Source organism: Tachyglossus aculeatus, chromosome 5 (genome assembly GCF_015852505.1).
Source record: "Tachyglossus aculeatus isolate mTacAcu1 chromosome 5, mTacAcu1.pri, whole genome shotgun sequence".
Lineage (NCBI taxonomy): Eukaryota > Metazoa > Chordata > Mammalia > Monotremata > Tachyglossidae > Tachyglossus > Tachyglossus aculeatus.
Genome location: NC_052070.1, coordinates 35940171 through 36012259, shown reverse-complemented (window position 1 = coordinate 36012259; position 72089 = coordinate 35940171). Strand labels below are relative to the sequence as shown.

The following is a 72089-nucleotide window of genomic DNA, read 5'->3' as shown; positions in this document are numbered from 1 at the left end:
GCGTTTTGCTAAGCAATGTTGGGCATCTCTGTATGTTGCCAACTTGTACTTCCAAAGCGCTTAGTCCAGTGCTCTGCACACAGTAAGCGCTCAATAAATACGATTGATTGATTGATTGATTGATTGATAAACCCTAACTTTGTGCCAGGCATTTTGCTAAGCAATGTTGGGTAGGGACCATCTCTGTATGTTGCCAACTTGTACTTCCCAAGCGCTTAGTCCAGTGCTCTGCACACAGTAAGCGCTAAATAAATACGATTGATTGATTGATTGATTGATAAACCCTAACTTTGTGCCAGGCATTTTGCTAAGCAATGTTGGGTAGGGACCATCTCTGTATGTTGCCAACTTGTACTTCCCAAGCACTTAGTCCAGTGCTCTGCACACAGTAAGCGCTCAATAAATACGATTGAATGAATGAATGGATAATAATTATGGCATCTACTTACTATGTGCCAAGCACTGTTCTAAGCACAGGGGGGGATATTCTATTTACTGTTCCATTTATTTTGTTAATGATGTGCATCTAGCTTTACTTCTGTTTATCCTAATGACTTGACACCTGCCCACATGTTTTGTTTTGTTGTCTGTCTCCCCCTTCTAGACTGTGAGCCCGTTGTTGGGTCGGGACCGTCTCTGTATAATAATAATAATAATGGTATTTATTAAGCGCTTACTGTGTGCAAAGCACTGTTCTAAGCGCTGGGGGAATACAAGGAATAATCAGGTTGCCCCACAGGGGGCTCACAGTCTTCATCCCCATTTTACAGATGAGGGAACTGAGGCACAGAAGTTAAGTAATAATAATAACAATAATAATAATGGCATTTATTAAGCGCTTACTATGTGCAGGGCACTGTTCTAAGCACTGGGGAATTTACAAGGTGATCAGGTTGTCCCACGGGGGGTTCACAGTCTTCATCCCCACTTTACAGATGAGGGAACTGAGGCTCAGGGAAGTGAAGTGACTTGCCCAAGGTCACCCAACAAGCAAGTGGCAGGAGTAGGATTAGTACCGTGTCCCCTGAATCCCCAGCCTGTGCTCTTTTCATGAGGCCGCGCTGCTTCGCTGTGGGCAGGGAATGTGTCCGTTTTTCGTTACCTTGTAAATAATAATAATAATAGTGGCATTTATTAAGCGCTTACTATGTGCAAAGCACTGTTCTAAGCGCTGGGGAGGTTACAAGGTGATCAGGTTGTCCCACGGGGGGCTCACAGTCTTCATCCCCATTTCACAGATGAGGGAACTGAGGCACAGAAGTTAACTAATAATAATAATGGCATTTATTAAGCACTTACTATGTGCAGAGCACTGTTCTAAGCGCTGGGGAGGTTACAAGGTGATCAGGTTGTCCCACGGGGGGCTCACAGTCTTCATCTCCATTTCACAGATGAGGGAACTGAGGCACAGAAGTTAACTAATAATAATAATGGCATTTATTAAGCACTTACTATGTGCAAAACACTGTTCTAAGCTCTGGGGAATTTACAAGGTGATCAGGTTGTCCCACGGGGGGCTCACAGTCTTCATCCCCATTTCACAGATGAGGGAACTGAGGCTCAGGGAAGTGAAGTGACTTGCCCAAGGTCACCCAACAAGCAAGTGGCAGGATTAGGATTAGTACCATGTCCCCTGAATCCCCGGCCTGTGCTCTTCTCATGAGGCCGCGCTGCTTCGCTGTGGGTAGGGAATGTGTCCGTTTTTCGTTACCTTGTAAATAATAATAATAATAGTGGCATTTATTAAGCGCTTACTATGTGCAAAGCACTGTTCTAAGCGCTGTGGAGGTTACAAGGTGATCAGGTTGTCCCACGGGGGGCTCACAGTCTTCATCCCCATTTCACAGTTGAGGGAACTGAGGCACAGAAGTTAAGCAATAATAATAACAATAATAATAATGGCATTTATTAAGCGCTTACTATGTGCAGAGCACTGTTCTAAGCGCTGGGGAATTTACAAGGTGATCAGGTTGTCCCACGGGGGGTTCACAGTCTTCATCCCCATTTTCCAGATGAGGGAACTGAGGCCCAGAGAAGTTAAGTGACTTGCCCAAAGTCACACAGCTGACAAGTGGCGGAGCAAGGATTTGAACCCATGACCTCTGACTCCAAAGCCCATGTTCTTTCCACTGAGCCACGCTGCTTCTCGTGTACCCTCCCAAGCGCTTTAGTAAAGTACTTTGCACCTAGTAAGCGCTCAATAAATAGAATTGAATGAATTAATTAATTTCACGCCAAGGCGGGGTGTGAAGACACAACAAAGTTGAGGCAAGCCAAACTAGGGGCTACAGACTGTAATCTGTAAACTCGTTGTGGGCAGGGAATGTGTCTGTTAAATTGTCATATTACACTCTCCCAAGCACTGAGTATAATAATAATAACAATAATAATGGCATTTGTTAAGCGCTTACTATGTGCAAAGCACTGTTCTAAGCGCTGGGCACTGTTCTAAGCGCTGGAGTATAGTGCTGTGCACACAGTAAGCGCAAAATAAATACATAAATAGGAGAAGCAGCGAGGCTCAGCGTGGCTCAGTGGCTCAGTGGAAAGAGCACTTCCCTTCCCTTCCCCACAGCACCTGTATATATGTATATATACATATATTACTCTATATTACTCGCTATATTACTCTATATTACTCTATTTATCTATTTATTTTATTTGTACATATCTATTCTATTTATTTCATTTTGTTAGTATGTTTGGTTTTGTTCTCTGTCTCCCCCTTTTAGACTGTGAGCCCACTATTGGGTAGGGACTGTCTCTATATGTTGCCAAATTGTACTTCCCAAGCGCTTAGTACAGTGCTCTGCACACAGTAAGCGCTCAATAAATACGATTGATGATGATGATGATAATAATAATAGTAATGGCATTTGTTAAGCGCTTACTATGTGCAGAGCACTGTTCTAAGCGCTGGGGGGGGTTACAAGGTGATCAAGTTGTCCCACGTGGGGCTCACAGTCTTAATCCCCATTTTACAGATGAGGTAACTGAGGCTCAGAGAAGTTAAGTGACTTGCCCAAGGTCACACAGCAGACAGGTGGTGGAGTCGGAATTCAAACCCATGACCTCTGCCTCCGAAGCCCGGGCTCTTTCCACTGTGCCATGATGATGATGAAGAGCACGGGCTTGGGAGTCAAAGGACCTGGGTTCTAATTCCGCCTCTGCCACTTGTCAGCTGTGTGACCTGGGGCAGCCCACTTACCTTCTCTGTGCCTCAGTTCCCCCATCTATAAAATGGGGATGAAGCCTGTGAGCCCCACGTGGGACAACCTGATTACCTTGTGTCTAACCCAGCGCTTAGAACAGTGCCTGGCACGTAGTAAGCACTTAACAAATACCACAATTATTATTATTGTTATAAATTCAATTGACTGACTATAGTAATTGCCCGGGAGGAGTCCTGGGGTCACATGCAAGCCAATCCATCCATCAGTGGGATTTACTGAGCACTTACTGTCAGTCAGTCAGGCAGTCATATTTACTGAGCACTCACTGTGTGCAGAGCACTGTTCTAAGCGCTTGGGAGGGTACAATATAGCAATTAGACACATTCCCTGCCCACAACGAGCTTACGGTCTAGAGGGGGAGACTAACATTAATAAAAAGAAAGAAATGACAGATAAGTACATTAATGCTGTAGAGCTGGGAGGGGGGGAAATGAATAAAGAGAGCAAGTCAGGGTGACACAAAAAACTTCACAAAGCTTGTGGGAGAGCATAATGGAGTAAGGTGACACAATTCCTGCTCTCCAACATTTTATAATCTAGCACTGGGGCTGCTCCACTGGGATAATAATAATAATAATAATAATAATAATAATAATAATAATAATAATAATAATAATAATAATAATGTTAAGGGCTTATTATGTGCCAGACACCATAATAAGCAGTGGGGTGGACACAGGTAAATCGGGTTGGACACAGTTCCTGTCCCACGTGGGACTCACAACAATCACAATCCCCATTTTACAGGTGCGGTAACTGAGGGGCCCAGAGAAGTGAAGTGACTTGCCCAAGGCCGGAAAGAAGACAGAGCGGGATTAGAACCCAGGTCCTTCTGATTCCCAGGCCCGCGCCCTATCCACTGAGAAGCAGCGTGGCTCAGTGGAAAGAGCCCGGGCTTTGGAGTCAGAGGTCATGGGTTCAAATTGCACCTCCACCACTTGTCAGCTGTGTGACTTTGGGCAAGTCACTTCACTTCTCTGTGACTCAGTTCCTTCATCTGTAAAATGGGGATTAAGACTGTGAGCCCCCTGTGGGACAACCTGATCACCTTGTTACCTCCCCAGCGCTTAGAACAGTGCTTGGCACATAGTAAGCGCTTAACAAATGCCATCATCATCATTATTATTATTAGGCCATGCTGCTTCTGTAGATACGATAATAGTAATAATGATATTTGTTAGGCGCTTACTATGTGCCAAGCACTGTTCTAAGTGCTGGGGATATGAAATAGGCAATTCAAACTCATCCCTGTCCCCACATTGCCTCTCGTTGTCTAAGCTGGTGAGGGCACAGGGCACAACTAAATAACCCGTGGCTCAGTGGAAAGAGCCCAGGCTTTGGAGTCAGAGGTCATGGGTTCAAATCCCGGCTCCACCACTCGTCAGCTGTGTGACTTTGGGCAAGTCACTTAAATGCTCTGCGCCTCAGTTGCCTCATCTGTAAAATGTTTGTTTGTACAGCTTTATTATTCTACTTATTTTACTTGTACATATTTACTCTTCTATTGATTTTGTTAATGATGTGCATCTAGCTTTATTTTTACTTATTCTGATGACCTGACACCTGCCCACGTGTTTTGTTTTGTTGTCTGTCTCCCCTTTCTAGACTGTGAGCCCATTGTTGGGTCGGGACCGTCTCTAGACGTTGCCGACTTGTACTCCTGGGAAGGCCTCCTGGAGGAGGTGAGCCTTCAGTAGGGCTCTGAAGGGGGAAAATGTGATTGTTTGATTGATATTTACCCCCACGTACTTTTACCCTGCCATGGCCTCTATCTGTAATATCATTCAACGTCCATCTCTCCCTCTAGACTGTAAATTCTTTGTGGGATCTTGTCTTCCAACTCTGTTGTACTGTACCAAGTGCTTAGTATAGTGCTGTTCACACAGTAGGTGCTTAATAAACACCACTGATCAGCTGATTGATTGATTGAATATTTACTCTATTTATTTTTTGTTAATATGTTTTGTTTTGTTCTCTGTCTCCCCCTTCTAGACTGTGAGCCCACTGTTGAATAGGGACCGTCTCTATATGTTGCCAACTTGGACTTCCCAAGCGCTTAGTACAGTGCTCTGCACACAGTAAGCGCTCAATTTTACTTGTACATGTTTATTCTATTTATTTTATTTGGTTTATATGTTTTGTTTTGTTGTCTGTCTACTCCTTCTATCCCTACCCCCGCTGTTGGGTAGGAATCATCTCTAGGTGTTGCAAACTTGTAGTTCCCAAGCGCTTAGTACAGTGCTCTGCACACAGTAAGTGCTCAATAAATACGATTGAATGAATGAATGAATGAATAAATATCATTACTTGGATGATCAAACTCGTTATATACCAATAGACATTACAGATAGCAGAAATGGCATGGTAAAAGGATATGTACATATAGAAGCATGTATACATGTATGTATGTTTGTACGTATTTATTACTGTATTTATTTATTTATTTTATTTGTACATATTTATTCTATTTATTTTATTTTGTTAATGTGTTTGGTTTTGTTCTCTGTCTCCCCCTTCTAGACTGTGAGCCCGCTGTTGGGTAGGGACCGTCTCTAGATGTTGCCAACTTGTACTTCCCAAGCGCTTAGTACAGTGGTCTGTACACAGTAAGCTCTCAATAAATATGATTGAATGAATGAATGAAAAGCATGAGACACAGCGTGGCTCAGTAGAAAGAGCCCGAGCTTTGGAGTCAGAGGTCATGGGTTCGAATCCCCGCTCCGCCAATTGTCAGCTGGGTGACTTTGGGCAAGTCACCTCATTTCTCTGGGCCTCAGTTACCTCATCTGTAAAATGGGGATTAAGACTGTGAGCCCCCCATGGGACAACCTGATCACCTTGTAACCTCCCCAGCACTTAGAACAGTGCTTTGCACATAGTAAGTGCTTAATAAATGCCATTATTATTATTATTATATCCTAGAGAAGCAGAATGACTTAATGGAAAGAACCCGGGCTTGGGAGTCAGAGGTCGTGGGTTCTAATCCTGGCTCTGCCACTTTGCAGCTATGTGACTTTAGGCAAGTCTTTTCACTTCTTTGTACCTCAGTTTCCTCATCTGTAAAATGGGATTAAGACTGTGAGCCCCACGTGGGACAACCGAATTACCTTGTACCTACCCCAGCGCTTAGTACAGTGCTCTGCACACAGTAAGTGCTCAATAATTACGATTGAATGATTGAATGAAGTGCTTTGATCCTGAGGATGGGGTGAATATCAAATGCCTGGGGGAGAAGAGCCCATTATAGGCAGGAAATGTGTCTGTTAAGTGTTATGTCATACTCTCCCAAGTGTTTAGTACAGTGCTCTGCACACCGTAAGCACTCAATAAATGCGATTGAATGAATGAATAAATCGATCGATCAAAGCGATTAGGCAATAAAAGGGGAAGTGAAGGCTAAGTCAGGGAAGGCCCCTTGGAAGTGATGTAATTTTAGTACGGCTTTGAAGGTGGGAAGAGTCAATTTATTTTATTTTGTTAATATGTTTTGTTTTGCTGTCTGTCTCCCGCTTCTAGACTGTGAGCCCGCTGGTGGGTCTCTATATGTTGCCAACTTGTACTTCCCAAGTGCTTAGTACAGTGCTCTGCACACAGTAAGCGCTCAATAAATACGATTGAATGAATGAATGGTGGTCTGTTAGATGTAGAGGAGGAGAAAGTTCCAGGCCTGTGGGAGGATAAGGGTAAGAAGTCGGTTGTGAGATGGATGGTAATGTAGTACAGTGAGTAGTGCTTGGCACACAGTAAGCGCTTAACAAATACCATCATTATTATTATTTATTATTATTGGCATTAGAGGAGAGAAGTGTGCAGGCTGAGTTGTAATAGAACAGTCAGGTAAGGTAACCAATCAATCAATGGTATTTATTGAGCACTTACTGTATGTAAAGCATTGTATAAGCACTTGGGTGAACGCAGTACAATAACTGATAGGCAGGATCCCATTCCACAAGAAGCTTACAGTCTAGAGGGAGAAGACAGACGTGCAAAGGAATACAGATAGGAGGTGTATCCCCTACTAGGGGTTCCTCAAGGGTCAGTTCTTGGTCCCCTTCTGTTCTCTATCTACACGCACTCCCTTGGTGACCTCATTCACTTCCATGGCTTCAACTATCATCTCAACGCTGATGACACCCAAATCTACATCTCTGCCCCTGCTCTCTCCTTCCCTCCAGGCTCGTATCTCCTCCTGCCTTCAGCACATCTCCATCTGGATGTCTGCCCACCATCTAAAACTCAACATGTCCAAGACTGAACTCCTTGTCTTCCCTCCCAAACCCTGCCCTCTCCCTGACTTTCCCATCACTGTTGACAGCACTACCACCCTCCCCGTCTCACAAGCCTGCAACCTTGGTGTCATGCTCGACTCCACTCCCTCGTTCACCCCTCACATCCAATCTGTCACCAAAACCTGCCTGTCTCACCTCTGCAACATCACCAAGATCCACCCTTTCCTCTCCATCCAAACCGCTACCCTGCTCATTCAATCTCTCATCCTAACCCTACAGGATTACTGTATCAGCCTCCTCTCTGATCTCCCATCCTCCTGTCTCTCCACACTTCAATCTGTACTTCATGCTGCTGCCCGGATCGTCTTTGTGCAGAAACGCTCTGGGCATGTTACTCCCCTCCTCAAAAATCTCCAATGGCTACCAATCAACCTACGCATCAAGCAAAAACTCCTCACTCTCGGCTTCAAGGCTGTCCATCCCCTCGCCCCCTCCTACCTCACCTCCCTTCTTTCCTCCTCCAGCCCAGCCCGCACCCTCCGCTCCTCTGCTGCTAACTTCCTCACCGGGCCTCGTTCTCGCCCGTCCTGCCGTCGACCCCCGGCCCACGTCCTCCCCCTGGCCCGGAATGCCCTCCCTCCGCATATCCGCCAAGCTAGCTCTCTTCCTCCCTTCAAAGCCCTACTGAGAGCTCACCTCCTCCAGGAGGCCTTCCCACACTCAACCCCCTCCTTCCTCTCCCCCTCCTCCCCCTCCCCAACCCCTGCCTTACCTCCTTCACCTCCCCACAGCACGTGTATATATATATATATATATATATATATATATATATATATATATGTACATATTTATTATTCTATTTATTTATTTTACTTGTACATATTTATTCTATTTATTTTATTTTGTTAATATGTTTTGTTTTGTTGTCTGTCTCCCCTTTCTAGACTGTGAGCCTGCTGTTGGGTAGGGACCGTCTCTACATGTTGCCAGCTTGTACTTCCCAAGTGCTTAGTACAGTGCTCTGCACACAGTAAGCACTCAATAAATACAATTGAGTGAATGAATGAAAAGATGGGGAGTTGCTTGAGTGCCATAATAATAATAATGGCATTTATTAAGTGCTTACTATGTACAAAGCACTGTTCTAAGCATTGGGGAAGTTACAAGGTGAATAGGTTGTCCCATGGGGGGCTCACAGTCTTAATCCCCATTTTACCGATGAGGCGCAGAGAAGTGAAGTGACTTGCCCAAAGTCACACAGCTGACAATTGGCAGAGCTGGGATTTGAACCCGTGACCTCTGACTCCAAAGCCCGGGCTCTTTCCACTGAGCCACACTGCTTCTCTAAAGTTGAAAGTACCGAGTTTCTCTTTGATGTGGAGGTGGATGGGCAACCACTGGGAGGTATTTGAGGAGTGGGGACATATGGACTGAGGATTTTTTAGGGAAATGATCCCGGCAGCAGAGTGAAGTATGGACTGGAGTGGGGCGGGAGACAGGAAGCAAGAGAGGTCAGTGAGAAAGCTGAGGCAATAGTCAAGGCAGAATATGATAAGGACTTGGATCAGCGTGGTAACAGATTAAATGGTGAGGAAAGGCTGGAATCGAGAGATTCATTCATTCATTCAATCGTATTTATTGAGCACTTACTGTGTGCAGAGCACTGTACCAAACGCTTGGGAAGTCCAAGTTGGCAACATATAGAGATGGTCCCTACCCAACAGCGGGCTCACAGTCTAGAAATGTTGTGAAGGTAGAACCGACAGGATTTGGTGACAGGCTGGATATGGGGGTTGAATGAGACTGTGTACGTTGAGTGCTTTCTAATAGTAACAATTGTAGTATTTGTTTAGCACTTACTATTTGTCCGGTACTGTACTAAGCGCTGGGGTGGATACAAGCAAATCAGGTTGGACGCAGTCCCAGTCCCACGTGGGGCTCACAGTCTCCATCCCCATTTTACAGATGAGGCGCCTTAGGCACTGAGAAGTGAAATGACTTGCCCAAGAACACCCAGCAGACATATGGTGGAGCTGGATTAGAATCCATGACCTTCTAACTCCCAGGACTGTTCTCTATCCACTATGCCATGCCGCTTCTCTGTGTACAGAACACTATACTAAGCGCTTGGAGTGCAACGCAAGAGTCGATAGACACGATTCCTGTCCTTGAGGAGCATGTAGTATTTATTGGGCACCTACTGTGGGCAGGGCATTCATTCAATCGTATTCATTGAGTGCTTACTGTGTGCAGAGCACCGTACTTGGGAGAGCACGGTGGATTTAGTAGCCAAATCAATCAATCATATTTATTTATTGAGTGCTTACTATGTGCAGAGCACTGTACTAAGCGCTTGGGAAGTACAAATTGGCAACATATAGAGACAGTCCCTACCCAACATTGGGCTCACAGTCTAAAAATTCCTGCCCTCCGTGATCTTACAATCCAATGTGGGGAGGCAGACATTGGAATAATTCACAGGTAAGAGGAAGAAATGCTCCAACGGTAGGGCCTGTAAAACACATACAGAAGTGCAAAAAGACCTACTGAATACCTAAATGTTGAGGTGGCACAAATAATAATAATTTATTATTTATATAAATTTATATACATCTCACTTACTGAGATGTAAGTGAGGTGGACGTGTCCTGGTGAGAAGAAAAATTAGGCAGGGAAAGCCCCCTGGCGTGGATGGGATTTTCACAGGAGTAGGAGTTCTAATTCATTCATTCATTCAATCGTATTCATTGAGCGCTTACTGTGTGCAGAGCACTGTACTAAGCGCTTGGGAAGTACAAGTTGGCAACATATAGAGACGGTCCCTACCCAACAACAGGCTCATAGTCTAGATGATGTGATCCCATCTAATGATGGGAAAAGATGTGGAAGACAGTAAGGTGAATGTGTATTAGTCAATCGTATTTACGAAGAGCTTACTGTGTACAGAGGACTGTACTAAGCCCTTGGGAGAGTACAATATAACAATAATAAGAATAATAATAAATGTGGTATTTGTTAAGCACTTACTATGTGCCACACGCTGTACTAAGCACTGGGGAGCGGACAAGCAAATGGGATTGGACACAGTCCCTGTCCCACGTGGGGCTCAAGATCTCAATCCCCATTTTACAGATGAGGTAACTGAGACACGGAGAAGTGAAGTGACTTGTCCAAGGTCACACAGCAGACACGTGGCAGAGCCGGGATAAGAACCCATGACCTTCTCACTCCCAGACCCGTGCTCTATCCACTAGGCAAAACAGACACATTCCCTGACCACAGCGAGTTTGCAGTCTAGGGGACGAGTTTACAATCTAGAGTTAGCGTTGGATTATTAATCATCTCAATAAATACCATTGAGCGATTGAATAAATACCATTAATTGATTGAATAAATACCATTGATTGGTTGAATAATGGGTAATTACTAATTGGGCAAAGTATCTACAGAATTGCCACAGGCGGTTGTGAATATAAAAAGTTATGGTTTGTGAGGAAGTGAAAAAGCAGAAGTTGGGGGCATACAATCTGGGGAGGATAGAAATTCATCCGGGGCGGATAGAAATTCAGCCGGGAAGGTTGGAAATTCATCCAGGAAGGATAGAAATTCATCCGGGGAGGATAGAAATTCATCCGGGAAGGGCTCCTGGAGAAGCTATAAAAAGATCTTTGCAGAAGGGAGAGAAATGGACTACCAGATGAGAATGGGGAGGGAATTCCAGGCAGATGGATGGGTGGGAATGAGTCAATGGCAGTGGATGAGGAAGAGACAAAGAGAGTATGTTGCAAAGTGTGGTGTAGTGGAAAAGAGGGAGGGTATATAGGAAAGAGAGCTTTTTGAGTGCCTCGAAATCAGTGGTTAGGAGTTTCTGCTTGATGGAGTGAGAAGCAGGTAACTCTTGGAGGTCTGAGGAGTGGAGACGATTTATGCAAAACTTTCCTTAGAAAAATAATCACGTCAGCAGACTGAAGATTTTGAGATTGTGAGCTCCACAAGGGACAGGGACCGTGTCTAATTCCCTCCTGTGTATTCTTTCCCAGTGCTTAGTACAGTACTCTGTACACAGCACTGAAGAAGAAGCAGCATGGCTCAGTGGAAAGAGCCCGGGCTTTGGAGTCAGAGGTCATGGTTTCAAATCCTGGCTCCACCACTTGACAGCTGTGTGACTTTGGGCAAGTCACTTCACTTCTCTGGGCCTCAGTTCCCTCATCTGTAAAATGGAGATTAAGACTGTGAGCCCCCTGTGGGACAACCTGATCACCTTGTTACCTCCCCAGTGCTTAGAACAGTGCTTTGCACATAGTAAGCGCTTAATAAATGCTATCATTATTATCATTACAGTAGGGACTTAATAATTACTATTATTGCTAAGCATGGCTCAGTGGAAAGAGCCCGGGTTTTGGAGTCCAGAGGTCATGGGTTCAAACCCCAGCTCCGCCAATTGTCAGCTGTGTGATTTTGGGCAAGTCACTTCACTTCTCTGGGCCTCTGTTCCCTCATCTGTAAAATGGGGATGAAGACTGTGAGCCCCCCGTGGGACAACCTGATCACCTTGTTACCTCCCCAGCGCTTAGAACAGTGCTTGGCACATAGTAAGCGTTTAATAAATGCCTTCATTATTATTATTATTAAGTACGTACTGGAACTGGGGGAATCTGGAGGCAAGGAGGTCAGAGAGGAGGCTCATGGATTAACTGTGTGCCTGGGGTGGTGTTTGTTTAAATGGAGAGGAAGCAACTGGATTTGAAGACAAACAGGTTGAGAGGGAGGGAGAAGTTTAGGTGCAGACTTTTGTTTGCTCCCTTATTAGATTTTAAACCCTCTGCACACAGGGAATGTATGAATGTACTGTTGAAACCACCCCCCAACCCCAGCGCATTACCAAGATCGTTAGGAGAGGGGAATGTGCCTGCTAATTCTGTTGGAATATACTCTCCCGAGCGCTTAGTACAGTGCTCTGTACTCAGGAGGCCTTCCCAGACTGAGCCCCCTCCTTCCTCTCCCCCTCCTCCCCCTCTCCATCTCCCCCGCCTTACCTCCTTCCCTTCCCCACAGCACCTGTATATATGTTTGTACGGATTTATTACTCTATTTATTTATTTAATTTACTTGTACATATCTATTCTATTTATTTTATTTTGTTAGTATGTTTGGTTTTGTTCTCTGTCTCCCCCTTCTAGACTGTGAGCCCGCTGTTGGGCAGGGACTGTCTCTAGATGCTGCCACTTGTACTTCCCAAGTGCTTAGTACAGTGCTCTGCACACAGTAAGCGCTCAATAAATACGATTGATGATGATGATGATGTTTGTACGGATTTATTACTCTATTTATTTATTTATTTTACTTGTACATATCTATTCATTTTATCTTGTTAATATGTTTGTTTTAGTTCTCTGTCTCCCCCTTCTAGACCGTGAGCCCACTGCTGGGTAGGGACCGTCTCTATATGTTGCCAACTTGGACTTCCCAAGCGCTTAGTACAGTGCTCTGCACACAGCAAGCGCTCAATAAATACGACTGATTGATTGACTGATTGCTCTGCACACAGTAAGCGCTCAATAAATACGAATGAGTGAATGAATGAATGCTCTGCACACAGTAAGCACTTCATTCATTCAATCGTATTTATTGAGCGCTTGCTGTGTGCAGAGCACTGTACCAAGCGCTTGGGAAGTACAAGTCGGCAACATATAGAGACAGTCCCTACCCAACAGTGGGCTCACAGTCTAAAAGGGGGGAGACAGAGAACAAAACCAAACATACTAACAAAATAAAAATAAAATAAAATAAAATAAAAATAAAATAAAATAAAATAAAATAAAATAAAATAAAATAAAAAAATAAAAATAAAATAAAAAAATAAAAATAAAAATAAAATAAAAATAAAAATAAAATAAAATAACAATAAAATAAAATAAAATAAAAATACTCAATTGTATTTATTGAGCACTTACTGTGTGCAGAGCACTGTACTAAGCGCTTGGGAAGTAGAAGTTGGCAACATATAGAGACGATCCCTACCCAACAGTGGGCTCACTTAATAAATGCAACTGAATGATGTACCATAATAATAATAACAATAATAATAATAATTATTATTATTATTATTATCGTGTGGGACATGATTACTGATTACTGAACAGCACTTAGAACAGTATCTGGTACACAGTGAGCGCTTGACGAATACTGTAAAAAATACTACTGACAGCGTGGCTCAGTGGAAAGAGCCCAGGCTTTGGAGGCAGAGGTCAGGAGTTCAAATCCCCGCTCAGCCAATTGTCAGCTGTGTGACTTTGGGCAAGTCACTTCACTTCTCTGGGCCTCAGTTCCCTCATCTGTAAAATGGGGATGAAGACTGTGAGCCCCCCGTGGGACAACCTGATTACCTTGTAACCTCCCCAGCGCTTAGAACAGTGCTTTGCACAAAGTAAGCGCTTAATAAATGCTATTATTATTATTATTATTATTATTATTATTATTATTATTATTATGGGAAGCATGGAGGGGGGTTAGGGGGTGTATCCCCACCCCAGCTCTGTATGAACACGAACATTTTGCCTCCCTCCAGTTGCCCAGCTCAAATCCCGGGCTGGGGGACTCAGAAAAAAGGGTCTCCCCTCCTCGCCCCTCTCGGAGCATCCCCAAGGACACCCAACCCTCCATTTAGGGATGACCACAGCTAGGGTCATTTAATAAATTCGCAGTGGATGGAAATAAGAGTGAAATTGTCGACAATTTTTCTCTCCTGGGATCGATAATCAATAATAAAGGAACTAGCAGCCAGGAAATACGCCGAAGATTAACGTTAAGAAGACTTGCTATGAAGAGCCTGGAAAAAGTCATGAAATGTGCCGAGGTGACACTTGCCACAAAAATAAAAATTGTCAATTCTGTGGTGTTTCCAGTGACAGTATGTGGATCCGAAAGCCGGACGGTGAAAAAAAAACAGGATAGGAAGAGCATCGATTCTTTGGAAATGTGTTGGAGAAGGTTTTTGCGAATACCCAAAAGACAAACGAATGGATTTGGGGGCAAATTAAGCCAACGTGTTCTCTGGAAGGCCAAATGACTCGACTTAGATCAATCAATCAATCAATCAATCGTATTTATTGAGCACTTACTGTGTGCAGAGCACTGTACTAAGCGCTTGGGAAGTACAAGTTGGCAGCATCTAGAGACAGTCAATCAATCAATCAATCAATCAATCGTATTTATTGAGCGCTTACTATGTGCAGAGCACTGTACTAAGCGCTTGGGAAGTACAAATTGGCATCACATAGAGACAGTTCCTACCCGATAGTGGGCTCACAGTCTAGAAGGGGGAGACAGAGAACAAAACCAAACATACTAACAAAATAAAATAAATAGAATAGACATGTACAGGTAAAATAAATAAATAGAGTAATAAATATGTACAAACATATATACATATATACATGAATACATATATACATACATATACATATATACATATATAGATGAAAGTATTTTGGACACATCATCAGGAGGACTAATTCTCTGGAGAAGACACGCTACTTATTTTGTTAATGGTGTGTATATACCTATAATTCTATTTATTTTGATGCTATTGATGCCCGTCAACTTGTTTTGTTTTGTTGTCTGTCTCCCCCTTCAAGAATGTGAGCCCGTTGTTCGGTAGGGATTGTCTCTATCTGTTGCCGAATTGTACTTTCCAATCAATCAATAAATCGTATTTATTAAGCGCTTACTGTGTGCAGAGCACTGTACTAAGTGCTTGTACAAGTACTGTACATGTGCTTTCCAAGCGCTTAGTACAGTGCTCTTCACACAGTAAACGCTCAATAAATATGAATGAAAGAATGAAAGAATGAATGAATGAATGGAGAAGCAGCATGGCTTAGTAGAAAGAGCTCGGGTTTGGGAGTCAGAGGTAGTGGGTTCTAATTCCGGCTCCTCCGCCTGCTGAGTGTCCTTGAGCAAGTCACTTCACTTCTCTGGGCCTCAGTTCCCTCATCTGTAAAATGGGGATTAAGATGCTGACCCCACCTGCTTACCTTGTATCTACCCCAGCGCTTAGAACAGTGCTTGGCACATAGTAAGCGCTTAACAAATAACATAATTAAATTATTAAATTACATTAATGCTGGGGAAAGTCCAGGGAAAATGTGGAAGAGGCAGGCCTGCAGCTAGATAATAATAGTATTACTCTATTTTATTCGTACATATTTACTATATTTATTTTATTAATAATGTGCACATGGCTATAATTCTATTTATTCTGATAGCATTGACACCCTTCTACTTGTTTTGTTTTGTTGTCTGTCTCCCCCTTCTAGACTGTGAGCCCATTGTTGGGTAGGGACCGTCTCTATATGTTGCCGACTTATACTTCCCAAGCGCTTAGTACAATGCTCTGCACAAAGTAAGTGCTCAATAAATATGATTCATTCATTCATTCAATTGTATTTATTGAGCACTTCATTCATTCATTCAATCATATTTATTAAGCACTTCACTCATTCATTCATTCAATCGTATTTATTGAGCACTTCATTCATTTATTCAATCATATTTATTGAGTGCTTCGTTCATTCATTCAATCGTATTTATTGAGCACTTCATTCATTCATTCAATCGTATTTATTAAGTGCTTCATTCATTCATTCAATCGTATTAATTGAGTGTTTACTCTGTGTAGAGCACTGTACTAAGCGCTTGGGAAGTGCAAGTCGGGAACATACAGAGATGGTCCCTACCCAGAAATGGGCTCACAGTCTAGAAGGGGGAGACAGGCAACAAAAGAAAACATGGAGACGGGTGTCAAGTTGTCAGAACAAATAGAATTAAAGCTAAATGCACATCATTAACAAAATAAATAGAATAGTAAATATGTGCAAGATACCACAGCACCTGTATATATGTATATATGTTTGTACGTATTTATTACTCTATTTTATTTGTACATATTTATTCTATTTATTTTGTTAATATGTTTTGTTTTGTCTCCCCCTTCTAGACCGTGAGCCCGCTGTTGGGTAGGGACCGTCTCTAGCTGTTGCCAACTTGGACTTCCCAAGCGCTTAGTAACGTGCTCTGCACAGAGTAAGCGCTCAATAAATACGATTGAATGAATGAATGAACATACAATATGTATACATACAATATGTATGTACGATTGAAGCAGTGTGGCTCAGTGGAAAGAGCCTGGGCTTTGGAGTTGGAGGTCGTGGGTTTGAATTCCGACTCCGCCACTTGTCAGCTGTGTGACTTTGGGCAAGTCACTTCACTTCTCTAGGCCTCAGTTCCCTCATCTGTAAAATGGGGATGAAGACTGTGAGCCCCTTGTGGGACAACCTGATTACCTTGTATCTTCCCCAGTGCTTAGAACAGTGCTTTGCACATAGTAAGCACTTAACAAATGCCATCATTATTATTATTATTATTAATGAATGAGTGAATGAGTGAATGAATGAACTTGTACTTCCCAAGCGCTTAGTCCAGTGCTCTGCACACAGTAAGCGCTCAATAAATACGATTGAATGAATGAATGAATGAACATACAATATGTATATACGATTGAATGAGTGAATGAATGAATGAACTTGTACTTCCCAAGCACTTAGTCCAGTGCTCTGCACACAGTAAGTGCTCAATAAATACGATTGAATGAGTGAATGAACATACACTCTGTATACATACCATATGTACGTACGATTGAATGAATGAATGAACTTGTACTTCCCAAGTGCTTAGTCCAGTGCTCTGCACACAGTAAGCGCTCAATAAATACGATTGAATGAATGAATGAACATCCACTATGTATACATACCATATGTATGTTCGATTGAATGAATGAATGAGCTTGTACTTCCCAAGCGCTTAGTCCAGTGCTCTGCACACAGTAAGTGCTCAATAAATACGATTGAATGAACTTACACACAATATGTATGTACGATTGAATGAGTGAATGAATGAACTTGTACTTCCCAAGCGCTTAGTCCAGTGCTCTGCACACAGTAAGCGCTCAATAAATACGATTGAATGAATGAATGAACATCCACTATGTATACATACAATATGTATGTACGATTGAATGAATGAATTCATTCATTCAATCGCATTTATTGAGTGCTTACTGTGTGCACAGCACTGTACTAAGCGCTTGGGTGAATGAATGAATGAACTTGTACTTCCCAAGCGCTTAGTACAGTGCTCTGCACGCAGTAAGCGCTCAATGAAGACGACTGACTGAATGAATGAATAAAGTGGCAGGGTGGGATTAGAACCCAGGACCTCTGACTCCCAAGCCCGGGCTCTAGGACAAAACTAGCGGAAAAATCGTTAGAAAGGCGTCGGATTGTGGAGGAAGAGGGGGCGTGTGGAGGAATATCGATCGGATGGGTGGTGATGAATCGGAAAAGACCCGATGTCCCTGGATCCTTCTCTCGCCATCCCGCCAATCCCAAATGTCCCGCAATCTCCCCGCCCCGCGAAGCCCCGGATGTAGCCGGGCCGCCAAAGCCCCGCCCCCCGCCTCGGCCGCCGACCAATGAGCGCGCGGCCCGGGGCTCCCCTCCTCCCATTGGCCGCCGGGGCCGCGGGGGGCCCGGGCTCGGCGCGGGGCCTTCTGGGAGTTGTAGTCCCCAGCCGGGCCTGGACCGCGGAGGGGCGCCGGACGGCGGACTCGGAATCCCGGCGGCCCCCGCGCGGGGCCCTTCGGACGGGAGCGCGCCTGGAGAGAGGGGGCAGGTGAGTCCGGGCGGGGAGCGGGGCAGGAGCACGGCAGCGCCCCCACACGGAGCCCGGCCCGCATAGCACCATCAGAACAATCATCACTGCATTGCCTAAGCGCCTACTATGCGCCGGGCTCTGTACTAAGCGCTGGGGTGGATGCAAGCAAATGATAAGAAGAAGGATGGGGGTATGTGTTAAGCGCTTACTATGGGCCAGGCACTGTACTAAGCGCTGGGGTGGATGCAAGCAAATGATAATAAGAAGGATGAGGGTAGTTGTTAAGCGCTTACTATGGACCAGGCACTGTACTAGGCAGTGGGGTGGTTGCAAGCAAATGATAAGAAGGATGAGGGTGGTTGTTAAGCACTTACTGTGGGCCAGGCACTGTACTAAGCGCTCTGGTGGATGAAAGCAAATGATAATAAGAAGTATGAGCGTAGTTGTTAAGCGCTTAATATGGGCCAGGCACTGGACTAAGCAGTGGGGTGGATGCAAGCAAGTGATAAGAAGAAGGATGAGGGTAGTTGTTAAGCACTTACTGTGGGCCAGGCTCCATACTAAGCGCTGGGGTGGATGCAAGCAAATGATAATAAGCATGATGATGGTATTTGTTAAGCACTTGCTATGGGCCAGGCACTATACTAAGCAGTGGAGTGGGTGCAAGCAAATGATAATAAGAAGGATGATGGTAGTTGTTAAGCGATTACTATGGGCCAGGCACTGTACTAAGCGCTGGGGTGGATGCAAGCAAATGATAAGAAGGATGAGGATAGTTGTTAAGCACTTACCGTGGGCCAGGCACTGTACTAAGCAGTGGGGTGAATACAATCAAATAATAAGAGGAAGGATGACAGTAGTTGTTAAGCCCTTACTGTGGGACAGGCTCTGTACTAAGCAGTGGGGTGGATGCAAACAAATGATAATAAGAAGGATGAGAGTAGTTGATAAGCGCTTACTGTGGGCCAGGCACTGTACTAAGCGCTGGGGTGGATGCAAGCAAGTGATAATAAGAAGGATGAGGGTAGTTGTTAAGCGCTTACTATGGGCCTGGCACTGTACTAAGCAGTGGGGTGGGTGCAAGCAAATTAGAAGAAGAAGGATGAGGGTAGTTGTTAAGCGCTTACTATGGGCCAGGCACTGTACTAAGCTCCGGGGTGGATGCAAGCAAATGATAAGAAGAAGGATGGGGGTATGTATTAAGTGCTTACTATGGACCAGGCACTGTACTAAGCAGTGGGGTGGGTGCAAGCAAATGATAATAAGAAGGATGACGGTAGATGTTAAGCGATTATTATGGGCCAGGCACTGTACTAAGCAGTGGGGTGGGTGCAAGCAAATTAGAAGAAGAAGGATGAGGGTAGTTGTTAAGCGCTTACTGTGGACCAGGCACTGTACTAAGCAGTGGGGTGGGTGCAAGCAAATGATAAGAAGAAGGATGAGGGTAGTTGTTAAGCGCTTAATGTAGGCCAGGCACTGTACTAAGCGCTGGGGTGGATGCAAGCAAATGATAATAAGAAGGATGAGGGGAGTTGTTAAGCGCTTCCTGTGGGCCAGGCACTGTACTAAGCGCTCTGGTGGATGAAAGCAAATGATCATAAGAAGGATGAGCGTAGTTGTTAAGCGATTACTATGGGCCAGGCACTGTACTAAGCGCTGGGGTGGATACAAGCAAATAGTAAGAAGAAGGATGAGGGTAGTTGTTAAGCACTTACTGCGGGCCAGGCACTGTACTAAGCACTGGGGTGGATGCAAGCAAATGATAATAAGAAGGATGAGGGGAGTTGTTAAGCGCTTATTGTGGACCAGGCACTGTACTAAGCGCTCTGGTGGATGAAAGCAAATGATAATAAGAAGGATGAGCATAGTTGTTAAGCGGTTACTGTGGGCCAGGCACTGTACTAAGCGCTGGGGTGGATACAAGCAAATAGAAGAAGGATGAGGGTAGTTGTTAAGCACTTACTGTGGGCCAGTCACTGTACTAAGCAGTGGGGTGGGTGCAAGCAAATAAGAAGAAGGATGAGGGTAGTTGTTAAGCACTTACTATGGGCCAGCCACTGTACTAAGCGCTGGGTTGGATACAAACAAATAAGAAGAAGAAGGATGAGCGTAGTTGTTAAGTGCTTACTATGGACCAGGCACTGTACTAAGCAGTGGGGTGGGTTCAAGCAAATGATAATAACAAGGATGACGGTAGTTGTTAAGCGATTACTATGGGCCAGGCACTGTACTAAGCGCTGGGGTGGATACAAGCAAATAGTAAGAAGAAGGATGAGGGTAGTTGTTAAGCGCTTACTGTGGGCCAGGCACTGTACTAAGCGCTGGGGTGGATGCAAGCAAATGATAAGAAGAAGGATGAGGATAGTTGTTAAGCGCTTACTGTGGGCCAGGCTCCGTACCAAACTCTGGGGTAGATGCAAGCAAATGATAAGAAGAAGAATGAGGGGAGTTGTTAAGCGCTTACTATGGGCCAGGCACTGTACTAAGGAGTGGGGTGGATACAAGCAAATAAGAAGGATGAGGGTAGTTGTTAAGCGCTTACTGTGGGCCAGGCACTGTACTAAGCGCTGGGGTGGATGCAAGCAAGTGATAATAAGAAGGATAAGGGTAGTTGTTAAGCGCTTACTGTGGGCCGGGCTCCATACTAACAGCTGGGGTGGATACAAGCAAATGATAATAAGAAGGATGAGGGTAGTTGCTAAGCGCTTACTGTGGACCAAGCACTGTACTAAGGGCTGGGGTGGGTGCAAGCAAATGATAATAAGAAGGATGGGGGTATTTGTTAAGTGCTTACTATGGGCCAGGCACTGTACTAAGCACTGGGTGGATGCAAGCAAATAATAAGAAGGATGATGGTATCTGTTAAGCACTTGCTATGTGCCAGGTAATAATAATAATAATAATAATAATGGCATTTGTTAAATGCTTACTATGTGCAAAGCACTGTTCTAAGCGCTGGGGGGGATACAAGGTGATCAGGTTGTCCCACGTGGGGCTTACAGTCTTAGTCCTCATTTTACAGATGAGGGAACTGAGGCACAGAGAAGTTAAGTGACTTACCCAAAGTCACACAGCTGACAATTGTCAGAGCTGGGATTTGACTGAGCCCCCTTTTTCCTCTCCTCCTCCCCATCCCCCCCATCCTACCTCCTTCCCCACCCCACCGCACCTGTATAGATGTTTGTACCGATTTATTACTCTATTCATTTTACTTGTTTTACTTGTTTTACTTATTTATTTTACTTTTACTCATTAGGAGGCCTTCCCAGACTGAGCCCCCTCCTTCCTCTCCCCCTCCTCCCCTTCCCCATCTCCCCCGCCTTACCTCCTTCCCCTCCCCACAGCACCTGTATATATGTATATATATATATATATAGGTATGTACATATTTATTACTCTATTTCACTTGTACATATTTATTCCATTTATTTTATTTTGTTAATATCTTTTGTTTTGTTGTCTGTCTCCCCATTCTAGACTGTGAACCCGCTGTTGGGTAGGGACCGTCTCTAGATGTTGCCAACTTGGACTTCCCAAGCGCTTAGTACAGTGCTGTGCACACAGTAAGCAATCAATAAATATGATTGAATGAATGAATGAACTTGTACATATTTACTATTCTATTTATTTTATTTTGTTAATATGTTTTGTTTTATTGTCTGTCTCCCCCTTCTAGACTGTGAGCCCATTGTTGGGTAGGGACCATCTCTATATGTTGCCAACTTGTACTTCCCAAGCGCTTAGTACAGTGCTCTCTGCACACAGTAAGCGCTCAATAAATACGATTGAATGAATGAATAAAGTGGCAGAGCCGGGATTAGAACCCATGACGTCTGGCTCCCAAGCCCGTACTCTTTCCACTGAGCCACGCTTCTTAATAATAGGAAGGATGCGGGTATTTGTTAAACGCTTGCTATGAGCCAGGTACTGTACTAAGCCCTGGAGTGGATACAAGCAAATAATAATAATAATTTTGGTATTTGTTAATAATAATAATAATAATTATGGTATTTGTTAAGCATTTCTATGTGCCAAGCACTGTTCTAAACGCTGGTGGAGATACAAGGTAATCAGGTTGTCTATTTTGATGCTGTTGATGCCTGTCTACTGGTTTTGTTTTGTTGTCTGTCTTCCCCTTCTAGACTGTGAGCCCATTGTTGGGTAGGGACCGTCTCTGTTGCCGAATTGTACTTTCCAAGTGCCTAGTACAGTGGTCTGCACACAGTAAGCGCTCAATAAATACGATTGAATGAATGAAGGAAGGAAATATTTGATTATGCACTGAGATCTAACAATGTAGGGAGCAGTTTCTGGAAATAAAATCCAACCAACTGCCCGGTAGTGGAGCAATAAATGTTTCGGTGCCTGAGTTCTTGAGTTCACATCTGTGGCCTGTGAATCTGAGTTCTCCATCTCCAGTTGGTCAGCTTCACCTTGGAGACAGAGACATATTATTATTATTATTATTACCTCAATAAATATGATTGAATGAAGGAAGGAAATATTTGATTATCCACTGAGATCGAACAATGTAGGGAGCAGTTTCTGAAAATAAAATCCAACCAAGAGAAGCAGCGTGGCTCAGTGGAAAGAGCCCGGGCTTTGGAGTCAGAGGTCATGGGTTCGAATCCTGAGTCCGCCACATGTCAGCTGTGTGATCTTGGGCAAGTCACTTAACTTCTCTGGGCCTCAGTTACCTCGTCTGTAAAATGGGAATTAAGACCGTGAGCCCCACGTGGGACAACCTGATCACCCTGTATCCTCCCCAGCGCTTAGAACAGTGCTTTGCACATAGTAAGCGCTTAACAAATGCCAATTATTTATTTATTATTTAACCAACTGTCTGGTAGTGGAACAATAAATGTTTCGGTGCCTGGGTTCTTGAGTTCACATCTGTGGCCCGTGAATCTGAGTTCTCCACCTCCAGTTGGTCAGCTTCACCTTGGAGACAGAGACATATTATTATTACCTCAATAAATATGATTGAATGAAGGAAGGAAGGAAATATTTGGTTATGAACTGAGATCGAACAATATAGAGAGCAGTTTTTGAAAATAAAATCCAACCAACTGTCCGGTAGTGGAGCAATAAATGTTTCGGTGCCTGGGTTCTTGAGTTCACATCTGTGGCCCGTGAATCTGAGTTCTCCACCTCCAGTGGGTCAGCTTCACCTTGGAGACAGAGACATATTATTATTACCTCAATAAATATGACTGAATGAATGAAGGAAGGAAATATTTGGTTATGCACTGAGATCGAACAATGTAGGGAGCAGTTTCTGAAAATAAAATCCAACCAAGTGTCTGGTAGTGGAGCAATAAATGTTTCAGTTTCATGAACTGTGACTCCACTTTCTTACTGTGACTCCACTTTCTTTCTGCGACTGTTGGCTCGTGGATGGCGAGAGGCTGGAGAGAAACTCCCCCCCATCACCTCAGTAGCATCAAAGGAGGGCAGTTCTCTAATTCATTCATTCAATCATATTTATTGAGCGCTTACAAAGCACTGTACTAAGCTCTTGGGAGAATACAGTGTAAAAATAGATGCGTTCCCTGCCCCCAGTGAGCTCACAATCCAGAGGGGGAGACAGACATTAATATAAATAAATTACAGATATATACATATGTGCTGTGGGGGTGGGAGGGAGGATGAGTGAAGGAGCAAGTAAGAGTGGTGCAGAAGAAGTGGGAGAAAAGGAGAGGAGGGCTTAATCAGGGAAGGCTTTTTGGAAGAGATGGGCCTTCAATAAGACTTTGAAGTGGGGGAGAGCAATCATCTGTCTCTTCCTCTGGACTGTATATATGTATATATGTTTGTACGTATTTATTACTCTATTTTATTTGTACATATTCTATTTATTTTATTTTGTTAATATGTTTTGTTGTCTGTCTCCCCCTTCTAGACTGTGAGCCCACTGCCGGGTAGGGACCATCTCTAGATGTTGCCAACTTGTAATTCCCAAGCGCTTAGTACAGTGCTCTGCACACAGTAAGCGCTCAATAAATACAATTGAATGAATATGTGCCGTGGGGGTGGGAGGGAGGATGAGTGAAGGAGCAAGTAAGAGCGGCGCAGAAGGAGTGGGAGAAGAGGAGGGGAGGGCTTAATCAGGGAAGGCTTCTTGGAAGAGATGGGCCTTCAATAAGGCTTTGAAGTGGGGGAGAGCAATCATCTGTCTCTTCCTCTGGACTGTGTAGATGTATACATGTTTGTATGTATTTATTACTCTATTCATTTTATTTGTACATATTTATTCTATTTATTTTATTTTGTTAATATGTTTTGTTTTGTTGTGTGTCTCCCCCTTCTAGACTATGAGCCCACTGTTGGGTAGGGACCGTCTCTGTATGTTGCCAACTTGTACTTCCCAAGCACTTAGTACAGTGCTCTGCACACAGTAAGTGCTCAATAAATACGATTGAATGAATATGTGCCATGGGGGTGGGAGGGAGGATGAGTGAAGGAGCAAGTGAGAGCGGCGCAGAAGGAGTGGGAGAAGAGGAGGGGAGGGTTTAGTCAGGGAAGGCTTCTCGGAAGAGATGGGCCTTCAATAAGGCTTTGAAGTGGGGGAGAGGAATCATCTGTCTCTTCCTCTGGACTGTATATACGTATATATGTTTGTACGTATTTATTAGTCTATTTTATTTGTACTAATGTATTCTATTTATTTTATTTTGTTAATATGTTTTGTTCTCTGTCTCCCCCTTCTAGAGAGTGAGCCCACTGCCGGGTAGGGACCATCTCTAGATGTTGCTAACTTGTACTTGCCAAGCGCTTAGTACAGTGCTCTGCACACAGTAAGCGCTCAATAAATGGGATTGAATGAATGAATGAATGAATGAATGAATGAATGAGTGTGCCCACAAGTTAATGTATTTGTCCCAGCTTAATTTTTGAAGGAAATCACTTGAAAAGTTGCATTCAGCTGCGTTCAGTTGCATTGAAAAGCAGCATGGCTCAGTGGAAAAGAGCCCGGGCTTTAGAGTCAGAGGTCAGGGGTTCAAATCCTGGCTCCGCCAATTGTCAGCTGGGTGACTTTGGGCAAGTCACTTCACTTCTCTGTACCTCAGTTACCTCATCTGTAAAATGAGGATTAAGACTGTGAGCCCCACGTGGGACAACCTGATCACTTTGTAACCTCCCCAGCGCTTAGAATAGTGCTTTGCATACAGTAAGCGCTTAATAAATGCCATCATTATCATTATTATTCAGGAGAACTCTGAAGCAGCACGGCTTGGTGGATAGAGCACGGGCCTGGGAGACGGGGCGACCCGGGTTCTAATCCCGGCTCCGCCACCTGTCTGCCGTGTGCCCCCGGACAAGTCACGTCACTCTTCTGTGCCTCAGTTACCTCATCTGTAAAACGGATAAGACTGACTCATAGAACTTAACAAATACCATAAAAAATCCTCTAAGGATTCCTCGTCCTAGAGAAGCAGCGTGGCTCAGCGGAAGGAGCCCGGGCTTTGGAGTCAGAGGTCGTGGGTTCGAATCCCAGCTCCACCACAAGTCAGGGACAACCTGATCACCGTGTAACCTCCCCAGCACTTAGAACAGTGCTTTGCACATAGTAAGCGCTTTATAAATGCCATTATTGTTTATTATATATTTATTAGTACTCTCTATACGTTATACGTTACCTATACTATACGTTAGGCTCAGTGGAAAGAGCCCGGGCTTTGGAGTCAGAGGTCATGGGTTCATATCCCGGCTCCACCAATTGTCAGCTGTGTGACCTTGGGCAAGTCACTTCACTTCTCTGGGCCTCAGTTACCTCATCTGTAAAAAATGGGGATTAAGACCGTGAGCCCCACGTGGGACACCTTGATCGCATTGTATCCCCCCAGCGCTGAGAACAGTGCTTTGCACATAGTAAGCGCTTAACAAATGCCATCATCATCATCGTCTGAGATTTCGAGGTGTCCTTTGCTCACACTGTCTCTGTCTCCAGGGCGAAGCTGACCAACTGGAGGAGGAGAACTCATTCATCCATTCATTCGATCGTATTTATTGATCGCTTAAGCGCTTGGGAAGTACAAGTCGGCAGATTCACGGGCCACAGATGTGACTGAAGAACCCAGACCCCAGCCCGAGGGAGGCCTCCACCCTCCCTCCCGAGCCCCTACGGGGGTGATGGCAGTAGCCCGGGGCCTGCTGGAGCAGGAGGGACTCGTGATAGTCAAGCTGGAAGAAGACTTGCCATGGGGACAGGAGCCCACCCCGTGTGGAGATGACCCCGGCCCCGAGGCCTCCCGTCGGCGCTTCAGACGTTTCCGCTACCGGGAAGCAGCCGGGCCCCTCGAGGCTCTCGGCCGACTCCGGGAGCTCTGCCGTCGGTGGCTGAGGCCGGAGAGGCGCACGAAGGAGCAGATCCTGGAGCAGCTGGTGCTGGAGCAGTTCCTCAGCATCCTGCCGGAGGAGATCCAGGCTCCCGTATGGGACCGCCGTCCGGAGAGCGGGGAGGAAGCGGTGGCCCTTGTGGAGGATTTGGAGAGAGATCCCAGGAGACGGGGACGCCAGGTGAGGCGGATACATCCCGACGGTCTGTTTTCTTAACCGTGATGGGGAAGACAGCAGAGACACTAGATTATCATCATCATCATCATCAATCGTATTTATTGAGCGCTTACTGTGTGCAGAGCATTGTACTAAGCACTTGGGAAGTACAAGTTAGCAACACATACAGTCCCTGCCCAACAGTGGGCTCACAGTCTAAAAGGGGGAGACAGAGAACAAAACCAAACATACTAACAAAATAAAATAGAATAGACATGTACACGTAAAATAAATAGAGTAATAAATATGTACAAACATATATACATATATACAGGTGGTGTGGGGAAGGGAAGGAGGTAAGATGGGGGGATGGAAAAGGGGGCGAGGGGGAGAGGAAGGAAGGGGCTGAGTGTGGGAAGGCCTCCTGGAGGAGGTGAGCTCTCAGTAGGGCCTTGAAGGGAGGAAGAGAGCTAGCTTGGCGGATGGGCAGAGGGAGGGCATTCCGGGCCCGGGGGATGACGTGGGCCGGGGGTCGATGGCGGGACAGGCGAGAGATTAGTGGGGATAATAATAATAATGGTATTTGGTAAGCGCTCACTATGTTCTAAGTGCTGGGGGGATAAAAGGTGATCAGGTCGTCGCACGTGGGGCTCACAGTCTTAATCCCCATTTTACAGATGAGGTCATAATAATGAGAATAATAATCGTGATATTTTTAAGCACTGAGCACTGGGGTAGATGCGAGATAACTGGGGTTGGATAAAGTCCGTGTCCCACGCAGGGCTCCCAGTCTTAATCCCCGTTCTACAGATGAAGGTATGGAGGCATAGAGAAACGAAGTGACTTGCCCAAAGTCACACAGCGGATGAATGGCCAGGATTAGAACCCAGGTCCTTCTGACTAGACTGTGAGCCCGCTGTTGGGTAGGGACCGTCTCTGTATGTTGCCAACTTGTACTTCCCAAGCGCTTAGTACAGTGCTCTGCACACGGAAAGCGCTCAATAAATACGATCGAATGACTCTCGGGCCCCTGATCTGTCCATTAGGCCACGCTGCTTCAGAGCCAGTGGAGGATTCTGAAACTCTATTTTCTTTGTAGTTTTGCTTTTCTGTTAGTGCCTCCCGCTTGAATCACTTGAATCCTTCAACAGTCCTTCAACAATTCGACAGTAGCAACCCTTGATGCCAAGTGACCTTGGAGGTTGGGTAACTTCCATGCTTCGGTTCCGCCACTGGAGTTCCCAGGCCCGGGTGTTACTCCGTGTGCCGGCTATAAGCCTGCCGCGGTTCTGCATATAGTTGGATCTCTCCAAGATGAAATAATTGTTATAAAAATAAAATATAAATGCCCGAAAATCAACCGATTAATCCGTGGTGTTCGTTGAGCGCCGACTGTGTGCTGAGCACTGTACTAAGCCCTTGGGAGAGACGAGTTGTAACAAAATTGGGAGACTCGTCAGTGAGCTTAGTCGCCTGTCCAGAGTGTGTCAGGAGCGTCGGGCTGGAGCGGGACGGGTTCTGGTTCTCTGACTGCTCTGGTTCTCGTCGCTAAAGTTCACCCCTACCTCTCCACCCAATCTGCTACCATATTAATGCAAGCACTTATCCTCTCCCACCCTGATTATTGTATCAGGGAGGGGGTGCGTGTGTGTGAGAGAGAGAGAGAGACACACACACAGAGACAGAGAGATGTCTCTCTGAAAATGGAGGCCCTGTGGAGAACGAGAGGACGGGCACTACAGCTCAACTCCCCCCTCATGTCATTGGCAATTCTTTGACGGCATAATAACACCACAAGAATTATGGTACTTGTTATTGTGAATATCTAGGAATAGGCACATCAATATATCTGTTATTATAATAACATGATACAATAGTAAATAATAATAATGATGGCATTTATTAAGCGCTTACTATGTGCAAAGCACTGTTCTAAGCGCTAGGGAGGTTACAAGGTGATCAGGTGGTCCCACGGGGGGCTCACAGTCTTCATCCCCATTTTACAGATGAGGGAACTGAGGCACAGAGAAGTGAAGTGACTTGCCCAAAGTCACACAGCTGACAATTGGCGGGGCCGGAACTTGAACCCATGACCTCTGACTCCAAAGCCCGCGCTCTTTCCACTGAGCCACGCTGCTTCTCTGTCATTGGCAGTTCTGTGACGGCATAATAACACCACAAGAATTATGGTGCTTGTTATTGTGAATATCTAGGAATAGGCACATCAATATATCTGTTATTATAGTAACATGATAAAATAGTAAATAATAATAATAATGATGGCATTTATTAAGTGCTTACAATGTGCAAAGCACTGTTCTAAGCGCTAGGGAGGTTACAAGGTGATCTGGTTGTCCCATGGGGGGCTCCCAGTCTTCATCCCCATTTTACAGATGAGGGAACTGAGGCACAGAGAAGTGAAGTGACTTGCCCAAAGTCACACAGCTGACAATTGGCGGGGCCGGAACTTGAACCCATGACCTCTGACTCCAAAGCCCACGCTCTTTCCACTGAGCCACGCTGCTTCTCTGTCATTGGCAGTTCTGTGACGGCATAATAACACCACAAGAATTATGGTGCTTGTTATTGTGAATATCTAGGAATAGGCACATCAATATATCTGTTATTATAATAACATGATAAAATAGTAAATAATAATAATAATGATGGCATTTATTAAGTGCTTACAATGTGCAAAGCACTGTTCTAAGTGCTAGGGAGGTTACAAGGTGATCAGGTTGTCCCACGGGGGGCTCACAGTCTTCATCCCCATTTTACAGATGAGGGAACTGAGGCGCAGAGAAGTGAAGTGACTTGCCCAAAGTCACACGGCTGACAAGTGGCGGGGCCGGGACTTGAACCCATGACATCTGACTCCAAAGCCCGGGCTCTTTCCACTGAGCCACGCTGGCTTCTCTGTCATTGGCAGTTCTGTGATGGCATAATAACACCACAAGAATTATGGTACTTGTTATTGTGAATATCTAGGAATAGGCACATCAATATATCTGTTATTATAATAACATGATACAATAGTAAATAATAATAATAATGATGGCATTTATTAAGCGCTTACTATGTGCAAAGCGCTGTTCTAAGCGCTGGGGAGGTTACAAGGTGATCAGGTTGTCCCACGGGGGGCTCCCAGTCTTCATCCCCATTTTACAGATGAGGTAACTGAGGCACAGAGAAGTTAAGTGACTTGCCCAAAGTCATACAGCTGAGAATTGGCAGAGCCGGGATTTGAACCCATGACCTCTGACTCCAAAGCCTGTGCTCTTTCCACTGAGCCATGCTGCTTCTCTGTAAATGTAAATGTAAATGTGGTATTGAAGTGCGTGTCATGGTACCCATTATTATTAGTATTTATTAACATGTACACTGATGTATACATATTCTAATAACATGCTATAACAGTAAATGTGGTATTGAAGCGCGTATCATGGTACCCGTTATTGAAAGAAGCAGCGTGGCTCAGTGGAAAGAGCCCGGGCTTGGGAGCCAGAGGTCACAGGTTCGAATCCCAGCTCCGCCGCTTGTCAGCTGGGTGACTTTGGGCAAGTCACTTCACTTCTCTGGGTCTCAGTTTCCTCATCTGGAAAACGGGGATGAAGACCGTGAGCCCCCCGTGGGACAACCTGATCGCCTTGTATCCTCCCCAGCGCTTAGAACAGTGCTGTACACATAGTAAGCGCTTAACAAATGCCATTATTATTATTATTATTATTATTATTATTACTGTTGGGTAGGGACTGTCCCTATATGTTGCCAACTTGTACTTCCCAAGCGCTTAGTACAGTGCTCTGCACACAGTAAGCGCTCAATAAATATGATTGATTGATTGATTGATTACTTGCTGATCTCCCTGCCTCCTGTCTCTCCATACCCAACTCTGCTACCCGGATCATTTTCCTTCAGAAACGGTTAGAACGTGTTTCCCCGCTCCTCAAGAAACTCCAGTGGTTGCCCATCCATCTCCGCATCAAACAAAACTCCTCACCCTTGGCTTTAAAGCACTCAATCACCTTGCCCCCTCCTACCTCACATCAGGCAGATAAATGCTCTCCCCCACTTCAAAGCCTTATTAAAGGCCCATCTCCTCCGGGAAGCCTTCCCTGCCTAAGCCCTCCTCCCCTCTTCTCCCACTCCCTTCTGCATCACCCTGACTTCAGCCTCCTTCCCAGCCCCATGGCACATATGTGTATGTCGGTAATTTTTTTATTAATCTATTTATTTATGTATATTCATGTCTGTCTCCCCCTTTACACTGTGAACTTATTTATTTATCTATTTATGTATATTCATGTCTGTCTCCCCCTTTACACTGTGAACTTATTTATTTATCTATTTATTTATGTATATTCATGTCTGTCTCCCCCCTACACTGTGAACTTATTTATTTATCTATTTATTTATGTATATTCATCTCTGTCTCCCCCTTTACACTGTGAACTTATTTATTTATCTATTTATTTATGTATATTCATGTCTGTCTCCCCCTTTACACTGTAAACTTATTTATGTATTTATTTATTTATTTATGTATGTTCATGTCCGTCTCCCCCCTACACTGTGAACTTATTTATTTATCTATTCATTTATGTATATTCATGTCTGTCTCCCCCCTACACTGTGAACTTATTTATTTATCTATTTATTTATGTGTATTCATGTCCGTCTCCCCCTCTACACTGTGAACTTATTTATTTATCTATTTATTTATGTATATTCATGTCTGTCTCCCCCTCTACACTGTGAACTTATTTATTTATCTGTTTATGTATATTCATTCATCTTACCTCCTTCCCTTCCCCACAGCACCTGTATATATGTATATATGTTTGTACATATTTATTACTCTATTTATTTTACTTGTACATATCTATTCTATTTATTTTATTTTGTTAGTATGTTTGGTTTTGTTCTCTGTCTCCCCCTTTTAGACTGTGAGCCCACTGTTGGGTAGGGACTGTCTCTATATGTTGCCAACTTGTACTTCCCAAGCGCTTAGTACAGTGCTCTGCACACAGTAAGCGCTCAATAAATACGATTGATGATGATGATGATGATGATGATTCATGTCTGTCTCCCCCTCTAGACTGTGAACTCACCGTGGGCAGAGAATGTATCTATTTGCCTTTGTATTGTACTCTCCCAAGCGCTTAGGGAGAGTACACATAGTACTCTTTGTGTACATAGTACACTATGTGCTTTGCACATAGTAAGCACTCAGTATATATGATTGAATAAATGAATGAATCTGAGTGGGGAGGGGGGGCAATATAGTCCAGTTCTACATTTCTAGTTTCCTTCATTCATTCAATTGTATTTATTGAGGGCTTACTGGATGCAAAGCACTGTACTAAGCGCTTGGGAGAGCGCAGTTAGATTCAGCTTTCTCGTTCCGTGGTGTGGTGTTCTGCAGCGATGCCCATTCTACCTCCTCCCAGCAGCTCTCTGCTGTCAAATTACTTAGCAGGGTTTTTCCGGCACCATTCATTCAGTCAGTCGGTCATATTTATTGAGTGCTTACCGTTTGTAGAGCACTGTGCTAAGCGCTTGGGAGAGTACAATGCAACAATAAAGAGACCCATTCCCTGCCCACAACGAGCTCACAGCCTAGAGGTGGGGAGACAGACATAAATAGAAATAAATGAATTACAGATACGGACGTCAGGGCTGTGGGGCTGCGAAGGGGGATGAACTTCCCAAGCGCTTAGTACAGTGCTCTGCACACAGTAAGCGCTTAATTAATACGATTGATGATGATGGTGAACAAAGGGAGCAAGTCAGGGCGACGCCGAAGGGAGCGGGAGAGGAGGAAAGAGGGGCATAGTGAGGGAAGGCCTCTTGGAGGAGATGTGGCCTTGGTAAGGATTCTCCAGGAAACCCTGAAAAGTACAGCGCTTAGAACAGTGCTTTGCACATAGTAAGCGCTTAATAAATTCCATTATTATTATTATTATTCATTCATTCAGTCGCATTTATTGAGCGCTTACTGTACTAAGTGCTTGGGAAGTCCAAGTTGGCAACATATAGAGACGGTCCCTACCCAACAGTGGGCTCACAGTCTAGGAGGGGGAGACAGAGAACAAAACAAAGCATATTAACAAAATAAAATAAATAGAAATAAATATGTACAAGTAAAATAAATAGAGTAATAAATACATACAAACATATATGCATATATACAGGTGCTGTGGGGAGGGGAAGGAGGTAAGGCAGGGGTGACGGGGAGAGGGCGGAGGGGCCTCAGTCTGGGAAGGCCTCCTGGAGGAGGTGAGCTCTCAGTTATAGACCTCTCTTATTAGACCTTTTTGCCCCATTTTAATTTCGTCATCCCCAATCTTTCAGGGGGATGGCCCATTTCTCCACTCCACTGAAGAGTGAAGGAATTGTCTGGGGTCTTTCATTCTTCCTAGACAGTCTACTTGCCTTAATAGGATATCACCTGCTCTTCAGACTCTCAATCAATCAATCAGTAATATTTATTGAGCACTTGCTATGTGCACTTGGGGGAGTACAACTGAATTAGTGGGCACGTTCCTTGCCCATGACGAGCTGGCAGTCCCCAGACTCTCAATCAATCAATCAGTAGGATTTATTGAGCACTTACTATGTGCACTTGGGGGAGTACAACTGAATTAGCGGGCATGTTCCTTGCCCATGACAAGCTGGCAGTCCCCAGACTCTCAATCAATCAATCAGTAGTATTTATTGAGCACTTACTATGTGCACTTGGAGGAGTACAACTGAAATAGCGGGCACGTTCCTTGCCCGTGACAAGCTGGCAGTCCCCAGACTCTCAATCAATCAATCAGTAGGATTTATTGAGCACTTACTATGTGCACTTGGAGGAGTACAACTGAATTAGCGGGCACGTTCCTTGCCCGTGACAAGCTGGCAGTCCCCAGACTCTCAATCAGTCAATCAGTAGGATTTATTGAGCACTTACTATGTGCACTTGGGGGAGTACAACTGAATTAGCGGGCATGTTCCTTGCCCATGACAAGCTGGCAGTCCCCAGACTCTCAATCAATCAATCAGTAGGATTTATTGAGCACTTACTATGTGCACTTGGGGGAGTACAACTGAATTAGCGGGCATGTACCTTGCCCATGACAAGCTGGCAGTCCCCAGACTCTCAATCAATCAATCAGTAGGATTTATTGAGCACTTACTATGTGCACTTGGGGGAGTACAACTGAATTAGCGGGCATGTACCTTGCCCATGACAAGCTGGCAGTCCCCAGACTCTCAATCAATCAATCAGTAGTATTTATTGAGCACTTACTATGTGCACTTGAATTAGTGGGCACGTTCCTTGCCCATGACGCGCTGGCAGTCTACAGTCAAGAATATCTGGAAGATACTGAATGTATAAGACGTTACCGATCCTTAGGATGCCCCATTTGGGGACGTAAGGAAGGGGCTACTTTCACAGCCACCCCCAGTGTGCCCCGCGGAATGTCTCGCCGGTTTCTGTCCATCCAAACCTCTACCCTGCTCTGTCAAGCTCTCATCCTATCCCGTCTGGATTACTGTATCAGCCTCCTCTCCGATCTCCCATCCTCCTGTCTCTCCCCTCGTCAATCCATACTTCACGCCGCTGCCCGGATTGTCTTTGTCCAGAAACGCTCTGGGCATGGTACTCCCCTCCTCAGAAATCTCCAGTGGCTACCAATCAACCTACGCATCAGGCAGAAACTCCTCACCCTGGGCTTCCAGGCTGTCCATCCATCCCCTCGCCCCCTCCTACCTCACCTCCCTTCTCTCCGTCTCCAGCCCAGCCCGCACCCTCCGCTCCTCTGCCGCTAATCTCCTCACCGTGGCTCGTTCTCGCCTGTCCCGCCATCGACCCCCGGCCCAGATGCTCCCCTGGCCTGGAATGCCCTCCCTCTAATCAATCGATCATATTTATTGAGCACTTAACTGTGTGCAGAGCACTGTACTAAGCTCTTGGGAAGTGCAAGTTGGCAACATCTAGAGACGGTCCCTACCCAACAGTGGGCTCACAGTCTAGAAGGGGGAGACAGAGAACAAAACCAAACATAGTAACAAAATAAAATAAATAGAATAGTTATGTACAAGTAAAATAAAGAAATAGAGTAATAAATACGTACAAACATATATACATATGTACAGGTGCTGTGGGGAAGGGATCCGCCAAGCTAGCTCTCTTCCTCCCTTCAAAGCCCTACTGAGAGCTCACCTCCTCCAGGAGGCCTTCCCACACTGAGCCCCCTCCTTCCTCTCCCCCTCGTCCTCCTCTCCATCCCCCCATCTTACCTCCTTCCCTTCCCCACAGCACCTGTATATATGTATATACGTTTGTACATATTTATTACCCTATTTATTTATTTTACTTGTACACATTTATTCTTCTTATTTTATTTTGTTAATATGTTTTGTTTCGTTCTCTGTCTCCCGCTTCGAGCCCACTGTTGGGTAGGGACCGTCTCTAGATGTTGCCAACTTGGACTTCCCAAGCGCTTAGTACAGTGCTCTGCACACAGTAAGCGCTCAATAAATACGATTGAATGAATGAATGAATGAATTCGTGCCCGTCGTCTCTCTCTCTGGAGGGTTTTAGCCGGCCTCGCGGAACCGTCCACCACATGAGACCGTTAGGGTGATTAAATTGGGACTCTTCCCAGGTGACTGTCCGGGTGCAGGGGCCGGAAGTACTCTCTGAAGAACCCAGGTCCCCGGGAAAAGTTTGGAAGCCTCAGTGCACTGAATTAGACCCCTCAGGAGTGAAGCCAGAAGGGGAACCCCAGGAGACGGTAACCAGAGATCCGGGACCGGAGGAGCCAGTGAGCCCCAAGGAAGAGCCTCAGAGTCTCCAGGAAAGGGGTAAGACTCGGAGGTCCTGATTGATTAATTGATTAATTGATTTGATCGTTGATTGATCGATCGATTGATTTGATCGAGAGGGGAGGAGATCCCAGAGATGGACAGCGGATGGTGGAAGCATCGCTGGGGGATTGTGCCTGCTCACTCTTTGGTACTCTTTTGTAGAAGCAGCATGGCGGAGTGGATAGAACGCGGGCCTGGGAATCAGAAGGTCATGGGTTCTAATCCCGGCCCTGCCACTTGTCTGCTGTGTGACCTTGGGCAAATCACTTCACTTCTCTGGGCCTCAGTTACCTCATCTGGAAAGCGGGGATTGAGGCTGTGAGCCCACTGTTGGGTAGGGACTGTCTCTATGTGTCGCCAACTTGTACTTCCCAAGCGCTTAGTACAGTGCTCTGCATACAGTAAGCGCTCAATAAATACGATTGATTGATTGATTGACAGGGACTGCATCCAACCCGATTTGCTTTTATCCACCCTAGCACTTAGTACAGTGCCTGGGACTCAGTATGCGCTTAACAAATGTACTTATTTATTACTCTATTTATTTTATTTGTACATATTTATTCTAATTATTTTATTTTGTTAATATGTTTTGTTTTGTTCTCTGTCTCCCCCTTCTAGACTGTGAGCCCACTGTTGGGTAGGGACTGTCTCTATGTGTCGCCAACTTGTACTTCCCAAGCGCTTAGTACAGTGCTCTGCACACAGTAAGCACTCAATAAACATGATTGATTGATTGATTGATTGACAGGGACTGCATCCAACCCGATTTGCTTGTATCCACCAGCACTTAGTACAGTGCCTGGCACTCAGTATGCGCTTAACAAATGTACGTATTTATTACTCTATTTATTTTATTTGTACATATTTCTTCTAATTATTTTATTTTGTTAATATGTTTTGTTTTGTTCTCTGTCTCCCCCTTCTAGACTGTGAGCCCACTGTTAGGTAGGGACCGTCTCTATGTTGCCAACTTGTACTTCCCAAGCGCTTAGTACAGTGCTCTGCACACAGTAAGCGCTCAATAAATACGATTGAATGAATGAATGAATGAATGAAATGCTGTAAGTGTTATTACTTTCCCAAGGGTTAGCAGAAGGTTCTGCACCGACTTTCCAAGTGCTTATTACAGTGTTCTGCACATAATAAGCGCTCAGTAAATATGAATGAATGAGTGAATGAATGAATGAGTACATGCTCAGTAAATAATAATAATAATTTTGGTATTTGTTAAGTGTATACTATGTACCAAGCACTGTTCTAAGCTCTGGGGGAGATACAAGGTAATCAGGTTGTCCCATGTGGGGCTCACAGTCTTCATCCCCATTTTCCAGATGAGGTAAATGAGGCCCAGAGAAGTTAAGTGACTTGCCCGAAGTCACACAGCTGATAAGTGGCGGAGCTGGGATTAGAACCCATGACCTCTGACTCCCAAGCCTGGGCTCTTTCCACTGAGCCACACTGTAGCCCCTGTTTTGGAGCTTTCAGTGACATGGTAACGGGCTGTCCCAATCACAGTCAATCAATGGTACGTTTGTACATATTTATTACTCTATTTATTTATTTATTGTACTTGTACATATCTATTCTATTTATTTTATTTTGTTAATATGTTTCGTTTTGTTCTCTGTCTCCCCCTTCTAGACTGCGAGCCCACTGTTGGGTAGGGACTGTCTCTATATGTTGCCAACTTGTACTTCCCAAGTGCTTAGTACAGTGCTCTGCACACAGTAAGCGCTCAATAAATATGATTGATTGATTTTCATTTTTTTTTGGGGGGTAGGTATTTGTTCAGTGCTTACTATGTGCCAGGCACCGTTCTAAGCACTTGGGTTAGCTTACTACAGTACCTGGCATAGTACGTGCTTAACAAATGCCATAAGCACCATGAGAAGCAGCGTGGCTCGGTGGGAAGAGCACGGGCTTTGGAGTCATTCATTCATTCAATCGTATTTATTGAGCGCTTACTGTGTGCAGAGCACTGTACTAAGCGCTTGGAAAGTACAAGATGGCAACACATAGAGACGGTCCCTACCCAACAGTGGGCTCACAGTCTAGAAGGGGCAGACAGAGAACAAAACAAAACATATTAACAAAATAAAATAAATAGAATAGATATGTACAAGTAAAATAAATAGAGTAATAAATACGTACAAACATATATACAGGTGCTGTGGGGAAGGGAAGGAGGTAATACGGGGGGGTGGAAAGGGGGAGGAGGGGGAGAGGAAGGAGGGGGCTCAGTCTGGGAAGGCCTTCTGGAGGAGGTGAGCTCTCAGTAGGGCCACCGAGGCCCAGAGAATGAGGTACTGAGGCCCAGCGAAGTGAAGTGACTTGCCCAAAGTCAAACAGCTGACAATTGGCAGAGCCAGGATTTGAACCTGTGACCTCTGACTCCAAAGCCCGTGCTCTTTCCACTGAGCCACGCTTCTTCTCTATAATAATATCCAGTCAAATTTAGAAGGAAATGAAAATATAAAATCCTCAGGGAGCACAAGGATGCTTTTTGTTTAAACTGAGAAAAAAACAGATGCTATTAGAATTAGGGAGGGTCCGGTTTCAAAAACTGAGAGCTGAGGCCATAATGGCTCCTTTTTCCTCAGCTGCGCTCACCCTGCCCACGGTGACGAGTGCCAGTGACCGGGAGATGCCAGCCGAATCCCAGGTGAGCTCCGGTTGGTTCGGCGCTTTTTGGGATTTATTCATTCATTCGATCGTATTTGTTGAGTGCTCGCTGTGTGCGAAGCACAGCACTAAGCGCATGTGAGAGTTCACTAGAACAATAAACAGACACATTCCCCGCCCACAATGAGCTTACAGTCTAGGGGTCGCACCTTTGCTGCTATCTTGTGTCCCTGTTGTCTTCCCGTCCCGTAGAGCTTTCCTCCCTCCGTCGTTTCCTGTCCTCGTGTTCGCTAAGGTCGGTGGCCTCTTTTGTAGGGGCTCCCTTTTTCCGGACACCCCCGATTGCCCTGAATCTTCTCCATTTCCCCTCCTGAGTTGTCTCCTTCCAGCTTCCTCAGATGGGCGGGTGCGTTAGCTCCCCACCAGCAAGGACTGAGTGAGGGTCTTGGGTGGTTTGGGGGCCTGTGAGCCCGTGCCCTTGTATCTCTCCCAGGAATTCCCGGGCCACCTGAGCCCTGCTCGGAAGAACCTCTACGGGGACATCGGTCAGGAACACCAGGCGAATGAGATCCCTCCTGGTAAGGATGCTTTTCCCGCCGAATAAGAAGCTGAGGGTTGGGAAGTGGACGGAGGCGTGGGGCTGCGGGTGGGTAATAATAATTAACAATAACAATCGTGGTACTCGTTTAGTGCTTTCTATGTGCCAAGCACTGTTCTAAGCTCTGGAGTAGATTCATTCAGTCAATCAATCAATCAATCAATCAATCAATCGTATTTATTGAGCGCTTACTGTGTGCAGAGCACTGTACTAAGCTCTGGGGTAGATTCATTCAATCAATCAATCGTATTTATTGAGCACTTACTGTGTGCAGAGCACTGTACTAAGCGCTTGGGAAGTACAAGTTGGCAACATACAGAGACAGTCCCTACCCAACAGTGGGCTCACAGTCTAGAAGGTCATTTATTGAGCGCTTATTGTGTGGAGAGCACTGTACTAAGTGCTTGGAAAGTACAGTTCAGCAACAAAGAGAGACAATCCCTATCCACAAAGGGCTCACAGTCTAGATACAGGTCATCAGGTTGGACACAGTCCCTGTCCCACATGGGGCTCACACTCTTAATCCCCATTTTACAGATGAGGTAAATGAGACCCAGAGAAGTGAAGTGACTTGCCCAAGGTCACACAGCAGATTATCAATCAATCAATCAATCATATTTGTTGAGCGCTTACTGTGTGCAGAGCATCATCATCATCATCATCATCAATCGTATTTATTGAGCGCTTGCTGTGTGCAGAGCACTGTACTAAGCACTTGGGAAGTCCAAGTTGGCAACATATAGAGACAGTCCCTACCCAACAGTGGGCTCACAGTCTAAAAGATTATGTGGCGGAGCCGGGATTAGAACCCAAGTCCTTCTGACTCCCAAGCCCGTGCTATATCCACTAAACCACGCGGCTTCTCGGTGCCACGCTGCGACTTTGGCATTGTTGATCTGATTGAAATCTGTCCCCGATCCTCACGGGGAACTTTGAAGTGGCAACGTGTCCCTCGTTTGCAGAGCGCCCCGTCCCCAAATCCAGCGTCTCCCCGCTGGAGCCAGGAAGAGAGCCGTGGGACCCCGATCTCCAGGTTTCCAACCGCAGAGAGACCCCGAGAGGCTCCCCTCCAGCCGAGGAGCCGGTGAGACCCGGCTCTCCGTCCGCAAGGAAGGAAGGAAACAGCCGGGAAGAGCGGGAGCAGTGGGATGTGGAGGACGCGAAGGTCTCGGGGGTGCTCTGGGGCTACGAGGAGACCAAGACCTTCCTGGCCATCCTCGGCGAGCCGCAGTTTTCCGAAAAGCTGCGGGCCCGTCGCCGGAACCGCCAGGTGTACCGGGCCGTGGCGGAGCGGCTGTGGGAGCGCGGCTTCCTCCGGACGCTGGAGCAGTGTCGCTACCGGTTCAAAAACCTCCAGACCAGCTACCGCAAAGCGAGGATCAGCCACGCGCCCGCCACCTGCGCCTTCTACGAGGAGATGGGCAGCCTGCTGAGGGGCCGCGCTTCGGCTCTGCCACGCAAGCAGCCCGTCCTGCCTCCTGGGGTTGGTGATGCCAAGCTGAGAGAGCCGGGGAGGTGGAAGCGTGAGGAGGCCGAGGATGAAGCCGGCCTACGGGGCCGCCGGGGCGACCGGAGGGGCTTGGAGGAGCAGATCCGGGATCCCGGTGGCCCCGAGGGCTCGGAGCTCAGGCTGAGGGCCCGGGAGTCCCGTAGCCGCTCTGGTAAGGCCCTCTCTGTTATCGGGGCCCTGGCGGGCACAGCCACATCTCAGAGGGAAACAGAGGCAGCCGAAGCGGGTCAGGAGGGAGTCGACAGACCTAGATCAATCAATCAATCGTATTTATTGAGCGCTTACTGTGTGCAGAGCACTGTACTAAGCGCTTGGGAAGTACAAGTTGGCAACATATAGAGGCAGTCCCTACCCAACAGTGGGCTCACAGTCTAAAAGGGGGAGACCGAGATCAAAACCAAACATACTAACAAAATAAAATAAATAGGATAGATATGGACAAGTAAAATAAATAATAAATAAATAGAGTAATAAATATGTACAAACATATATACATATATACAGGTGCTGTGGGGAAGGGAAGGAGGTAAGATGGGGGGGATAGAAAGGGGGACGAGGGGGAGAGGAATGAAGGGGCTCAGTGTGGGAAGGCCTCCTGGAGGAGGTGAGCTCTCAGTAGGGCCTTGAAGGGAGGAAGAGAGCAAGCTTGGCAGATGTGCGGAGGGAGGGCAGTCCAGGCCAGGGGGATGATGTGGGCAGGGGGACGATGGTGGGACAGGTGAGAACGAGGTACGCTGAGGAGATTAGCGGCAGAGGAGCGGAGGGTGCGGGCTGGGCTGGAGAAGGAGAGAAGGCAGGTGAGGGAGGAGGGGGCGAGGGGATGGATGGACAGCCTGGAAGCCCAGGGTGAGGAGTTTCTGCTTGATGCGCAGATTGATTAGATGCTAGATGCTCATCCCTGCCCTGCTGGTACTTTTCTGTGCCTCCTTGCCCATCAGTTAATCAATCGATGGTCTTTACTGAGCTCTCACCATGGGCAGAGCACTGTACTAAGCGCTTTAGAGTTAACAGAGCTAGCAGAGTTATCTCCTCCAAGAGGCCTTCCCTGACTAAGTCCTGCTCTTCTCCCACTCCCTTCTTTGTCGCCCTGACTTGCTCCTTTTTGTTCATCCCCCATCAATCAATCAATCAATCAATCAATCGTATTTATTGAGCGCTTACTGTGTGCAGAGCACTGTACTAAGCGCTTGGGAAGTACAAGTTGGCAACATATAGAGACAGTCCCTACCCCGACCACACTTAGGCACATATCTGTAATTTATTTATTTATAGTAATGTCTGTCTCCTTCTCTAGACTGTAAGCTCGTTGTGGGCAGGGACTATGTCTGTTTATTCTTATATTGTACTCTTCCAGGCGCCTAGTAGAGTGCACACAGTAAGTGCTCAATATATACAACTGACTGGCTGACTGAGTTGATAGATTAAATTCCTGATTACCCATTTGGGGAAAGTAATCTCTGCTGCCCCTTCTCTGCCAACATATCTGTCATTCATTCATTCATTCAATCGTATTTATTGAGCGCTTACTGTGTGCAGAGCAATGTACTAAGCGCTTGGGAAGTCCAAGTTGGCAACATATAGAGACGGTCCCTACCCAACAGCGGGCTCACAGTCTAGAAGGGGGAGAACAGTCAGTGTGTGAACTCCCAAGAAGATATTTATGATGTATATTACACCAGAATAAAGGTGGCACTTTTTTAAAAAAATTATGTTCTCTCCTGGCTCTGCCACTCTCCTAATTTATGACCCTAGGCAACTCATTTCACTTCTCTGTGCCTTGATTTCTTCATCCGTAAAATGGGAATTCAGTACCACTTCTCTCTCCCACTTAGACTCTGAGCCAGTCCCCTGTGAGGTAGGGACTGTGTCCAACCTGATTATCGTGTATCTATCCCAGGACTCAGTATCATGCTTGGCACATAGTAAGTGCTTAACAAATACCATCGTGGATATTATTATCCAGAGTGGGTGAATTAAGAGCAGGGAACCCCTGGCTCACAAGAATTTCCTGTGTACAGGACAGAGTTAAGCCCGTGCGTCTAACGTGCTACTGCAAATTGATATTATAAATTCCCTTTGAGCTCTTCCGTGGTGATGGTACTTGTTGAGGCCAAGGGAGGAAGGAGCACTGTACTGGGCACTTAGGAAAGTGCAACAGAAGTTCATTTGAGTCACTTCCCTTGCCCTCAAAAGAACAAACAACTTAAGAAATTGTGACTTGGTTTATGTCAACCGTTGGATTTCTCCCTTCTTGCCAGCCTCACCCGATCATAAGACGGCCCAGCAAAGCCTTCCGAAAACTACTGCTTTACACATTTCCAGTGCTCAGTTTTTCATGAAGCGGGTTTCCACTGGAGAGGACACCGTTAGGGGAATTAATAATAATAATAATAATGGCATTTATAAAGCGCTTACTGTGTGCAAAGCACTGTTCTAAGCGCTGGGGAGGTTACAAGGTGATCAGGTTGTCCCATGTGGGGCTCACAGTCTTAATCCCCGTTTTACAGATGAGGTAACTGAGGCTCAGAGAAGTTAAGTGACTTGCCCAAGGTCACACAGCTGACAAGTGGCGGAGCCGGGATTAGAACCCATGACCTCTGACTCCTAAGCCCGGGCTCTTTTTCACTGAGCCACGCTCTTCCGGCTGCGTGGGTCTCTCTAGGAAGAACTCCATCTCCCCCTTCTAGACTGTGAGTCCGCTGTTGGGTAGGGACCGTCTCTATATGTCGCCAACTTGTACTTCCCAAGCGCTTAGTACAGTGCTCTGCACACAGTAAGCGCTCAATAAATGCGATTGAATGAATGAATGAAAGAACTCAATGAAATGGCAAAAGAAATGCTTCTTTGCTGGCACCCAGCCCTGGACAAGGCAAGCACACTGATAAGCCACGTTTTCCTTCATGTGGGGTTTGTCAAGAGTATAACCTCGCATTATAGAACTGAGTATATTCTTGTTATTCAGCCTTTGTTCGCTTGCTCAATTCTTATTCAGTCACTGGTATTTATTGAACCATTTATTGTGTAGTAAGCGCTTCCTATTCTCCTTCCTATTTAGCCTGTGAGTTCCATGTGGGACAGGACCTGTGTCTGACGTAGGTATTCTGCATCTACCCCAGCACTTAGAATGGTACTTTAATTCATTCAGTCGTATTTATTGACCACTTACTGTGTGCAGAGCACTGTACTAAGCGCCTGGGAAGTACAAATTGGCAACATATAGAGACAGTCCCTACCCAACAGCGGGCTCACAGTCTAGAAGGGGAAGACAGACCACAAAACAAAACATATTAACAAAATAAAATAAATAGAATAGTAAATACGTACAAGTAAAATAGAGTAATAAATATGTACAAACATATACAGGTGCTTTGGGGGGGAAAAGAGGTGAGGCGGGGGGATGGGAAGGGGGAGGAGGGGGAGAGGACACATAATGTTTAACAAATACCCAAGTCACATTTTATTTATTTTATTATGGTATTTGTTAAGCGCTTACTATGCGCTTACTAAGCACTGGGGGTAGATACAATATAATCAGTTTGGACGCAGCCCAAGTCCCCCATGGAGCTCAAAGTCTGAATGTCCATTTTACAGGAGAGGTAACTGAGGCACAAAAAAGTGAGGTGACTTGCCCAAGGTCACACAGCAAAGTGGTGCAGCTGAGACTGGAACCCAGGTCCTTCTGACTCCCAGCCCCATGCTCTATCCACTAGGCCATGATATTACAGTCCATCACATCCCTTTCCTTCGTCGCTAATTTTCTCAGCACCCTCTTTTAGACACCGGCCCATCAGAGCTCCTAAAAAGTGAGGGGGGGAAAAGAAATTTCCTCTTCTCCCCACACATTCCTTCTACAAATTCCCCACTGCGCAAGAGAAGAGACTCCCAAGCGTAGACCAAATTTTAGTTGCCGGTGCCTTACTTTGGGCCTTTACAACCAACTTTGAGCCCACTGTTGGGTAGGGGCTGTCTCTATACGTTGCCGACTTGTACTTCCCAAGCGCTTAGTACAGTGCTCTGCACACAGTCAGCGCTCAATGAATGCGATTGATTGATTGATTACTGTTATCACCCCAAGTCCCATCCCCTCCATCACCAAGGCCTCGCCCCTGACGATCTTTCGATCTCTTCCTCCCCAGGATTTCCAGTTCCCCGAACGAATGCAACCCCACCCAAGAAGCCCGGGAAAGACCCATGGAAGCCGGGTCTTCCCAGGACCGAGGAGAGCGAGCGCTCCGGAGGCTCCCGGCCCGGAGGGGAGCGAAAAGCCTGCCAGATCCCGGCACGGAAGGAAGCGAAGACCTGGGGAGACCAAGAGCCGGGCAATGTGGAGGATGAGAGGTATGCAGGCGTGCACTGGGGCTACGAGGAAACCAAGATTTTCCTGGCAATCCTGGGCGAGGCTCCGTTCTCCGAGAAGCTCCGGACCTGTCACCGCAACAGCCAGGTGTACCGGGCCATAGCGGAGCGGCTGCAGGAGCGCGGCTTCCTCCGGACGCTGGAGCAGTGTCGCTACAGGTTCAAAAACCTCCAGACCAGCTATCGCAAAGCCAGGACCGGCCGCCCTCCAGGGACCTGCCCTTTCTACGAGGAGATTGCTACCCTGATGCGGGCCCGAGCGGCTGCCAAACCCACCTATGCCCTGAGGGAAGGGGCACCTCCTCCTCCACCACCGCTCCCAAATCCTCCTCCTGCCCTTCCTTCTCCTGGGAGTGTGAGGAGGGATGCCAAGCGGGAGCAAGGATCCTGGGAGCACCAGGAGACGCCGGATGAGGCCGTGACAGAGGCTCGCGACCGCGATGAGGTGGAGCTGAAGGAGCCGAGCCCGGAGCCCGATAGCCCCAGCGCCTCGGCCCAGTTTCACAGCCGCACAGGTGGGAATTGCCCAGTAAATGAGCCGTTGCCTCCTCCAAAACCAGAAAGGCAATGGGGAGGCAGTGCCCAGCCTTGCCAGGCTTCCTGTGTTCCCCAGCACACCATGGTGGGGGGAGGAAGCCCCCCTATTTCTACCCAACACCCAAGCCGCTGGAAGCCAAAGTATCAATAAATAATAATAATAATAATAATAATAATAATGGCATTTATTAAGCGCTTACTATTTGCAAAGCACTGTTCTAAGCACTGGGGAGGCTACAATAATAATAATAATGATGATGATGGCATTTATTAAGCGCTTACTATGTGCAAAGCACTGTTCTAAGCACTGGGGAGGCTACAATAATAATAATAATAATGATGGCATATATTAAGCGCTTACTATGTGCAAAGCACTGTTCTAAGCGCCGGGGAGGCTACAGAGTAATCAGGTTGTCCCACAGAGGGCTCACAGTCAATCCTCATTTTACAGATGAGGTAACTGAGGCCCAGAGAAGTGAAGTGACTTGCCCAAAGTCACACAGCTGGCAATTGGCAGACCTGGGATTTGAACCCATGACTTCAGACTTCAAAGCCTGTGCTCTTTTCCACTGAGCCACGCTGCTTCTCTAGATAAATAATAATTATTCTCTAAATAATAATAATAACTGTGGTTATTATTAGACTGTGAGCCCACTGTTGGGTAGGGACTGTCTCTATATGTTGCCAACTTGTACTTCCCAAGCGCTTAGTACAGTGCTGTGCACACAGTAAGCACTCAATAAATACGGTTGATTGACTGATTGGTATTTGTTAATCGCTTACTCTGTGCCAAGCACTATACTAAGCGCTGGGGTGGATACAAGCAAATCGGGTTGGACACGGTCCCTTGTCCCATGTGGGGCTCACAGTCTCCGTCCCTATTTTACAGATGAGGTAACTGTGGCACAGAGAAGTGAAGTGACTTGCCCTGGGTCCCACAGAAGACATGTGGCAGAGCCAGAATTAGAACCCAGGACCTTCTGACTCTCAGGGCCGTGCTGTAGGGAGAGAGAGAGAGAGATGAGGAGAAGCAAGCCCGCTTTGTCCCTCACGTCTTTAGGGTGTGACTGTTGGGCTAGCTGGGTGTAGAGAAGCAGCGTGGCTCAGTGGAAAGATCCCGGGCTTTGGAGTCAGAGGTCATGGGTTCAAATCCCAGCTCCGCCACTTGTCAGCTGTGTGACTTTGGGCAAGTCACTTCACTTCTCTGGGCCTCAGTTACCTCATCTGCAAAATGGGGGTTAAGACTGTGAGCCCCCCGTGGGACAACCTGATCACCTTGTAACCTCCACCAGCGCTTAGAACGGTGCTTTGCACATAATAAGCGCTTAATAAATGCCATTCTTATTATTATTATTTGTGGGAGCACTTTCAGGGAGGCACCCATGTATGACAGTTAGTCAAACCTGGCCATGCCCAGCATTTCTAGGTTGCTCCTGGGAGGTTGCCACATCACCCTGGGGGTTACACTTGGTTCCCATTTTGCCCGAAACTTTGATCTTCGCCGTGGCCCTGAGTAAATCTCTCCCTCTCTCACCTCCTACCCATTGCCTTCGTGTTTTTCATGGAAATGTACGCGGGAAAGAGAAGCAGCGTGGCCTAATGGTTAGAGCTCGGGCCTGGAAATCAGAAGGACCTGGGTTCTAATCCCGGCTCTGCCACTTGTCTGCTGGGTGACCTTGGGCAAGTAACTTCACTTCACTGGGCCTCAGTTCCCTCATCTGGAACATGGGGGTTAAGTCCCTGAGCCCCATGTGGAACAAGGGACTGGGTCCAACCCGATTTGCTTGTATCCACCCCAGCGCTTAGTATGGTGCCTGGCACATAGTAAGCGCTTAAAAAATACAGTCATTATTCTTATTATTTCAAGTCCTTGTGGGGCCCAGGAGATGGTGAATAAAGGGAGAGAAGGTGATGTAGAAAGGAGTGGGAGAAGAGGAAATGAGGGCTTAATCAGGGAAGGCCTCCTGGAGGGGATGTGCCTCTCATGGTATTTCTCAGGAAATGACTGCTGCAAAGCAGGTGGGATGCAGCATGGCTTAGTGGAAAGAGCCCGGGCTTTGGAGTCAGAGGACATGGGTTCTAATCCCGCCTCTGCCACCTGTCTGCTGTGTGACCTTGGGCAAGTCATTTAACTTCTCTGTGCCTCAGTGACCCCATCTGTAAATGGGGATTGAGACTGTGAACCCCACATGGGACCACGTGCTTACCTTGTATCTACACTAGAGCTTAGAATGGTGCTTGGCACGTAGTAAGCGCTTAACACATACCATAATTCTTTATCAATCAATCAATCAATCATATTTATTGAGCGATTACTGTGTGCACAGCACTGGACTAAGCGCTTGGGAAGTCCAAGTTGGCAACATCTAGAGACGGTCCCTACCCAACAGTGGGCTCACAGTCTAAAAGGGGGAGACAGAGAACAAAACCGAACATACTAACAAAATAAAATAAATGGAATAGATATGTACAGGTAAAATAAATAAATAGAGTAATAAATATGTACAAACATATATACATATATACAGGTGCTGTGGGGAAGGGAAGGAGGTAAGATGGGGGGATGGAGAGGGCGACGAGGGGGAGAAGAAGGAAGGGGCTCAGTCTGGGAAGGCCTCCTGGAGGAGGTGAGCTCTCAGTAGGGCCTTGAAGGGAGTACTTCTAACAGCCCTCATTGATCCTGTTGTTTCCTGTACCACTGATTGGATGGGTCTGAGCTGACTGTACTGTCCGTCACCTAGTACAGCGGTTGGCACCAGTAGGTACTTTACAGATACCACAGTTATCATTTTTAATATTATTCCCCTTCTCCCCTGGCGTCAGGTGTGCACTGGGGCTACGAAGAAACCAGGGCCTTCCTCGCCATTCTGGAGGAGTCTCGGTTTTACGAAAAACTGCGAACCCGTCACCCGAACCGTCAGGTGTACCGGGCCGTGGCAGAGCGGCTCCGGGAACGTGGCTTCCTCCGGACGCTGGAGCAGTGCCGAACCAAATTCAACAGCCTCCAGACGAGCTACCGGAAAGCCAGGAGCAGCCGCGTGCCAGAGACCTGTCCCTTCTACGGGGAGATGGATTCGTTGGTCAACGCCCGGGCAGCCGCCGCACTGGCTGACCCGCCGAGGGATGTGGAGGAATCCTGCGGGAAGCCGGTGCCTGGACCAGAAGGCCACAACCACGACAACTGGCAGAGGATGGAGATTGCGGGCGAGACCCCGATGGAAGGAGGGGACGGTGACCGAATGGGTATCGGGGAGCTCACCCAGGACCCCAGGAGCCCCAGGACTCCGAGTCTTTTCCGAGGCTGCGGTGGTAAGCACTCATTCGTTCATTCAATCGTATTTATTGAGCGCTTACTGTGTGCAGAGCACTGGACTGAGCGCTTGGGAAGTACAATCAATCAATCATATTTATTGAGCGCTTACTGTGTGCAGAGCACTGGACTCAGCGCTTGGGAAGTCCAAGTTGGCAACATATAGAGACAGTCCCGACCCAACAGTGGGCTCACAGTCTAAAAGGGGGAGACAGAGAACAAAACCAAACATACTAACAAAATAAAATAAATAGAATAGATATGTACAAGTAAAATAAATATAGTCAATCAATCAATCAATCATATTTATTGAGCGCTTACTGTGTGCAGAGCACTGGACTCAGCGCTTGGGAAGTCCAAGTTGGCAACATATAGAGACAGTCCCGACCCAACAGTGGGCGCACAGTCTAAAAGGGGGAGACAGAGAACAAAACCAAACATACTAACAAAATAAAATAAATAGAATAGATATGTACAAGTAAAATAAATAAATAAATAAATAAATAGAGTAATAAATGTGTGCAAACATATATACAGGCGCTGTGGGGAAGGGAAGGAGGTAAGATGGGGGGATGGAGAGGGGGAGAGGAAGGAAGGGGCTCAGTCTGGGAAGGCCTCCTGGAGGAGGTGAGCTCTCAGTAGGGCCTTGAGCTCTCAGTAGGGCAGTTGACAACATCTAGAGACGGTCCCTGCCCAACAACGGGCTCACAGTCTCGAAGGGGGAGACAGACAACAAAACAAAACATGAGAAGCAGCGTGGCTCAGTGGAAAGGGCCCGGGCTTTGGAGTCAGAGGTCAGGGGTTCAAATCCCTGCTCCGCCAATTGTCAGCTGGGTGACTTTGGGCAAGTCACTTCACTTCTGTGGGCCTCAGTTCCCTCCTTTGTAAAATGGTGATTAAGACTGTGAGCCCCATGTGGGACAACCTGATCACCTTGTGTCCCCCCGGCGCTTAGAACAGTGCTTTGCACATAGTAAACGCTTAACAAATACTATCATTAGTAGTAGTAGTAGTAGTAGTAGTAGTAGTAGTAGTAGCCCACTGTTGGGTAGGGACTGTCTCTATATGTTGCCAAATTGTACTTCCCAAGCGCTTAGTACAGTGCTCTGCACACAGTAAGCGCTCAATAAATACGATTGATGATGATAGTAGTAGTATTATGTAGACAGGTGTCAAAATTATCAGAACAAATAGAATTAAAGCTATAAGGACATCATTAACAAAATAAATAGTAAATATGTACAAGTAAAATAGAGTAATAAATCTGTACAAATATATATACAGGTGCTGTGGGGAGGGGAAGGAGGTAGGGCTGGCGGGGGGGGAGAGTGTATACAATATCTGGGGTCATCAAGTGGACTAGAAGTCAGAAGGCTGGGATTCCAGTTGTTGCTCTGGTACTTACGAGCTGAAGGCTCTAGGTTCATTTCTCCCCGCTCAACTCTGTATTGTGAGCTCGAGAAATCCTGACCCGACCCTCACTGACCCCCACCGTAGGAGAGTTTGACCCTCCTTCTAACGCTGGATTAATGTGGCCAGTTCCTTTCTTGTGATTCCACTGAGTGAACCTAGAGCCAGGGTACTCCGACTGCTAGAAATTTTCCTTGAGCAGGGCACAGTTCAATTTCGGCCACTCTAAGCTTTGGATTAGACTGTCAGCCCCATGAGGGAGTGTGTCTGACCTAATCAATGTGTATAATAATGATGGCATTTATTAAGAAGTGAAGTGACTTGCCCAAAGTCACCCAGCTGACAATTGGCAGAGCCGGGATTTGAACCCATGACCTCTGACTCCAAAGCCCATGATCTTTCCACTGAGCCACGCTGCTTCTCTATATAATAATAATGGCATTATTAAGCACTTATTATGTACAGAGCACTGTTCTAAATGCTGCGGAGGTTACAAGGTGATCAGGTTGTCCCACGGGGGGCTCACAGTCTTCATCCCCATTTTACAGATGAGGTAACTGAGGCACAAAGAAGTGAAGTGACTTGCCCAAAGTCACCCAGCTGACAATTGGCGGAGCCGGGATTTGAACGCGTGACCTCTGACTCCAAAGCCCGTGATCTTTCCACTGAGCCACGCTGCTTCTCTATTTAATAATAATGGCATTTATTAAGCGCTTACTATGTGCAAAGCACTGTTCTAAACGCTGGAGAGGTTACAAGGTGATCAGGTTGTCCCATGGGGGGCTCACAGTCTTCATCCCCATTTTACAGATGAGGTAACTGAGGCACAAAGAAGTGAAGTGAGTTGCCCAAAGTCACACAGCTGACAATTGGGGGAGCCGGGATTTGAACCCGTGACCTCTGACTCCAAAGCCCGTGATCTTTCCACTGAGCCACGCTGCTTCTTTATATCTAACCCTAGCGCTTAGAACAGTGCTTGACACATAGTGAGTGCTAGACAAATCCCGTAATTATTACCGTAGTCATTACAGTAAAATGCCATTGTGTCAGGCATTCATATTTATTGAGCGCTTCTTGTGTGCAGAGCTCTGTACTAAGCCCTTGGGAGACTAGAGAAGCAGCATGGCCTGGTGGATAAAACACTCAAAGCCTAAGAAGTAGAAAACAAAAGCAGTTAGCTTAGTGGATAGAGCATGGATTTGGGAGTCAGAAGGACCTGGGTTCTAATCCCACCTCTGCCACTTGTCTGCTGGGAGACCTTGGATAAGTGATTTCATCTGGAAAATGGGGATTAAGACTGTGAACCCCTAGTGGAACAGGGACTGAGTCCCACCGGCTTACAGCATGGCCTAATGTCAAGAGCCCACACTTGGGAGTCAGAGGACGTGGGTTCTAATCCCGGCTCTGCCACTTATCTCCTGTGTGACTTTGGGCAAGTCACTTAACTTCTCTCTGCCTCAGTTACCTCATCTGCAAAATGGGGATTAAGACTGTGAGCCCCACACGGGACAACCAAATTACCTTGTATCTACCCCAGCGCTTAGAACAGTGCTTGGCACAAAGTAAGGTGCTTAATAAATACTGTAATTATTATTATTATTATTAACTTGCATCTACCCCAGTGCTTAGAACAGTGCTTGGCACAAAGTAAGATGCTTAATAAATACTATAATTATTATTATAATTATTATTACGTTGCATCTACCCCAGTGCTTAGAACAGTGCCTGGCAAAGAGTAAGCACTTAAAAAATATCACAATTATTATTATTACAATACGAAACAGAGTGGCTCAGTGGAAAGAGCACGGGCTTTGGAGTCACAGGTCATGGGTTCAAACCCCGGCTCCACCAGTTGTCAGCTGTGTGACTTAAGCCAAGTCACTTCACTTCTCTGGGCCTCAGTTAACTCATCTGTAAAATGGGGATGAAGACCGTGAGCCCCCCGAGGAACAATCTGATCACCTTGTAACCTCCCCAGCACTTAGAACAGTGCTTTGCACATAGTAAGCGCTTAATAAATGCCATTATTATTATTATTATTATTATTAAATAGACATATACCCAATGTGAGCCAGCATATCTGCCCAGGTCACTGAGGGAGATATTATCTAGGCCGGACTTACCCATTTAGGGGAATGACCAAGACAGTCCTCAATTCCACTTTCCTTCCTACTTTCCTTCCCTGATTTTTTTTCCTGTGGACATTAACCCTTCCTGAGCCTTGAAGTCTCCAGGCAGTGGAGTTTTGGAAACCCGGGTTTGCGACTCACTCCATATCACTCAGTCCCCCGTTCGGAATCTCGGTGTCGTCCAAACAGCTGACATCCCAAAGTTTAGCTTCGTCAGAAATAATGAGTGGGATTTCTCCGTGGGCTAGGGGAGGGAACATTAATGGCACCAGTATTTCCTTGAAACTCAGAATCGGGACTCACTCCCCGTCACTCAGGGTCCCATCTTGAATTTCAGTGTCTTTCCATACAGTTTATCAGTCAGTCGATCGGTGGTATTTATTGAACGCTCACCATGTGCAGAACATCGTACTAAGCGCCTGGGAGAGTACGGTACAACAGAGCAGGCACATTCCCTGTAACCTCCCACCTTGTAACCTCCCCAGCGCTTAGAACAGTGCTTTGCACATAGTAAGCACTTAATAAATGCCATTATTATTATTATTATTATTATTATTATTATTCCCTGCCCGCAGTGAGCTGATGTCCCAAAGTTTAACTTGATCAGAAATAGCAAGGGTGAGTTCTGTGGGCTAGGAGAGGGAGTGGTAATTGCCCCAATATTTCCTCAGTGTTAATAGCAACAATACAATAATAATAATTGTGGTACTTGTTAAGTGCTCACTATTTGCCAAGCACTCTTCTAAGTGATGGAGTAGTCGTAATCCCTGCCCCACATGGGCATCTAAGTCTTAATCCCCATTTTACAGATGAGGTCGTAACTGAGGCCTGGAGAAGTGAAGTGACTTGCCCAAGTTCACACAACACAGAGAAGCACCGTGGCTCAGTGGAAAGAGCCCGGGCTTTGGAGTCAGAGGTCATGGGTTCAAATCCCGGCTCCGCCACTTGTCAGCTGTGTGACTTTGGGCAAGTCACTTCACTTCTCTGGGTCTCAGTTCCCTCATCTGTAAAATGGGGATTAAGACTGTGAGCCCCCCGTGGGACGACCTGATTACCTTGTAACCTCCCCCGCGCTTAGAGCAGTGCTTTGCACATAGCGCTTAATAAATGCCTTAAAAATAAAAGTGGTGGAGGCGGGATTAGAACCCAGGTCCTTCTGACTCCCAAGCCTGTGCTCTATCTATTAGGCAATGCTAAAATACAACAACAGACCACATCCTCAACAAGGATCATTTTTTCCCAGGTCGAAAAGCCTCAGTATAGAAATTCTGTTTCAGTCTGGAAACTTCCCTGCTCCCAGCCCCTTCCCTGAGGCAGCTCAACTGTGTAAGCCTAAATTTTTCCCCCCAGTTCTCCATAACCTTTTCCCTTCCTTCAGCATAGGGGAAAGTGATTGATTACATTTTTACAATTCTTGCAGAATTGAGCATCAAGAGGAAGAACAAAGAAGAGCGTCCAAAGCAGGACATCCCTTGCAAAGCGGCACCGCGAGGGATATTCTCAGAAAACTCTGAAATGCCCAAGCTTCCGAACTGGGGAAAAAGTTGCGAAAATGAGTACATACTGGGCAGACAGTGGGAGAAATACCCGGGAAAGAGATCGGGGAAACCTGCCTGCCCGGAGGAATTACAAGCCTTCTTAGTTCAGAAGGTAACCTCCACTGAAGGGAAGCCATATAAGTGTATGGAGTGTGGAAAAAGCTTCAGTTGGAAGTCTCACCTCGCCACCCATCAGCGAATCCACACCGGAGAGAAACCCTACAAGTGTCTCGAATGCGGGAAGAGCTTCAGTTGGCGGTCGCACCTCAACACCCACCTGAGGATCCACACGGGAGAAAAACCCTACAAATGCCTCGAATGCGGGAAGGACTTCAGTGACGGGGCAGGCCTCACGGCCCACCGGAGGATCCACACGGGAGAGAAGCCCTACACGTGTGACGTGTGTGGGAAAAGTTTCAGACTCAGCCCCAGCCTGGTCGTACACCAGAGGATCCACACGGGAGAAAAACCTTATAAGTGTAGTGAGTGTGGCAAGAGCTTCAACAACAGTTCCCACTTCAGCGCTCACTGGCGAACGCACACGGGAGAGAAACCCCACGAATGCCCCGAGTGCGGAAAGAGCTTCAGTAAAGGCTCGGCCCTCACCAAACACCGGAGGATCCACGTGAGGGAGAAGCTCCCACTGCAGCCTCGGCTCAACCGTCCTCCGGGAACCCCTTGTGGGAGGGATCCTGTCAGCGTGTTAAGTTTGGGAAGACCCGCCGGCAAAGAACGCACCTTCTAGCCCGCAATAGACGCTCCCGGTTGAGGAAAAATGCAGCCCACGGGTTCCCAAAAGTCTCCTGCCGGGTCTGAGGCCCGGGCATGTCGGTTGGCACTATTTGCCCTCGCCAGCTGTGTGTCTTCGACTCACTGCACGGATCTCTGTCCTCCTCCTCTGTGCCTCAGATTCCCTGTCGGTACAATTTGGGGGAAGAATTCCACTAAAGACATCGCCTCCTTCTTCCTCCCTCTATATAGCAATGCTCAGTCCTTGCTACATAGCGGTTGCACTTCAAGGGCTAAAAGTAGCTCTTTCCCTCACCTTCCCATCTTGGAATGTGGCAGGGGTCTCCAGTCCTTAGTATTGATACCCCTCTCCATGAATAAACCACTTAATTAGATTCAAAGCACTGGGCTGGGCCCCAAGTGGCGGGAAAGTGGCAAGAGAAACCAGGAAATGACTTTCCCATTTTGAAGTCAGGTCGGTCCGGGGTGGGGAAAGATATTTTTTTTTCCATTTTGTACAAGGCAGCGAGAGCAGCGGTGCTTCCAACTTGTGATTTTTGGTCTCCGTGGGCGGAGTCGCAAAACCCGGCGGCGGCAGATCAGGTAGCGGAGTTTCAGGGATTGAGCCGGGCTAGAGCACCGCACGGCCCCGAGGTCTGAGTTCCGAGCCAAGCCCGAGGACCGTAGATCCGTCCTTGGCCTAAAATCAGGCTGGGCCTGAGGTATCCCGCGGCAGGCTGGAGGAGTAAAAGCGGGAACTGGAACTCATCCCGGGGAGATGTTCATTTGTAGATGTGTATGATAAGACCTCAGTCGTGCCTACAGGAAGCCGTCAGGCCCGGGAGACGCCAATCAGAGAAGGGACCACTAAGATGGCTTAGTTTGGGGTTTTAAGCCTTCCCCGGAGGCCTGCAGAATTCATGCCCCTCTTGGAAACCGGGTAATGCAGAAAGCGAGGGCTTCACTAATTCATCCTCCTAATGTTAACCGTTACACAGAATGAGGCCTTAGACTATGGTGAATGTAATCCCTGCTCTCTTTATTATCCTAATAAAATAGTACTTACCGTCCATCGCCTTTTTCGCGTGAAGTGGAAGTTTAAGACGCTCAAGAGGGTGTTTGTCAGAAGGAATGAGAACCCTTATGTTGAAGTCTAAACCCAGCTTGAGTTGTGTAAGAGGAAAAGTAAGGTGCCGATGACAATAGTAATAATAGTGTTCGTTAAGCACTTACTATGTACCAGGCACTGTACTAAGCGCTGGGGTGGATACAAGTAAATCAGGTTGGACACAGTCCCTGTCCCACATGGGGCTCGGAGTCCCAATCCCCATTTTACAGATCCCGGCTCTGCCAGTTGTCAGCTGTGTGACTTTGGGCAAGTCACTTCACTTCTCTGGGCCTCAGTTACCTCATCTGTAAAATGGAGATTAAGACTGTGAGCCCCACTTGGGACAACCTGATCACCTTGTATCCACCCCAGCACTTAGAAGAGTATTTAGAAGCAGCGTGGCTCAGTGGAAAGAGCCCGGGCTTTGGAGTCAGAGGTCAGGGGTTCAAATCCCAGCTCTGCCAATTGTCAGCTGTGTGACTTTGGGCAAGTCACTTCACTTCTCTGTGCCTGTTCCCTCATCTGTAAAATGGGGATTAAGACTGTGAGCCCCACATGGGACAACCTGATCACCTTCTATGCCCCCAGCTCTTAGAACAGTGCTTTGCACATAGTAAGCACTTAACAAATTCATTCATTCATTCAATCATATTCATTAAGCACTTACTGTGTGCAGAGCACTGTACTAAGCGCTTGAGAAGTACAAATCAGCAGCATATAGAGACAGTCCCTACCCAACAACAGGCTCACTGTCTAGAAGGGGGAGACAGACAACAGAACAAGTAAACAGGTGAAACTGTACCAAGTGCTTGGAAAAGTACAATACAATGATTATTATTATTATGAGGGAACTGAGGCCCAGACAAGTGAAGTGACTGGCCCAAGGTCACACAGCAGACAAGTGGTGGAGCCACTGTTGGAATAGGGGCAGGATCTAGGGGTCTTCAGTATTGTCATTGCCAATTGTAAGAACTGAGGACCTCTTAGGGGCGGGGCTCTGAGCTAGCCTGCAGAAGTATCAGTCTCAGTCCCTGCATAGTACCAACTTTATTGTGTTATTGGTATGCTGAGGACATGACAAGCCTTTGGTGAAAAGGGCATAAGCCTGGAAATCAGAGAAACTGGGTTCCCATCCCAGCTCTGCCGCTTGTCTGCCGTGTGTGACCTTGGACAAGTCACTTAAATTCTCTGTGCTTCAGTTTCCTCATGAGGAATTTTATCTTTCTTACCATCCATCTTTCTGAGCGCCTCACACCCCACCTCGCCTCCCTCTCTTCTCTACCCAATCTTGATGATCAGATTACTGCTCTCAACTCTACCCTTTCTACTCAGCTAGACTCACTCGCTCCCCTTTCCCTTCGCCGCTCTCGTACCACTAACCCACAGCCCTGGATCACTACCACTGTCTGCCTCCTTCGCTCTTATGCTCGAGCTGCCGAACGCTGCTGGCGAAAGTCTAAACACCATGCCAACCTCGTTCACTTCAAGTTTATCCTTTCCGGCCTTAACTCAGCCCTCTCCTCTGCCAGGCAAAACTATTTCTCCTCCCTTATGGACACCCATGCCCATCATCCCCGTCAGCTCTTCCATACATTCAACTCCCTTCTCAGGCCCCCGGTTCCTCCCCCTCCTCCCTCCCTCACCCCCAAAGATCTGGCCTCCTACTTCATTAATAAAATTAAAGCCATCAGGTCCGACCTCCCCAAAGTCACACCCCTCCTTCTCCAACCCCACGGCCCTCAACACTCTCTGCCACTCTCCCATCCTTCCCAGCGGTATCCTCAGAGGAGCTCTCCTCCCTCCTCTCAAGTGCTACTCCGGCCACCTGTGCTTCTGACCCCATTCCCTCTCATCTCATGAAATCTCTCGCTCCGTCCCTTCTCCCCTCCTTAACTTCCATCTTCAACCGCTCACTCTCCACTGGTTCCTTCCCCTCTGCCTTCAAACATGCCCATGTCTCTCCCATCCTAAAAAAACCCTCTCTTGACCCCACCTCACCTTCTAGTTATCACCCCATCTCCCTCCTACCATTCCTTTCCAAACTCCTTGAACGAGTCCTCTGCACGCGCTGCCTCGAATTCCTCAACACCAACTCTCTCCTCACCCCCCTCCAGTCTGGCTTCCGTCCCCTACATTCCACGGAAACTGCCCTCTCAGAGGTCACCAATGAGCTCCTGCTTGCCAAATCCAACGGCTCCTACTCTATCCTAATCCTCCTCGACCTCTCAGCTGCCTCGACACTGTGGACCACCCCTTGCTCCCCAACACGCTATCCGACCTTGGCTTCACAGACTCCGTCCTCTCCTGGTTCTCCTCTTATCTCTCCGGTCGTTCATTCTCAGTCTCTTTTGCAGGCTCCTCCTCCCCCTCCCATCCCCTTACTGTGGGGGTTCCTCAAGGTTCAGTGCTCGGTCCCCTTCTGTTCTCGATCTACACTCACTCCCTTGGGGACCTCATTCGCTCCCACGGCTTCAACTATCATCTCTACGCTGATGACACCCAAATCTACATCTCTACCCCTGCTCTCTCCCCCTCCCTCCAGGCTCGCATCTCCTCCTGCCTTCAGGACATCTCCATCTGGATGTCTGCCCGCCACCTAAAACTCAACATGTCCAAGACTGAACACTTTGTCTTCCCTCCCAAACCCTGCCCTCTCTCTGACTTTCCCATCACTGTTGACGGCACTACCATCCTTCCCGTCTCACAGGCCCTCAAGCTTGGTGTCATCCTCGACTCTGCTCTCTCGCTCACCCCTCACATCCAAGCCGTCACCAAAACCTGCCGATCTCAGCTCTGCAACATTGCCAAGATCCGCCCTTTCCTCTCCATCCAAACCGCTACCCTGCTCGTTCAAACTCTCATCCTATCCCGTCTGGACTACTGCATCAGCCTCCTCTCTGATCTCCCATCCTCGTGTCTCTCCCCACTTCAATCCATACTTCACGCCGCTGCCCAGATTGTCTTTGTCCAGAAATGCTCTGGGCATGTTACTCCCCTCCTCAAAAATCTCCAGTGGCTACCAATCAATCAGCGCATCAGGCAGAAACTCCTCACCCTGGGCTTCCAGGCTGTCCATCCCCTGGCCCCCTCCTCCCTCACCTCCCTTCTGTCCTTCTCCAGCCCAGCCCGCACCCTCCGCTCCTCGGCCGCTAATCTCCTCACTGTGCCTCGTTCTCGCCTGTCCCGCCATCGGCCCCCGGCCCACATCATCCCCCAGGCCTGGAATGCCCTCCCTCTGCCCATCTGCCAAGCTAGCTCTCTTCCTCCCTTCAAGGCCCTACTGAGAGATCACCTCCTCCAGGAGGCCTTCCCAGACTGAGCCCCCTCCTTCCTCCTCGTCTTGCCTCCTTCCCTTCCCCACAGCACCTGAATATATGTATATATGATTGTACATATTTATTACTCTATTTATTTTACTTGTACATATTTATTCTATTTATTTTGTTAATATGTTTGGTTTTGTTCTCTGTCTCCCCCTTCTAGACTGTGAGCCTACTGTTGGGTAGGGACTGTCTCTATATGTTGCCAACTTGTACTTCCCAAGCACTTAGTACAGTGCTCTGCACACAGTAAGTGCTCAATAAATACGATTGATTGAGGAGTGAATCCTATTCCCTCCTATTTAGATTGTGAGCCCCTTCCTTGTGGGACAGAGACTGGTCAAACCTGATTATCTTGTATCTACTCCAGCACTTCATTCATTCATTCAATTGCATTTATTGAGCACTTACTGTGTGCAGAGCACCATACTAAGCGCTTGGGAAGTACAAGTCGGCAACATATAGTGACGGTCCCCACCCAACAACAGGCTCACAGTCTAGAAGGGGGCTTGGTGCCCAATTTTTATTGTACTCTCCTAAGTGCTTAGTATAGTGCTCTTCATACAGAAAGCACTCGGTAAATGCCACTGATTGATCGGTTGATCATAAATGAAGGGGAAAGATAAACAGACCTGAATTTCTGAATGTGCAAGAGTTGAGAGGGATGACTCCATATAAATAATAAACAGCAAAGTGCCTAGGAGTATTGAATAATAATAATAATAATGATGGCATTTATTAAGCGCTTACTATGTGCAAAGCACTGTTCTAAGCACTGGGGAGGTTACAAGGTGATCAGGTTGTCCCACGGGGGACTCACAGTCTTAATCCCCATTTTACAGATGAGGGAACTGAGGCCCAGAGAAGTTAAGTGACTTGCCCAACGTCACACAGTGAAGTGACTAAGGCATCAGCACAAGTGGTAGAGTGGCAGATGGATCGGGGAAGACCCTGACAAAGTGGGAATGGAGGGTTGTTTGGCCAAAGCTAGCAGCAGGGACAATGGAGGATGGCCTGAGCGATGAATCAGAAGGAGAAGAGAATTGGCGAGGGGGAGAAGTGTAACCGGGAGAAGTGAAAAGCGCTAGCTGGGATGTGGGAGAAGCCAGCCCTCCCTACATCAAACGGAAACTCCTCACCATTGGCTTTAAGACCCTCAAAATAGGTCTTTTCCCGACTTATCCCTACTTATCCTTCCTCCTCTCCCACCCCAAGCCAGCCCACGTGTTTCGTTCTTCTAACGCCAACCTACTCCCTAGGCCTCGCTTTCATCTCACTGTCGACAGCTCGCTCGTACCTTCCCTTCCTCCTGGAACTCTCTTCCCACTTCACAAATCCGGATCATCATCATCATCACGTAAGTAGGAGAGAGAAGCAGCATGGCCTAGTGGATAGAGGAAAGGCCCGGGAGTCAGGAGGACCTGGGTTCTAATCCCAGCTCCGCCACTTGTCTGCTGTGTGACCTTGGGCAAGTCACTTAATTTCTCTGTGCCTCAGTTAGCTCATCAGTAAAATGGGGATGAAGACTGCGAGGCCTGAGGGATTGTGTCCAATCCGATTACCTTGAACACTCCCAAGCCTTTAGTGCAATGGCTCAGTGGAAAGAGCGGGGGCTTTGGAGTCAGAGGTCATGGGTTCAAATCCCAGCTCCGCCACATGTCAGCTAGGTGACTTTGGGCAAGTCACTTAACTTCTCTGTGCCTCAGTTACCTCATCTGTAAAATGGGGATTAAGACTGTGAGCCCCCCGTGGGACAACCTGATCAGCTTGTAACCTCCCCAGTGCTTAGAACAGTGCTTTGCACATAGTAAGCGCTTAATAAATGCTATCATTATTATTATTATTATTATTATTATTATCATCATCAATCGTATTTATTGAGCGCTTACTGTGTGCAGAGCACTGTACTAAGCGCTTGGGAAGTACAAGTTGGCAACATATAGAGACAGTCCCTACCCAACAGTGGGCTCACAGTCTAAAAGGGGGAGACAAAAGCAAACATACTAACATAATAAAATAAATAGAATAGATATGTACAAGTAAAATAAATAAATATAGAGTAATAAATATGTACAAACATATATACATATATGCAGGTCATGTGGGGAAGGGAAGGAGGTAAGATGGGGGGATGGAGGGGGGACGAGGGGGAGAGCGTGGGACTCGTCTAGGGTTCGGGGAACAGGCCTGCAGGATGCTGTTCGGTACGGAATAGTAATAATAATAATGATGGCATTTGCTAAGCGCTTACTATGTGCAAAGCACTGTTCTAAGCGCTGGGGGGATACAAGGTGATCAGGTTGTCCCGCGTGGGGCTTACAATTGATACAATTGATACAACTGATATCAGTCAATTGATATAGAATGACCCAAGACTATCTACAAATTAAATGACTCTCGGAGATTCTGGAAGTCGTCACTAGCATAAACTAACAATCCCCCAGGAGCTTCCAGCTCACCGATCTACCAGAATCTAAAAGTGCAAGGGATAATGATTTAGGAGCTGCAAGTTTCTGATTCTATCGTACTGTGAGTATGCATGCAGAGCACTGCGCTAAGCACTTGGGAAAGTACAATATTAAAAAGACACATTCGTGCCCACAACAAGCTTATAGTCTTATAACAATAATAATAATGATGGTATTTAAGTGCTTACTGTGTGCAAAGCACCGTTCTAAGCTCTGGGGGGATACAAGGTGATCAGGTTGTCCCACGGGGGATGGGGCTCACAGTCTTCATCCCCATTTACAGATGAGGGAACTGAGGCACAGAGAAGTGAAGTGACTTGCCCAAAATCACACAGCTGACAATTGGCGGAGCCAGGATTTGAACCCACGACTTCTGACTCCAAAGCCCAGGCTCTTTCTACTGAGCCATGCTTTATGAAACCCTCAAGCTCACATATCCAAGAGGATGGGAGCTGATTTATGGTATTACCCCAGAACTCTGCACTGGCAATGACCTTAAAAAAGGCAGCGGTCGCGTCAATGAAAACCTAAACCCAACCGAAAGATTTTTAATAGATATTCCTAGGTGGAAAGTTGTCAATCAATTGATAGTTGACTGTAAGCTCCTTGTGGGCAGGAAACGTGTCTGCCCACTCCGCTATATTGTACTCTTCCAACAGCTTAGTATCATGCTCTGCACACAATAAGCGCTCAGTAAAGCACCAGAAACAGCTTGGCCTTGTGGATAAAGCACGAGCCTCGGAGTCAGAGGAACTGGGTTCTAATGCTGGCTCAGCCACTTGCTTGCTGTGTGACCTTGGGCAAGGCATTCAACTTTTCTGTGCCTCAGTTTCTTCAACTACAAAATGGGGATTCAGTGCCTGTTCTCCCTCCTACATAGACTGTGAACCCCATGTCACGCAGTCAGTCGTATTTATTGAGCCCCTTCTGAGTGCAGAGCACTGTACTAAGCACTTGGGAGAGTACAGTATAACAATGAACAGACACATTCCCTGCCCCCAGTGAGCTTTGTCTGGGATAGGGATTCTATTCAGCCTGATTAACTTGTAGTGATCATAATAATAATTGTGGTATTTTTTAAGCACTTTGTGCCAAGCACTGTTCTAAGCACTAGGGTAGATACAAGTCAATCAGGTTGGACACAGTCCCTGTCCCTCGTGGGGCTCACGCTCAACCCCCATTTTTACAGATGAGGGAACTGAGGACCAGAGAAGTTAAGTGACTTGCCCAAGGTCATACAGCAGGCACCTGGCAGAGCCGGATTTAGAATCCAGGTCCTTCTGATTCCCAGGCCCGTACTCTATCCACTCCGTTCCCAGCCATGTAAACTCTGGGTCATGTTGCCAACTTGTACTTCCCAAGCACTTAGTACAGTGCTCTGCACACAGTAAGCGCTCAATAAATACGATTGATTGATTGATTGGGTCTACATAATAACTGTGATATTTGTTAAGCGCTTACTGTGTACCAGGCACTGTCCTAAGCGCTAGGGTGGATACAACTAAATCAGGTTGGACACAGTTCCTGTCCCAGGTGGGGCTCACAGTCTTCAATCCCCATTTTACGGATGAGGTAACTGAGGCACCGAGAAGCCAAGTGACTTGCCCAAGGTCCCACAGAAGGCAAGTGGCAGAGTCAGGATTAGAACCTAAGGCCTTCTGACTCCCAAGCCTGCTTTCTATCCAATCAATCAATCAATCAATTGTATTTATTGAGCACTTACTGTGTGCAGAGCACTGTACTAAGCGCTTGGGAAGTACAAGTCGGCAACACATAGAGAAGTCCCACCCAACAGTGGGCTCACAGTCTAGAAGCTGGAGTCAGAGAACAAAACCAAACATTCATTCATTCAATTGTATTTATTGAGCGCTTACTGTGTGCAGAGCACTGTACTAAGCGCTTGGAAAGTACAATAAACCCGCTAGTTGGGTCTCATTTGTCACAGCCGTCTGTCTCCTCAACTTCCTATATTTGCAGCTCCTCTTGGCTGTAGTTGTCCTGTGAAGTCCTGTGTGTCCTGCTCCAGTGCTTAGAACAGTGTTCCAGCGCTTAGAACAGTGTTTTGTACATAGCGCTTAATAAATGCCATTATTATTATTATTATTATTATTATTAAGACTTCTCTCTTTCAGTGAGACACCCACTGGCCCAGCTCTGGGGTGGGGGGGTCTCACTGAGAGAGAGAGAGGTCTTCCTGGTGACTCAGGTGACCCCCGGCCCCAGAGTCACCACTACCCAGTGCTTTTCACATAGTAAGCGCTTAACAAATGCCATTATTATTATTATTATTATTATTATTATTAAGCAACTAACACAGACACTTCCCCACCTCCTCCCTTCCACCCCAACCCTCCCACGATTCTCTGTCGGTATACGTGTCTGCGTCTTTAGTACCTTTTTTAATGCTATTTGTTAAGCGCTTACTATGTGCCAGATACTGCTGTTAAATACAAGATAATCAACTGGGACACAGTCTCCGTCCCGTGTGGGACTCGCAGCCTTAATCCCCGTTTTGAGGCGAGGTAACCGAAGCACAAGAGAAGTGAAGTGAATTGTCCAAGGTCACACAGCATTCATTCAAATGTATTTACTGAACAGTTGACTGTGTGCAGAACACTGTACTAAGCGCTTGGGAAGTAATAATAATAATGATGGTATTTTTTAAGCGCTTACTATGTGCAAAGCACTGTTCTAAGCACTGGGGAGGTTATAAGGTGATGAGGTTGGCCCACGGGGGGCTCATAGTTTTAATCCCCATTTTACAGATGAGGGAACTGAGGCACAGAGCAGTTAAGTAACTTGCCCAAAGTCACACAGCTGACAATTGGTGGAGGCGGGATTTGAACCCATGACCTCTGACTCCAAAGCCCGGGCTCTTTCTACTGAGCCACACTGCAAGTCGGCAACATATAGAGACGGTCTCTACCCAACAACGGGTTCACAGTCTAGAAGGGGGAGACAGACAACAAAACAAAACATGGAGACGGGTGTCAAAATCATCAGAACAAATAGAATTGCAGCTATATGCACATCATTAACAAAATAAATAGAATAGTAAATATGTACAAGTAAAATAAAAAGAGTAATAAATCTGTACAAATATATACAAGTGCTGTGGGGAGGGGAAGGAGGTAGGGCAGGGGGCATGGGGAGGAGGAGAGGAAAAAGGGGGCTCAGTGTGGGAAGGCCTCCTGGAGGAGGTGAGCTCTCAGTAGGGCTTTGAAGGGAGGAAGAGAGCTAACTTGGCGGATGAGTGGAGGGAGGGCATTCCGGGCCAGGGGGAGGACGTGGGCCGGGGGTCGACGGTGGGACGGGCGAGAATGAGGCCTAACGGTGAGGAGGTTAGCGGTGGCAGAGGAGCGGAGGGTGCGGGCTGGGCTGGAGAAGGTGAGAAAGGAGGGGAGGTAGGAGGGGGCGAGGGGATGGATGGACAGCCTGGAAGCCCAGGGGGAGGAGTTTCTGCCTGATGCGCAGGTTGGTTGGTAGCCACTGGAGATTTTTGAGGAGGGGAGTGACATGCCCAGAGCATTTCTATACAAAGATAATCCAGGCAGCAGAGTGAAGTATAGACTGAAATGGAGAGAGACAGGAGGATGGGAGATCAGAGAGGATGTGGTGGAGCTAGAATTAGAAACCAGGCCCTCTGACTCTTCTAGACTGTGAGCCCGTTGTTGGGTAGGGACCGTCTCTATATGTCGCCAACCTGTACTTCCCCAGCGCTTAGTCCAGTGCTCTGCAAACAGTAAGCGCTCAATAAATACGATTGAATGAATGAATGAACCAGCCCTGCTACCAGCCCAGCCACCAGTTCTGCCACTAGCCCCACCACCAGCTGTTCTGCTTTGTTCTCACTACTTGACACCTGTCCACATGTTTTGTTTTGTTGCCTGTCTCTCCCTTCTAGACTATGAGCCCGTTGTTGAGTAGGGAACGTCTCTATAGGTCGCCAACTTGGACTTCCCAAGTGCTTAGTACAGTGCTCTGCACATAGTAAGCGCTCAGTAAATACAATTGAATGAATGGCTTGTGCTCTTCCCACTAGGTTATGCCGTTTTTCTCTCAGCCTTCAGGTTCCCCTTCCTTCTCTAGCCCTAGACTGGACAGATCAATCAATCAATCATATTTATTGAGCGCTTACTGTATGCAGAGCACTGTACTAAGCGCTTGGGAAGTACAAGTTGGCAACATATAGAGACGGTCCCTACCCAACAGTGGGCTCACAGTAGTCTAGATGGGTCCCAAGGAGAACTCCTGGAGACACATCATCTCCCCAGTGGCTTTTAAGCAGTCAATCCCCTTGCCCTCTCCTCCCTCACCTCATTACTTTCCTATTACAAGTCATAGGGAAGCAGCGTGGCTCAGTGGAAAGAGCCCGGACTTTGGAGTCAGAGGTCATGGGTTCAAATCCCAGCTCCGCCACATGTCTGCTGTGTGACCTTGGGCAAGTCACTTCACTTCTCTGGGCCTCAGTTACCTCACATGTAAAATGGGGATCAAGACCGTGAGCCCCAAGTGGGACAACCTAATAAGCTTGTATCTATCCCAGCACTTAGAACAGTGCTTAGCACATAGTAAGAGCTTAAAAAATGTCATTATTATTATTATTATTATTATTATTATTATCTCCTCCAAGAGGCCTTCCCTGACTAAGCCCTCCTTTCCTCTTCTCCCACTCCCTTCTGCGTCACCCTGACTGGCTCCTTTTATTCATCCCCCTTCCCATCCCCACATCACTTACGTACTGCAATGTATTTATTAATATTATTGTCTGTCTCCCCCCTAGACTGTAATCTCACTGTGGGCAGGAGATGTGTCTATTGTTGTATGGTACACTCTCAAGCGCTTAGCACAGTGCTCTGCACACAGCAAGCGCTTAATAATAATAATAATAATAATGGCGTTTATTAAGCGCTTACTATGTGCAAAGCACTGTTCTAAATGCCGGGGAGGTTACAAGGTGATCAGGTTGTCCCACGGGGGCTCACAGTCTTAACTGTGAGGGAACTGAGGCACAGAGAAGTTATGTGACTTGCCCAAAGTCACCCAGCTGACAAGTGGCGGAGCCGGGATTTGAACCCATGACCTCCGACTCCACAGCTCGGGCTCTTTCCACTGAGCCCCGCTGCTTCTCTTAAATCAGACTGACTGACCGACTCGGTTCTGGAAAGTCTAGAAAGTCTCAGGATGCCCATTACACGCCTGGGCTTATTCGGTTTGCTCAACTCTTGGCAGCAGCTGAGTTGGAAGAGAAGTGGCTTGGGGCCTTTTAGGCCCCATTTCCCCTCCCCAACTGGTTTGTGGAAAACCAGTTTAAACTTGCCAAATCTTGGCCTGGGCCCAGGTCCCTGCTGCTGCCGCAGCTATAGAATAAATAGTGGAAATGTATGTGCATTTACGTCATGTGGGAGAAAGTATGTGTTTATGGGAGGTGATGCCTCTGGGGTACATGCCAACTTGCGTATATCTGGGTGTTTATGAAAGTTTTGGCCCAGCGGAAAGAGCCCATGCTTTGGAGTCAGAGGTCGTGGGTTCAAACCCCGGCTCTGCCACTTGTCAGCTGTGTGACTTTGGGCAAGTCGCTTCACTTCTCTGGGCCTCAGTTCCCTCATCTGGAAAATGGGGATGAAGACTGGGAGCCCCCCGTGGGACAACCGGATCACCTTGTAACCTCCCCAGCGCTTAGAACAGTGCTTTGCACATAGTAAGCGCTTAATAAATGCCATCATTATTATTATTATTATAGAGAGAGAGAGAGGGGATTGTGCTGGGGGATGGGTTGATGTGTGTTTGTGTGCAAGAGATAGTTTTGTGTAATCATAATAATAATAATTATGGCATTTCATTCATTCATTTATTCAATTGTATTTATTGAGCGCTTACTGTGTGCAGAGCACTGGACTAAGCGCTTGGGAAGTACGAGTCGGCAACATTCATTCATTTATTCATTCAATCGTATTTATTGAGCGCTTACTGTGTGCAGAGCACTGGACTAAGCGCTTGAGAAGTACAAGTCGGCAACATTCATTCATTCAATCGTATTGATTGAGCGCTTACTGTGTGCAGAGCACTGGACTAAGCGTTTGGGAAGTACAAGTCGCCAACATTCATTCATTCACTCATTCAATCGTATTTATTGAGCACTTACTGTGTGCAGAGCACTGGACTAAGCACTTGGGAAGTCCAAGTCGGCAACATCTAGAGACGGTCCCTACCCAACAACAGGCTCACAGTCTAGAAGGGGGAGGCAGGCAACAAAACAAAACATATAGACAGGTGTCAAAAATCGTCAGAACAAATAGCATTAAAGTTATAGGCATTATTAACAAAATAATGCATTTGTGAAGCACTTAGTATGTGCCAGGCACCATACTGAGCAAAGGGGTGGATGCAAGCCAGTCGGATTGTGCACGTTCCCTGTCCCACATGGGGCTCACAGTCTCCATCCCCATTTTACAGATGAGGTCACTGGTAGCAGTTTGGATGGAGAGGAAAGGGCAGAATTTAGCAATGTTGCGAAGGTGGAACTGACAGGATTTATTGATGGACTGAATATGGGGGTTGAATGAGAGTCTGCCCTGACTCGAGCTTCCTCTGTGCCGCCTTTTTCTCTGCTCTGCTACGGCCCCAGTTATGCCAATGTCGTCAGGGTTTCTGGTCTTAATGACCGGATTAACCACACGTTAATTTAGCTCTTTAAATTGGTACAGCGCCCGTAGTTGCCGACGTTTCAAACTGGGTGGTGGTTGCTTTCTGAAAGGCATTGGAAGGAAGCAATCCCCAGTGACAGAGTGTCTATCCATGCAAACATACAATCATCATATACACGTCTAGTCTTCTATACTGTGAACCCACTGTTGAGTAGGGACCGTCTCTATATGTTGCCAACTTGTACTTCCCAAGCGCTTAGGACAGTGCTCTGCACACAGTAAGCTCTCAATAAATATGATTGAATGAATGAATGAATGAATGTCTAGTCTTCTAGACTGTGAGCCCGCTGTTGGGTAGGGACCGTCTCTATATGTTGCCAACTTGTACTTCCCAAGCGCTTAGGACAGTGCTCTGCACACAGTAAGCACTCAATAAATGCAACTGAATGAATGAATGAGGGAGAAGTCAAGGATAATGCCAAGGTTTTGGGCTTGCGAGACGGGTGGTGCCATCTGCAGTGATGGGAAAGTTGTGGGGAGGACAGGGTTTGAGTGGAAAAATTCTGTTTTCGACATATTAAACTTGAGGTGACAGGAGGACATCCAAGTAGAGATGTCTTGAAGGTGGAGGAAATGAGAGACTGCAGAGAGGGAGAGAGAGCAGGGCAGGAGATGTAGATTGGGGTGTCATCTGCATAGAGATGGTAGTTGAACGAACGAGTTCTCCAAGGGATTGGGTGTAGATGGAGAATAGAAGGGGACCCAGAACTGAACCATGAAGGACGCCTCACAGTTAGGGGGTGGGAGGCAGAGGAGGAGCCCACGAAAGCCACTGAGAAGAAGCAGCCAGAGAGATAGGAGGAGAACCAGCAGAAGACAGTGTCAGCGAAACGGAGATTGGGTAACGTTTCCAGGAGGACGACAGTGTCGAAGAAGGCTGAGAGGTTGAGAATTAAGGTGGAGAACCCTGTGTTATTGTACTTTTACAAGCGCTGAGTACAGTGCTCTGCACACAGTAAGCGCTCAAAAAATACGATTGAATGAATGAATGCTTCGCATATAGTAAGTGCTCAATAAATGCCATTGATTGATTCCTGCAGCTCTCTGCCCCTGTGGGAGTCTGTATATCAGCCCCACCTCCTGCTCAGGACCGGGGCCCCGGAGGGCTCTGGAGTTTCACTGTACTAAACACTTAGAGAAGCAGTGTGGCTCAGTGGAAAGAGCGCGGGCTTTGGAGTCAGAGGTCATGGGTTCAAGTCCCGGCCCCGCCACTAGTCAGCTGTGTGACTTTGGGCAAGTCACTTCACTTCTCTGTGCCTCAGTTACCTCATTTGTAAAAGGGGGATGAAGACTGTGAGCCCCCCGTGGGACAACCTGATCACCTTGTAACCTCCCCAGTGCTTAGAACAGTGCTTTGCACATAATAAGCATTTAATAAATGCCATCATTATTATAGAGAAGCAGCGTGGCTCAGAGAAGCAGCATAGCTCAGTGGAAAGAGCCCAGGCTTTGGAGTCAGAGGTCATGGGTTCATATCCCTATTCCGCCACTTGTCAGCTGTGTGACTTTGGGCAAGTCACTTAACTTCTCTGGGCCTCAGTTAACTCATCTGTAAAATGGGGATTAAGACTGTGAGCCCCCCGAGGGACAGCCTGAGCACCTTGTAACCTCCCCAGCGCTTAGAACAGTGCTTTGCACATAGTAAGCACTTAATAAATGCTATTATTATTATTATTACTTAGAGAAGCAGCGTGGCCTAGTGGATAGATCACAGGCCTGGGAATAATAATAATAATGACGATGGCATTTATTAAGTGCTTACTATTTGCAAAGCACTGTTCTAAGCACTGGGGAGGTTACAAGGTGATCAGGTTGTCCCATGGGGGGGGCTCACAGTCTTCATCCCCATTTTCTTTTTTACTGATGAGGTAACCGAGGCCCAGAGAAGTTAAGTGACTTGCCCAAAGTCACACAGCTGACAATTGGTGGAGCAGGGATTTGAACCCACGACCTCTGACTCCAAAGCCCGGGCTCTTTCCACTGAGCCACGCTGCTTCTCTAAGTGCTTAGTACAGTGAAACTCCAGGAATCAAAAGGACCTGGGTTCTAATCTCAGCTTTGCCACTTAATAATAATAATGGTATTTATTAAGTGCTTACTATGTGCAAAGCACTGTTCTAAGCGCTGGGGAGGTTACAAAGTGATCAGGTTGTCCCTTGGGGGGCTCACAGTCTTAATCCCCATTTTACAGATGAGATAACTGAGGCCCAGAGAAGTGAAGTGACTTGCCCAAAGTCACACAGCTGACAATTGGGGGAGCTGGGATTTGAACCCCTGACCTCTGACTCCAAAGCCCGGGCTCTTTCCACTGAGCCACTTGTCTGCTGTGTGACCTTGGGGAAGTCACTTCACTTCACTGTGCTTCAGTTATCTGTAAAATGGAGAATGACTGTGAGCCCTATGTAATAATAATAATTATGGTATTAGTTAAGTGCTCATTATGGGCAAGGCACTGTTCTAAGCATTGGACTAGATACAAGATAATTGGGTTGGACACAGTCCCAGTCCCATTAAGATTCAGTTTTACAGATGAGGGACCTGAGGCACTGAGAAGTTCATTCATTCAATCGTATTTATTAATAATAATAATAATGGCATTTATTAAGCACTTACTATGTGCAAACCACTGTTCTAAGCACTGGGGAGGTTACAAGGTGATCACGTTGTCCCACAGGGGGCTCACAGTCTTCATCCCCATTTTACAGATGAGGGAACTGAGGCGCAGAGAAGTGACTTGCCCAAAGTCACACAGCTGACATTTGGTGGAGCCGGGATTTGAACCCATGACCTCTGACTCCAAAGCCCGGGCTCTTCTCCACTGAGCCACGCTGCTTCTATTGAGTGCTTACTGTGTGCAGAGCACTGTACTAAGCACTTGGGAAGTATAAGTTGACAACATGTAGAGACGGTCCCTACCCAACAGTGGGCTCACAGTCTAGAAGACTTATAATAGTGGCATTTATAAACCGCTTACTATGTGCAAAGCACTGTTCTCACGCTAATCTCATGCTGTGGAGATTACATGATCAGGCTGTCCCACAGGGGGCTCACAGTCTTAATCCCCATTTTACAGATGAGGTAACTGAGGGATAGAGAAGTTAAGGGAGTTGCCCAAAGTCACACAGCTGACAGTTGGCGGAGCTGGGATTTGAACCCCTGACCTCTGACTCCAAAGCCTGTGTTCATACCACTGAGCTACGCTGCTTCTCCAGTGTGGAGAAGAGAAGAGGTGGAGATGCAGGGAGAGGGGAAGTAAAGGGAGTTCTGTACCGGCCCCTGTCATTCATTCATTCAATCCTATTTATTGAGCACTTACTGTGTGCAGAGCACTGTACTAAGCGCTTGGAACCTACAATTCAGCAACAAATAGAGACAATCCGCGCCCACAACGGGCTCACAGTCTAGAAGACAGGACTGTAAGCTCCCTGTGGGCGGCAATTGCAGTTACCAACTCGGCTGAACTGTACTTTCCCTAGTGCTTAGTAAAGTGATTTGCTTACAGTAAGTGCTCAATAAATCCAATCGATCGAGTGAGAAAAGGGTGGGGAAAAGGACAGAGACAAATGTTAAAGAAATGATCCAGGTCACCCTGCCTCCTGGTCTGGGGTATAGAGTCACAGCAGACAGTAAGCTCTTTGAGGACAGGGAACATGCCCGTTTTACTGTTATTTTGTACTCTCCCAAGCGCTTAGTACAGTGCTCTGCACACAGTAAGTGCTCAATAAATACAGCTGGCAGGCTGTGGATCGTGGCCCCGGATGCTAGCCTCCTTCTAGGGAAAGCTGGGCAGGGGCCTCTTCCCTGATATGGATGGTGGTCCGGGAGAGACCACGCAGGAATAGGAGGAGAGTGGGAGCAGAGGGAAGCAGAGATGGTGGAGGAGGCGATGGGAGAGGAGAGAGAAGACAGGGAGGAGAAGCATGGACAGCTGAAAAGAGAAAACTGCCTTGTTCGGTCTCCTATGTGCACTGATGATGCAGTGTGACGTGGGATGCAATTTTCAACAGAGGAAAGTAGAGAGAGGAAGAAGTGGAGCAAGCGGGACTCTGAAAAGGGTTTCGGGGTACCCAAAGGGGCTCGGGAATGTTGGGGGGGTGCTCTCAGGTGGGAGTCATGGAGACGGCTTTGGTTAGAAGACACATCATCATCATCATCAATCGTATTTATTGAGCGCTTACTATGTGCAGAGCACTGTACTAAGCGCTTGGGAAGTA

The 72089-nt window shown here is 46.8% G+C and overlaps 1 protein-coding gene across 1 annotated transcript; it reads left to right on the top strand.

The window, feature by feature from the left end:
• Positions 1–26162: 26162 nt before the first annotated feature.
• Positions 26163–55334, top strand: LOC119928760 (zinc finger and SCAN domain-containing protein 29-like). The gene is made up of 8 exons (XM_038747274.1): positions 26163–26695; positions 35329–35527; positions 38134–38195; positions 38649–38733; positions 39716–40489; positions 44400–45134; positions 47980–48465; positions 53426–55334. The coding sequence occupies exons 1-8, from the start codon at positions 26309–26311 to the stop codon at positions 54286–54288; spliced, it is 3591 nt and encodes a 1196-aa protein (XP_038603202.1). The 5' UTR covers positions 26163–26308; the 3' UTR covers positions 54289–55334.
• The last annotated feature ends 16755 nt before the right edge of the window (positions 55335–72089 follow it).

What these genes read in the sequence shown, in the direction of transcription:
- LOC119928760 (XM_038747274.1), top strand. Translation starts at nt 26,309, where the DNA reads ATGGCAGTAGCCCGGGGCCTGCTGGAGCAGGAGGGACTCGTGATAGTC. An exon ending in TCAGAGTCTCCAGGAAAGGG is followed by an intron (nt 35,528 to 38,133) that starts GTAAGACTCGGA and finishes CTTTTTCCTCAG; the next exon opens with CTGCGCTCACCCTGCCCACG. An exon ending in GGCGAATGAGATCCCTCCTG is followed by an intron (nt 38,734 to 39,715) that starts GTAAGGATGCTT and finishes CCTCGTTTGCAG; the next exon opens with AGCGCCCCGTCCCCAAATCC.